Source organism: Narcine bancroftii, chromosome 8 (assembly GCF_036971445.1).
Source record: "Narcine bancroftii isolate sNarBan1 chromosome 8, sNarBan1.hap1, whole genome shotgun sequence".
NCBI lineage: Eukaryota > Metazoa > Chordata > Chondrichthyes > Torpediniformes > Narcinidae > Narcine > Narcine bancroftii.
In genome coordinates, this window is record NC_091476.1 from 6,914,456 (window position 1) to 6,975,989 (window position 61,534).

Sequence of the window (61,534 nt, forward strand, 5' to 3'; positions counted from 1 at the left end):
CTCGATGGGCCATTTTTGGCCTACTCCTGTTCCTACTTCCTATGTTCCTATGGTTAACAGGGTTTTCAATGGAATACATTTCCCTATTTCCCACACTTCTGCTCTCCAGTAGAGTAAGGATAGGAATTGCATCATCCTCACCTTCCGATTAAATTATAAATTAAATTTAGACACACAGCACGGTAACAGGCCCTTTTGGCCCACAAGCCTGTGCTGCCCATTACACCCAAATGGCCCACACTCCCCAGTATCCTTAGTATGTTTTGAATTTCGGGAGAAAACCAGAACCTGCAAGGAAAACCCATGGAGACACGAAGAGAACATACAAACTCCTTGCAGCTAGCCTGTTGAAACAAAAGGAACTCTGTGGCCACCTGCAGAAGAGGTTATCATTTGGAAAACCCTGATGGGGCAAGTTTCTTCAGCGAGACACTGAAGTGGCTGATCGGAGGGAATTAGTTTGTGTGTGTCCCAACAAGCCACCAAACTCTCTCTGAAACCGACAAGAACCAGGCTGAGCGGCAACCGATTACCATGAAGCACCAGAGCTTGGTGAACATTCATAAATGTTCAATCCTGTGCACAGTACAAGAATTGCCCGATACCGGTGAAGTTGTGTGAATCAAGGAATTTTTTCTGAGGTACACGTGCACTTCGAATTAGAAGGGGGTTAAGTTAGGTTCATAGAAATAAGTTAAAGTTTGATCCTGTTTTTATGTTTAAAGAAGATTAAAAATGACCCTTGTTGAAGTAGCCATTTGTCTTGGTCCTCTAAGCAACAGTGACCACCAGCCCAAATGGACTTCAGCAGCTGTAACAGGACTTGGGATGTCTGCAGGATTGCAAAAGGTGATTTATAAATGCAATCTGTTTTTCATTTCCCATTTCTAGGGTGCCTCCACATACACACATTCATTCTCCATCTGATCTTTCTTGCATAGCATGAACAAAACTTTTCAAACAATATATTGGGGTGTGAGCTCTCCGAAGTTTCACATGTTAAGCAGTGATGGAGCCAAACTGCGAGAAATACCTTTCATGAGAGCCCTCTCCGTGGCCCTGAAACAACCCTCAATGCTGACGAAGTTCTGATTGGACCAGCAGCCTCCAGCTGCTTCCATCCTGATTGGCCTGCCCGCCTTTTTCCTCTTGGATACAAGGGCAGGCTGACGATTGGCCAGAGATGACGCACGAACACCGACGCGTGACGGAGGGGAGCTTGCCATTGGCCGCGCGGCCCTCCCTTCTGCCCACCTCTCCCCGACCACCCCCTCCAGGGCCAGGCTGAGCCGCGATTGGATGAGGGCGCGTTTGAGCGACAGGCGGGTGCCTCCTTCCTCAGGAGAGGTTGTGTCTTGACTTGTGCGGAGGAAAGGACCGGCTTTGCGGGACAAAGCCCCGGCTTCAGCGGAAGAAAGAGGAGGAGGAGGAAGAGAGCAGCAGCAACAAGGAGGAGAGGAGGGGGGGGGGGGAAGAAATTTTTTTAAAAACTCAATGCAAAGAAAATGATCATCAGTATTAGCGAGGAAAACGACAGGAGCCCAGAGAACATGGCAGCGGGGGAATATTTAAACCGCTGTCAGAGGATCTCCAGACAGGTAACCGAGCAAAGAAACCATATCCATAATGAACAAAAGGAGTAGCAGAGTGAGCAGGAGCGATAGCAGCTCCCTGTCAAGCCAGACTGGGCGAGTGACAGGGCAGCCACTCACTTCAGCATTTAGCTCACGCTCCTCTCTTCTTGCATCTCTTTCATTTGCAACATTGGGGTGTGAAAAAAAAGCCCCAAATGCTGGAGCAGCTCAGCTGGTCAAACTGTATCCTTTATGTAGCGAAGGGGGAAGAAAGATACATTAGCTTGAATGCCGGCAGGCATTTCCCCCTCACACTTTGATGAGGGGCTCAAGCCCGGAGACGTCGGCTAATGTATCTTTCTTTACCTTCGCTCCGTAAAGGACACTGAGCAGCTGAGCTTCTCCAGCATGTTGTGTGTCTGTGTTTCTCCCCCCCTCTTCAACCACCGTGTCTGCAGAATTTTGTGATTTACTTTGGGGTTTGCAACTTGTTTACCTCCATTCTGAATTTTCTTTCTCCCCCCCCCCCCTGTTCTGCTGTCTTTTTTTTGCCCAATGTTCCTTTTTCACTTCCCTCCCTCCCCCACCTTTTTTTAAAAATATTTTTCATGTCTGATTTTTAAAAAATGCAACGGTAGAGTGGGGGGGAGAAGAAGGGTGCACGTTCCGACTAGGTTGATCTCTGTATTGAATGGATTCACTGGGTTGCAAACTTAGCGAAAAAAAAGATATTTTTAAAGGGTATTGTAACTGTTTTGTTTCCCTCCTTCGCCTCCCCCAGTCGACATTGTGTATCCATTTAGTGGAAGCTTTCCCCATGAAGTATCTTGATTGCATTTTACGTTATGTTAGCCAATTAAGCATTAAAAATAGTCATTCTAAAATTACAGCAGTGCAAATTCCACCACATCAGTGTGTTAAGTCGAGGTCCAAAATAGCAAAGCGATCTGTGCTGCTTCTTTTAAATATTTCTAATTCATTCTGATTAGGAGTTGGATCACCATTGTAATGCATTGGATTGACCCTAGTGCAGACTTGTTTGCATCACCTCCCCCCCCCCCCCCCCCTCCCCGTTTGCCTTTTTTTCTCTCTTTGCTGTAAAGAAAGCATTTGGCCAACATCGATGCCAATCAAACTTGTTTTTCTCTTGCAGCCTCGCCCGCAGTGTGCGTTCTGCCAGGGCAGGGGGCGCTCCGATTCACGATCTGCTTGTTTACATCATTGCTGGACTTGTTCCAGCCTCCTTTGTGATTTCACTTAAAGCTGCAAAGGTCTCCTTTCAACCTGACCAAAATTCTGCAGTTCAGTAGCACCCACTGACAAACACATCTGCATGCAGATTGATTTGTAAAGATGGACAAATAGAGCTACTGTTGCAACACAATTGCTTTTTTTTAATTGAAAAGATAGAAATGGCCTGGAATGAAATTGTTGACTGCTGAGAAGTGACATCAGTGAGACAAAGCCTTTTGTTTTTGCTGCATATTTGGATTTTTTTTCTCATCAGACGATGAAAACAACGCATCAGTAAATTAAACCATTCATTGTGTTTGTGGTCTGTACGAAGAGGACTTTTTTTTTCTCCAGTTGTTGTTATAATAGGCTTTCACCTGACCTGTTATGAATTTCCTTCCCCTTTGTGTGCACTCAATGAGTGGACGCTCAATAGTTTTTTTCTTACAAAACTCCACAATTCCAAAAAATACCCTAGCTGCTTTCTCATCAAACTGCTTTCTTGACCTCTAGTGTTCGGTCCATTATTATGTTCTTCCGTTCAAGGTTTGCTGAAAAAAAACCAAAAGCTGTGGTAAAGTACTGAAGCTTCACTGGCTCTTTAGTGGGCCAAGCTGATTTATAGTACCATGGGTCTCAATTTGGCCTGTACAATGATCTAACCTCTAAGATGAAAACGGGGCCAGAATTTTTTTAAAATCCTGTCACCCCCTTCTTACTATGTCTTAAGAGTTGGGAGGTATTAAAGTTTCCAGTGACCTTTCAAGAAAATCGGTGAGCGAGGTCTAGATTAGGGAATGATCTTGACATTATTCAGTCCAGATCCGGCCTGCATGGAAAATCATTTTGTATTTTATTGTTCGTGCACTTCAGCGGTCCCCATTTTGATCAGTCTGCAAGGACACAACCCCATGAGGAGAAACAAAACCGGGTGAAGATCTCTAGATGATCTTTTCAAACTTGCAGCCCTTTGTTCCCAAACCAAGTGTGTTTGTGTTTCAGTTTAAAATGCATAATGAGGCCATAGGTGTCAGTTCATTATCTGAACATCAATGGAAATCGTTCATCCTCTTCTTGATTGTAACTGTAATCACAGCATAATTTTAGTTCCCTCTCCCTCCCCCTCCCAGTGTCCTGTGCCTCTTCACCTATTTCAGCATTAGTGCATCTTTTGCCACAGAAATTCAATGTCCCGTTTTCTCCTTGAGGTGCTGACTCATGGTGCATTGTGCTTTCTGTTGGCTGCAACATCTGCCGCCTTACAATAATGACTCTTCTTTATCTGTGAACTAAAAGATGTCAAGAAGTTTCCCTAATCTAGTTCTCCCTCAGTATTTGTGTGAGTGTTGTGGCCAAACCTCTAATTGACAGGTATCTGACAAACTCTATACGGTTCCTATCTGAAGGGCACGAGAAGTGATTCTTGTTCTCCTTGTTGTGCATTAAAAGCCAATGAAATCTGGAGGGGGCCTGCGTCTGAAGTGGGCGATGAGCCGCCATCATCAAAATGATCCTCTTAATCTGATCATTCTAGTCATCACCATTTGTGCTGCTCAAAAGGATGCTACACATGCATTTATTCCTGGACTCAACTAATAAATAAGTCAAATCCAGTTACAAAGAGAATGTTGTCTACGATAGGGATAGAGCTTTTCTGCAAAATTGGGTGGGATCTGTTGAAATGCTGCTGTTCAGCCTGCTATGGCATTAAGTACACACAAATTAAATGTCATTATTTTCATGTTATGGGATAATCACATTTGTCTAATAAAAAGTACTATTTATGATCAAGGCAATACATTACTGCTCAGTGAGGCTGGGTGCTGCATGTAAAAGTTCCCTGTACACAATCTTTTAATGGTCTGAATAGTTCCTTGCTGCTAATGTAGGAAATGCGTCGGAATCATGTTTTAAACTGCTTCTCTAGCCCAGCAATGAAAAAAAAAGCTCCCTGCCAGAATTCTGGGTATGATCCCACCTTGGAACACCAGGTTATTTTAGCCATGTTTTGTGGAAGAGAAGTCATATTTTAATAGCAATTTATTACTAAAGAGAAAACAAGAAACGGATGGACCTGGCCATCAGTTTACCTGCCCAGGGCTGAAGTAGGTCAAATCAAACGAAAACCGATCAGGAGGTTTATAGAGACATCGCGAGGATTTTCAAAGCAGGCCGTTAATAAAAGTGAATGGAAAATTGTAGCAGTATATCAATTTTTTATGAGACGGTGGGGAAGTTATTGAGAACAATTGGTGATTGATAAATGAAGCTGGTTCCAGTTTGATGAGAAAGGAAGATGGATTGCCTATTACAGCTCCCAGTGCTGGTAAGTTTTCCTTAAGAGTTTTGAGCCAAGTTACCATGTAAGGAGATGATGTTGCAAGTTACAATGTAAGGAGAAGATGTGAACTTCATCTTCATTTCACATAATTTGGTCCAATTAATTTGACTTCAAGAATAATCCTTAAATTACACACAGTAAAATAAATGTTCATTCATTCTTATTTACACAACTCATTCATATTTCTGGTCCATCCATTACTGAAACTCGAGAGAATACTATCATTTGGCAAAAGAAAACATTTAAGAGAGGATGGATGCTACTGCCATTTCACCTCTTCAGCATCCAGGAAATGGGGAAGGACAATGCTGGGACATTGTAAGCTGAGCTGCATGATCTTATACCCATCCGCCTTACCAAAGATTGTGGTCTTCTCCTCAGTATCGTAGAATTTTGAATGGGCACTAGCAAAGGGGTCATCATTCTTCCACTCGCACTAAAGGGTCCCTAAGTTATCTTGAGAAATTGAAGGGTGAGGTGCACTCCACAGCTTCATGGCATTGCATAGTTCACACATACACTGGCAGCTGAGTAGACGGTCAATCTGTTGATCACTTTGGTGTGCATGAGATTCTCAATGGAGTCTAACTCTGGTCTGCCACAGCTTGGAGATCCGTTTAATTTTCTGATCCACCTTGCTGAATTGATTGTTTATGAGGAACACATGAATCCCACTTGGATGATGAACAATTCATCTCCATTCTGACAATCTTTGTGTTGAGTCGCTAAGAACAATAATCACCTGTAAGGTAGTTAACCAATTACTTTCTTCTATCACATAAAATATCAGCAGTGATTTACTTTTGCACAAGTTACTTTTTTTTGTTGCCACGATTCATGTTTTAATACAGGAAACTGGTAATTAGGTCAACCCAAACAGGAAATTGATGTTGGAGTACTGATTTTTAAAAAATTTAATCATGTCCCAGGACTTCCTTTTGGTTAATATGAAAATGTAGTTGATGGGGTCTTTCCCAGGTACCCAAAAGTACCATGCAGACCAAGAAGGTCACTGTCCAATTTGTGGTCTGCGCTTATGTTAGGCAAGGGAACTCTCTTCTGCTGCCTTGGGCAAAAGAGGAAAAAGTGGCTTGTTTCTGGTTGTCAGTGGCTGCACGTTAGAGAATGTGTCTGTAGTGTGTTCCGTGCTGCTCAACCTACCCAGGTTCATTTTATTCCCAACATGGGGAGAATGGTCCTGCTGGGTAAGGTCTAAGATGGCAGGTGTTGGCTGAGATATTGCACAGGAGGAAGTGTAAACATTTTGGGAATGTGAAAGTGCCTACAGGAAGAAAGTGAGCATTAAACAAAATCTTCATTTGCATCCTTTGACTTGTTGGTGGCTTGATTTTCAGGTAAATCTGCCCTGAAGTCTTTTTGGCTCCTTGATACTGGTGTTAAAACATTTCAACTTGGAAAGAGTTTTCCAACCGAGATCATACATGCAGCAAAAGTGCACATCCATTTGTGCCAACAGTTGACTTTGCAGGATGATGATTCACTGCATTGCCCATCCAAGTGGATAAGGACAACTTCTCGTCCACTTTAACATCTGGAAATCCCTAATTTCTTTACCTTTTGTTTCAAGCAAGCCTATTGCTAATTTTAAAAAGAACCAGAGATCTTCTTGAATTTTTTGTTACAGGGTATATTATTGTCATTGACTTGGTTCCTCTTTTATCAAATAAACTATAGAAGTTCGTTTTACTGGCATAGTTTGCATTAATTGGCAAAAGAGCCTTTTCAGTTTGTATCTTGAGTTGGAGAGACATAAATCAAACATGCAAATATATTTGGAGTACTTAGATAGATGACTATTTTAAAATACAATTTTCACTTGCGTTGAACTTGGTCACTGCAGCTAAAGATTATATTAATCTTAGAATCTAAGTAACACATCAGAGCAGATTTATCTTGTTTTGGTTTAACTATGGAAAATCCTAAAATTGGATCCTGCCTGGCCTGCTAAATAATTCATGGGGATTTTTGCCATTCCACGTGTGAGTAGAAGAAGGAGTTGGCATGTTTGCAGAAATAAAGACACACCAAAATCTTGGAGAAACTCAGCTGGTCTTTCAGCCTCCTTAAAAAGCAAAGATACATTGCCAACATTACAAACCTGAGCCAAAAATAGGAAATCTCTGAATTCAGTCAGTGCTGGCTGGGGAAGAATCCAGACCAACAGAAGGTGTTAATTGGATGTGATAAGGGGCGAGATGAGAATTTATCATGTCTGTGCGAAAGAAGGCAGGGGAGGGAGACAGAGTTGGGAAAGAAATGAGGAGGGGGGGGTTTAATGAAAGCCAGAGAAGTCAATATTAATGACATCCAGTTGGAGGGTGCCTGGTTGAAAGATGAGATGTTTTTCCTCCAATCTGCAGGTGGTCTCAGTCTGGCAGGGCATGAGACCATGGACACACATGTCAGCAAGGGAATAGGATGGGGGAATTGAAATGGATGGCCCCTGGGAGATTCACACTATTGCGGTGAACAGAGCTGAGGTATTCAATAAAGCAATATCCCAGTCTCTCCGAGGTAGAGAAGACCACAACGGGAGCACTGGATGCAGTAGATGATCCCTGCAGATTCATGTGAAATTTTGCTTCACTTGGAACATTTGTTTGAGGCCCTGAATGGTGGTGAGGGAGGAGGTGTGGGCATAGGTGGAACTTCTCCTGCAGTCACAGGGATAGGTCTCAAGGGGGCGATTGATGGGAAGAGAGGAGTGGGCAAGGGAGTCACGGAGGGAGCAGGCCCTGCAGAAGGCAGTGAGGAGAAGAGAGGGGAATATGTGTCTAGTGGCACCTGGCTGAAATGGTGGAGGAAATGTGTTGGATGTGGAGGCTGGTGGGGTGGTAGGTGAGGACAAGAGGAATCCTGTCTTTGTTGTATATGGGAGTGGAGGGGGCCAGGGCAGATGTGCGGGTAATGGAGGATATGTGGGTGAGTGCCAAGTTGATGGTGATAGAGGGAAAGCCATATTGTTTGAAGAAGGAGGACATCGCTGATGATCTGGCATGGAAGTTCTCATCCTGGGTGCAGATGCAACGGAGACAGAGGAATTGAGAGAATGAAATGGAATCCTTACAGGGGACAGGGTGGGAAGAGGTGTCGTCGAGGTAGCTGTGGGAGTTGGTGGGTTTATAGAAGATGTCTGTTGGGAGTTTGTCTCCCAAGATGGAGACAGAGAGATCAAGGAAAGGGAGAGGGTTGCTAGAGATGAGCCAAGTGAATTTGAGGTTGGGGTTGAAGTTGGCAGCAAAGTGAATGAAGTCAGCAAACTCATCGTGGGCGCATGAGGCAGCACCAAAGAAGTCACCGATGTAGCGGAGGAAGAGTTGAGGGGCTTGTAGCTTGGATTGCTCCACATAACCAAAAAAAGGCAGGCATAACTGAGGCCCATGCTACCCCTTTGACCTGGAGAAAGTGGAATGAGCCAAAGGAGAAATTATTGAGGGTGAGGTCAAGTTCTGCCAGCCTGAGGAGGCAGAAATGGATGTTTCCCTCATTTTCAGAAGAAATCGGTTCCTTAATCACTGGTGCGCTAGAATCTGTAATAACGACTGAAGTGCAAACCTGCTGTTGAGCACCAAAGTGTACTGAGACTAGTAAGTGTCTGATACTCAGAAAGGACGTTCAAACCATCTATTCGACTCGTATGTTCATTTCACGACAATCCACTATTGGCAATAATTTGATGCAATGACCATACATTGCTTCCAAAAGTCTTTAACAACAAGAAATAGGAAGAAGAGGATGAAATAGAAATGAGAAGAAGAAGTGTAGGAGATGTCCCTACAGGACAGTGACCACTACAGCGGACCAGCAAGGGGCTGAGCAGCTGAAGGACTCACACAGGCTGCAGACTGCTGAAGATTGGCTCATGGGAATATAGGATCTGGGATCCAAGAGGGTGCTGATGGCAAGGAGAGCTCCCAAAGGGCCCCCAGGTGCTGAAGACTTCCTGATCATATTGGACTCTGAATCTGGAGCTTGGGTTACCGATAGTTTGAACTGGAGTCTGTGTGGCTGCAGAGACTGTGGGAGCGCTGGAGGTGAATCCACAGACACTCGGAGACTCTGAACAGGCTCTCTTTTGCTTCTCTTTCTCCTATTATGGGTGCCAGCAATGCTTATGGCGACTCTACAATAGCCTTATGGCAACCAAAGGTTGAAGTATTTTGAATTTAAATTTGGACATACAGCACAGCAATGGGCCCTTTCGCCCCACAAGTCTGTGCTGCCCAATTACACCCATTTAACCCACGTTTTGAATGGTAGGAGGAAACTGGAGCCCCCAGAGGAAACCCACGGCAAGAAGGGAAGAATGTACAGATTTAAACCCTGGTCCCATTTACCGGTGCTGTAACGGCGTTGTGCTATCGGCTACACCAACTGCATCACCCGAACTACATTTAAATGTAACTACATTTAATAAAAAGGAACCTTTGATGAAGCAGCAGGAAAATCGAGCTTGCTCTCTTGATCACTAAGTTAATTGTTGATCTATACTTTAGCATTGCTAGTACACTAACTTTATAAAAGCTGAACAACTGAGCTTGCAGAGCTTTCCTGAGTAGTGAATTCTCAACATTTCCTTAATCTTGAGACAGGTTTCTCCTCTCTGCCACAGAGCCATTCCTCTTTATTTTGAGAGTGTGATCCACAGTCATGGGAAGCACCATCCCCTTATCTATACTGTCAAGCCTGAGGAGAACCATGTGCATTTCAAGCAGAGTTGAGTCCAATGATTGGGAGAGTTTGGGTAACGTGGTGCCAAGTGACCAGGACAACCCAGAGTTCACTTTCACTTGATTAGGATGTCAAGGGGTGAGCAATAAATAAAATGTGACTCGGCTCTTGAGGACAAAAGGGCAACTGAGTGTTTCTGGACTCTTCTATCTGAGCTGGTGCGGCTGGTGGGAGTGCAGTTTTGGCTGTGAGTGTAAACAGTTCATTGGCTCCATTTCTGGCTCTCCCTGGCCTATCCTTTAGTTAATTCCAGATCCTGTCTTCGGGTGTTCCTCGGCTTGTTTGTTCGTGTGTTTTGCACACCTGTGCAACTGCAGCAAACAAGAACTTAATTGTACTGGTACACTGTCGTCATGTACCCAGCAATAAACTCTCATTGTGCTCATCAGCTTTGGCGTTGGTGACTGGCTTCTAAAGGAAGACCCTTTGCCAAAGATCCAGACTGCTTCCAACAACTCCCTATTGCTTTTCTGTGCTGTTTTATATGCCTTCTTGCAAGAGAATTGATGGGCCAGTCGATGTCCCACCAAGCCAAAAACGCTATCGACTGAGTTCATGGTCTCCTCAGGGTCATGAGGCACTTTTGAAGAACGTAAGTGAACTAGTTGAGGTCCCTACAGTATTCCGCTGGTCATGTTTATTCATTCCATTTCATGGATTATCCAGATTTATAAATGCACAGCCTGCCATGATAGGATTGAATTTGTAATCCCAGGTTTGTCACCAGGATCATTACCAAATACCATAATCGCATTCTTTGTTTTATTCAATTGTTTTGTCAGTTAACCACTTGACAATTGGATAAATAGCAATGTCATTCTGAGCTTTGCAAATACAGGGAAGTAATTGAAACAGTAATGACATTTGTACACTTTTGCCCATGAGTGTTTATCTACATGGCAACAAATGAAATTGGTGGTTTAGGTCGACACTGAGCGTATGGTTAACTCACCAATCCCTCTGGGCAGGGGAACATTTAACCTGCAAAGCACATTATCAATTTGTAACCATATGCCCTTAAACTAAAGGATACAGAGTCCTTTTAGGTCTTTCATGTACAGGAATAAATGTGGGACTGCATTTACTATCTACCGACCACGATATGATTGCCTTTGAGAAAGAGACTTTTGCTTTGCCTGTTGAACAAACAGAGCACTGAACGTCCCGTGTACCACATGATCTAAATCAGAGAATTTAAAGTGGAAGTAAAAACCACGCTGGAGAAACTCAGCAGGTCAAACAGTGCAAGTTATATAATAAAGATACATCAACATCATTTTGGGCCTGAGCCCTTTATGAAGGCTTGAGCAAAATGTAGGCAGGTACCCATGCTCAAACCTTGATGAAGGGCCCAAGCCTGAAACTTTGGTTCTGTATCTTTATCTTTGCTATATAAAGTTCCCTGTTTGACCTGTTGAGTTTCCTCAACATTGTGTTTTCACTTCAATCACGGTGCCTTTCGTGTTTTACTGATTTGAAATAGAAGTTGTGTAAAATTAAATAATGGTCCTGTGTTATCAGCTCAGAGCCTTGTCAAAATTAATACTTCAATGTGCTGCAAATTTCTGAGATCTGCTTCTCTTAAGTCTTTATCACAAAAGTATCCCTATAGATATTTTTACGATTTTGAAATGTCAATGAAAACCTATGAAATTGGTAGGTTAATTGGATGTAATTGGGCAGCTAGAGTTCCTGGGCAACAAGGGCCTTCTACTGTGTTGCATCATTAAAATTAAAAATGAAATCAGAAGAATGTAGAGCAGCCATTGGGAAGATCCCTTGACATTGCAAATTTGACTCTCTATGTTGCTGTAGAGATAGTCCAGTGGATAGGTTCATGATGGTTCCTTCGGAATCTGACTAGGCTGGAAGAACTTGATAACAAAAGACATCTTTCATTGGTAGTAAATCACACAAAATTACCTTCACACTCTGGCCTGTCATGGATGTCTTGGGATCGACATTTCCTTTGGTGTTAACACTAACTACACACAATCAGCCACCTGTTAAAACTCACTGCCTGCAATTTAATTTTATTAATTCCAATAGAAATAAATTTGCGGTGCTCTGTACAAGAAGGTAGGAAAATGGGATTGGGAGGAAAAGTGCATCAGGCATGATTTGAATGGCAGAGCAAACTCGATGGGCTGAATGGCCTATTTCTGCTCCAACATTTTCTGCTTATAATAGGCTCCTGATCCAACAAAGTTTTTTTTTTGTTGCTAGAGGACAATTTTTCATCCCCAGAAATGATAAAGTCACACAATCAGGTGAATATTTTCCATAACATTTAATATGAACTGTTTGTACTTGATTGCCATATTTCAAAATCTCAAATACACACTTTTGTTAATATTAACAAGTGGCTAATGCTCTAGTGTAGGAGGGTACACTTAACAGGATTGTTAACACCAAGGTGACACACTTAGTAATAGGAAATGGGAATCACAGTGACTGGTGCGCCAGAAGTGGTAATCTAATATGTGAGCCAAGAAGTTTTTCAAGATGCCATTAATGGTTGGCACCTTGCCTCGCACATAAACGGGACAAGAAGGAGCAGTGAATCATCTGACCTATCTGCACATTCTCTGTACTCTAGTGTGCTTGTAAGTATGTTGCTTCTCATTATATCTTAATAGGTTTTGCTGCTGGTAAGCTGTACAGTGGTAGTTTATTGAATGAATAGCATCCCCTTCCTTGACTTGCAAGCCAACCTTGCACTTGAGTATTTGGGGATTTCATCCATTCCACGATCAAGCAAACAGAAAAATACTTGTATTGCCATTTCTTTTTGATTGTTTCATTTGTCACAAGGTAATAGATTGTAGGTGCCAGATATCCAAATGGATAACAAGAAACCACTCAATTGGGAAAACTCCTTTAGACCAGCGGCAAAACAATAAGAAACTGTAGTAGTTAACAATACAAGACAAAAAAAAATAAAATAATATAGACCATTTGGTCACTCCATGAAGTTTTTTGTTTATCAGGTCCTATATTTATCATAAATGTCTGAAAAGAAGAAAGTTGTATCGAAATCCCAGCTGTAGCATGAGACTGAGAGCATTGAACAAATGTGTTTCAGTTCTGCAAAAGATTTGCGCTGTTTCCTTTTATTACAACAGTGAAAACGCTTTAGAAGTAATTTATTGGGTGAGTTGTACTTCTGAATAATATGAGATTATGAATGCCACTCCATAAATGCCAGTTCTTTCTTGCATTACCTTTATCTCCAGTCTGTGTGTTGCATGCAGTATTTGCTGAATGGTGAGACTGCAAATAATTACTCTCAGTCATTATTAATGATGGCCCTAACCAATTCAAAACCACTGACTCTGTGCCTGCACACTGACTGAAATAAGGTCTCAACATTACTTTTTAGAGGGAAAAAAACTATTGAAAATGTTTAGACAGAATTAAATACTTTTAGAGGGTATACGTAATTTGTTATCATATAAATCTTGGGAATAGTTGCAAAATTTCAGCCTGAGTTACATTTTTTAATTGACTCCATTTTGAGTTGCAAGTATCTGCAATTTCACAACCCTTTAATACATTTTTAGGTTTAATGCATTGTACCTGCAGAACTCTGAACTGACAACTCAAAATACTCCCCACACCTAAAGTTCCTGCCACAGGCCTATACACCAATAATACATCTTGGCATCATCCAACTCTCAGCAATCTCTGAACAAAACCCAAGTTTGAAAGGGCCGCAGAGGAAGGAGGGGAATGACAAAGGCCGTGGACTCTGAACCTCGATTCACTGAAATATCTCAACGCTAGTCTTTAGGAGGGCTGGGTAAGGGTCAGCAGATCACTGAAAATGGCTTTGAGATGGATAAAATGTGACTTGAATAGTTCTAAAAGCAAGCCATGTGTATTCAAAGCTCTATCAGTGGGTTTGTATTTTAAATCAGTGAACAAGAAGCAGATTCAGTGCCTGCAGCCATACCAGTGGTATGCTACCGATTCATTTTTGAGGCAGTATTCCTTTTGCACAACACCAGCTTCTATTGGAATGAAGAACGGCAGAGTATGAAATGGAGTTTATGGAAAGAAATCTGGAAATAGTGGTGGAAAGGAACCATGGATGGTAGAGAAACACTCTCCCAAACTTCTGCTTTTTTCCTGAGAGCAACATTTGGCTGTTGGCAAACTATAGTACAGGATAAAAATGATAGCAAAAAGTGGTGTGGGTTCAGATTGCGACTGATGTGCCGAAGGAACATTTCTTTGTTCTGTTCAGCCCAGATGCTCTGCAGAGAACAGTACCAGCTGGCAGTGAGGCTCCCACCTCAGAAGAAGGTTGCTGGCCCACATTGCAGTAGGAATCTCAGGAGGATCCACAATTGGAAAGATTAACGTGTATGAGTGTTTCAACAAAGTTGCTCTGCTCTTTTCCAGAGGCCACTCCAGACCCTCCATTTTGCTTTTTAGTATTAATTTTATGTTGATGTTTTTAATTTTGTTTTTGTGTGGCTAAGATTACACAAGCTTCATTGAGAATTAATAACTCTTCTTGTCTGATTTTAATTAGCAGTGGGCTCCTGGGAACTGTATCATCGAAGTGCTAATTTCTGCTCGTAAATGGAAAATAAACGCTGGAGAGAATTGAAGGCACTTTCCAGTTTACCCGGACCTACCCCTTTCTTTGAGCACATTACTCAGAAGGACAGAGTCAGCATTAAAATCTGAGACCATCCTTCTCACCAAATCTCCAAATTACTGATCCACCTGCTTGGTCCTAAACAGTTTGTTTACTTCTGTTTTGTAATTGAATATGTTTGGAAATATTCCAATATCCGCACGTGTCACCTTCAGCAGGGGCTGGGTCAGCAGATGGAGATCGAGAGTGGGAATTCTCAGAATCTTATCCTTCAGCTATTCTGAGCAGCCCAAACAAAGATCTCTGGGTTTTGTCGCTTTCACTGAAGCGTTGTGGCTCCACAGCAAACCTCCAGTGTTCCCTTCCTTTTTTTTCCCCAGTGGTCTGGCATCACATATCTGTTTAACCACATGGACCATTTGGGGCACGCTGTCTTTAACGAGACTGAGTAGAATGGGGAAACCTCCTGCCCCTTGCCCATGCACTCTCACACCAACTAGTACTTTGCTAGGGCCAGCTAGCTAAGGTGAGGTTCAAATGTGAGGTGCTCAAAGCGTTGTCGTAAAATTAGCCAATTAAGATGAAGTGTTTGGTAAAGAACATTCGGCTGATAATATTGCTGAGGGATCCTCCAAGGTCAAATGCCCTGTGAATGGGTGAGAAACTGCCATTGATAGACAAGGAACAGCATTATAATTCCACAGAGTGGGACTGGGGCTCGCAAATTTGGATTGGAACAAATTGTCATTGCCTACAAAAATCTATTGTTTGGATGTGGATGTTCCTTGTGTGGCCAGCATTTAGTGCTTGTTCTCAATTGTGCAAGATGACCTGGGGGCAAACCTGCTGCTTGAATTCCTGCTGTCCTTAAAGTGAAAATATTTTTTCAACTTGCACATTCTATAAGCACAAGTCTTGCCAGAAGTGAATGGATCTACAGATTATCTATGACAGATAAACCATTAAAGGATTGTAACTCAGCATAAATCACTGTATAGTAATCACTTGTAATGATATTTCCTCCAGAAACTTGATTTTTATAAAAAAAGTTTAGCTTTGGCAGTGAGCAGAAAAGCAGAAGGATAGAGGGAGAGAGCTGAAAGGTGGCAGGTAAAATGCAGTGTGAGGAGATGCACATGGTAATGTAAATCCAGAAAGGGTGCTTAAAACATGGAATGAAAATCAGTAGTCTCCAAGTGCTAGAAATAGGAAATGTTGGTAACCCTCAGGCAGGTTCATCAGCATCTGAGAAGCATTGTTAATCAGTTACCATGCATAAACGCCAACACCTGCTAACGCAAGTCATTGAACGCTGTGGACAGATTGTGACGTGCTGTTTAAAAAGCATGACATCTTTTAAACCAGAGGTCCCCAAACTTTTTAGACTGTCGACCCATTCAGGGACTAAGTAGTCCATCATCGACCCCCCCAGGAATGGAATCCTGGTGCTGGGGGTGGGTTGCTGCGTAGGGTGGCCGGACGATCTGGCTTTTGAGCCCTCCGTCCTCTGTCCAATGCCACCTCGAGCTGGACATTAATTTCTCCTCCTTTAGGGGGTGTTGGCCCCACACCCCAAATGGAGGACAAATTAAGGGGCAGAAAGGGAACTTATCTGTTAAATGCAGTGTCCCAGGGTTTGCAGGTCATGCGTGGCCAGCTGGCGCATATATAATTAGGGGAAAATGTGGCGGGATGCTCAAAGTGCCGGCTGGTGCAAACGCAATGAAGGGGAAGTGTGACGCATGAATGCTCATGGGAGGTAAGCCCCCCCCCCCGATGTTGGACAAGGGGGTGGCTGGAGGCACTATTTTAAATGGACCCCCCTCCCCAGTGTTATCGTCCCGCTTTTCACCCCTTGGCATTTACCCCCCCTAGATGGCCACATAAACCCCCGGGAGTTGTTATTAACCTCTTTGGAGATCTCTAAACAAATCTTTTAAAATAAGGAAGAGTTGCTAAAACTCTTTGAAACTACGAGTTGGAGCCCAGCTGGATTAAGGGGTACCAGATGGACTGCCATCATTGAAAGAGTGAAAGAAAAAGATAGACCTGGAAGGAAATAAATTAAAAACTAGCCAAGGTTGTGGAAAAACAGCAAGGAGGTTGAGAAGAAGAGCCGAGATTTTGAAGGAGGTTGAGAAGAAGAGCCGAGATTTTGAAGGAGGTTGAGAAGAAGAGCCGAGATTTTGAAGGAGGTTGAGAAGAAGAGCCGAGATTTTGAAGGAGGTTGAGAAGAAGAGCCGAGATTTTGAAGGAGGTTGAGAAGAAGAGCCGAGATTTTGAAGATCAGTTTGATTTGCAAGATGATGAAAGCTTTAGTTCAGCTAATTAAAAGCTGATGCCATTGGCCAGTGTTTAAGGACAGGATTCACAGGGTTTACATGATGGTCAAAAGAAAAGGTGATGAATGTGAGGACATTTTTAATGTAGTAAGTAGTTCTGTTCTGGAAATTGCTGCTTCTAAGGGTGGTGGAAGCAGAGTTGGTTGAGACTGTCAGAAGGGTATTACTTAGAAAAAGAAGATGCCAGCCTTTGAAGTGAAAGTGGGCGAGTTGGGAATGCATCGTTTTGCACGATTAATTTGTTGGAAAAGAATGCTGCATGGAGAAAATAGTTGCAGTGGCAGAAGAATTTGGAGCCTTGGATGTGAAGAACTGACAGGAGAAGCTAAAGCAATGAAGAAGATTTATCTGAAATGATGAGGATTTAGTTGGACCAGGAAAGTGGTCCAAGGAATGAGAGATGGAATTTAACTTTGACAAGTGAGAGATGTTGCACTTTGGTAGGTTGACTTAGGGCAAGCCTTACATGATGAATGGAAGAGCCCTGGATAGGACTGTAGAACAGAGATTGGGGCATACAGGTACATAGTTCTATGAAGATGGCAACACAGTAGGCAAAGTGGTGAAGAATGTATTTGGTATGCTTGCTTTCTCCAATCAGACCAATTAAGCCCAAGATTAGGGGCTTCATGTTACAAGTGTACAAGATGTTGGTGAGACTGTACTTGGAATATTGTATGCAGCTACCCTGTTATAGTGTTATAGAAAATATTAAGCTGGGAAGGGTGCAGAAAAATTCTCAAGAATGTCACAGGATTGTACTATTGAATTATAAGAAGAGGAATTTTCACCTAAACTCATAAGAGGCTGGGAAGTGGGAAGCGAGGTGGTGGGGGGGTTTATTGAGGTTTATAAAACTGGGAGTGTAAGACCAACCCTCAAAACCTTTTTCCAGGGTAGGAAAACTCAAACTAGAGGGCATATATTCAAAGTGAGAGGGGAAAGATTTACAGGGGGTCTAATAGGCACCTCCTTCACAGAAAGGGCAACAGGTACCTGGAACGGGAAGCAGGGATAATTGTGATGTTCAGAAGACATTTGAACAGATGCACAGATAGGAAAGGTTTAGAGGGATTATGGGCTGAATGCAGGCAAATTGGGCGTACTTGGTCAACTCAAACAAGTTGAGCTGAAGGGTCTGTTTCCATGGGGTGTTGTGGTGGTCCAGAATTGGAAACTTAACCAGTTGTAATTTTGAAAAAGGGATTAGATGAGTGCCTGAAAAAGAGCATTTGAATGGTCCTGGGCTCATGGGTCATGGAACTTGGAAATAAAATGTTATTGTTTTTGGTATGTTTCCTTTTCCAATTTTCTTACACTGCAGTCTAAGCTTTAAGAGTATTTACACTATTCTGCAATCTTTTGAATCAGAAAACACTAATATTTTTCTCAATTACTGGGTTGAAGTACATTCAATAAGATACAATCCTCTGTGGGAACCATTGAACCATAACTTCCCATATGCTCCCAGTCAAAAATTATCATCCTCCTCCTCCTACCTATTCTGCAGTGGAGCTGTCTCTGTCCTGTGATTTACCTTTCCCTTAATGCCGGATGATACACTTTGCAGTGCTTGGTCACTGCCATGGAGGAACCAGGCATGACATTGGGCCCTACCATAATTAAAGCAACCTGTGTTTTCTGTTATCCTTCAGTCAACTGCTCAAGCAACCTGAGGAGAATAATTATTAATGCCATTCATGATGTTGTCCGAGTGTTGCCGAAAGTGTTGAACTCCAATGCAATACTGAGATTGTATTAGGTATGGGGTTTTTTTAAACCAAGTATCTTCTACATGGTGTTCTCTTGAGGCAGTCCCTTTGAGTCAAGGAGGACTCCCTTCTACTCCTGTTTTCTGGGTTCTGAGTTAGCCAGGGGTCCAATGTGGGCTCTGCAGATTCTGCTGCCAGTAGGTAGGTGGATGGTTTGCTTGAGAGCTGGTGCACTGCTTTTGCAGTCCATCCATGGCCTTTGTGTGGACTTGCCATAGAGCAAAAGCCCTCAGTGCTTTCCTTCCTGGATACTCCTTAATTCTGAGCAGTCACGTGCATGCACTGCATCGTGCAGCTCACTGCAGGAGAGGTCAATTCCTTCTGGATCCATCTGAGCCATAACTCCAATCCAAAAATCTTCATTTTATTCTTAATGATTAATTAACCCATAACAGTTCACTCTACAGAGCTTGAAATATAAAATTGTTTTCAATGATGGGGAAAGAATTGAGAAGGACCATTGTTAGAAACCAATCCATAGATGGCATGTCTGTCTCTAGAAAAAAAAAATTAGGTTATTTTTGACTTTTTTCATTACCCCATAGTTATTATTATTAGTGGACTCCTTAACCTTGCCAACAGCCCTCATAGGGAGGGGTTTGATTCTTAGTTTAAGATCTATGGATTTTTTTCTCTTTCCTTTTTTTCCATTTAATAACATTTGTCCATATGGACCTTGCTCATTGTTATTTGATACTTGTAACTTGATATTAATTTACATTATTATTGCCATAAGTATCTATGTATTTTGCATATGTTAAAACCAATAAAAAGAATGAAAAAGAAAGGAAGAAACTGATCCATCAGGGTTATTTTATGGTGGACATTGCAATTCTTTACTTCAAACAGCAAATGGTGAAGTTCTGAGGATTTACGCTCAGCAGGTTTGAAAACAGCAGATTGCCCATTTGGCTTGATCCTCAAACAATGCAGATTTGTTTCTCAATGGTTGAGGGTTGGAAGATGTGAATAAAGATTGTTAGGTTGGAAATGATAAAGAAAATTGTGAGAATGGAACCGTTTTTTAACTTGCCTTCCAAGTTGGCTGTAATGGGATGGTAAATGGTCAGTAGGAGTTTTGCAGGGCCATTCTGGGGAGTGGATCTGATGGGCAATCTAAATCTGGCATCAGCTGTTGTCAGTGATAGATGAGGCTTCCCACGATAGGCAGCTGTTGTGCCTCTTAGCAGCACTGCCAGGTATGTGATGCTCACATTTCAGTGCAGGAGAGGTTTGATGGTAGTTGAATGGGATATTTGTTGAATCTGTTAACCCCTCTTTCATTGAGAGAATGCTAGTGTATGCCAGTCAACTGAAGAAGCTCGTACTAGCACGTTAAATTATACATTTTGAAAGTAAGCATGAAATAAAAAGAACTATTCTTTTCCTTTTTGAAGTTGAGTTTGCAGACACTTAGCTCAATAAGTTGTTGCATCACCAAGGTGATTAAGGATGGTGATAATTAGTCTTGTTCCTGACGAAGAGTTCTGGGTTGCATCCTGGTCTGAAACGGGTTGACGGTTAATGCTGACACTTATGCGCGATGTAGATTCTTTAAGAGTTACATCTTTGATAATCAATGCCTTATGTAACAAGGATCATTTCTCCATTGTTTTTCCCCAGTGCTGCACAGGATGACACCATTTCCTGTCCCCTTACTTGGGATTATTACGTTCCCACCATGATTTTCTTCTTACTCAATGAAGATGTGAGCTGGGCCATCATTTCATTCCCAACTCCAAATGACCTTGAACTAAGGCAACTTCAGAGATAATATAAAGAGTCAACCGTGTTGATGTGCTCGGGTGTCAGTGTGGTTTAGATGAAGGCTCCAGATCTCCTTCCCAAAAAGGCATCGGTGAACATGTCAGGTCTTCATGATAATCCAGTTGTTTCATGGTGAGCAATGTGAAGAGTTATTCTTGAATGTATTTAATTAACTGAATATAGTTGCTTTGGGGATGACTTTCAAGCCATTACAGATCTACTCAGTCCTCTGTGTCTTCCACTGAAGCTCACACAGAACTTTCTGCCAGACTGAATGCTCGTGTCTAGAGCCAGTATTTTCAGATTGCAGCTTGATCCCTGGCCAGTTTTTCCTCTCTGTTGGTACAGTTAGCCGTTGGTCTAATGGAGAAGGAGCAGTTGCCATGATTGCCACACATGCAATCCATGCTCCAAGTGCTCGTGTGCAGATGCTCTTCTCTCATCAGGTAGTTGTGTTGGCATGTCAGTACACAGCAATTACCTCTCTTCTATTAGCAAAACCCCCTTTGATATGTTTCTGATGTACAGAAGAGTAGCTTGGTACTTTTGAAAGGCCGAAGAGAAGGATGATCATCTCAAAAGCACTGTTCAAAGGGAGTTTGTAAGAAGCTTTTAAAGGAAACAGAAGACAGTGAAAGTATTTTTGTAGTTTTTAGGCAAACCTTGTTGCATAGGTCATTGGTTCCGTCATATTACCTCCTGAGATCTATCCTAGTTATGTGCTTGCGTAATCTACATTCATGTCTCGATCCTCCCTAACCTATCTAACTCAAATAGTCTATCCACATAGTCCAAACATGATCAGTTCACTATATAAAGACCTTATTCAAATCTCTATTTGGTCTGCTTTCCTAGAATAATTAAAGACTGATGTCCAGGCCTATTCTGATGGCTAGACGCTTTAAAATTCAGACCTAGATTTTCTAATGAATCTAACAGGATGCACTGGATTAACTTTGCATGGGGTACCAATTATGACCTTGACCCTTGCACTTGGAATCAATTCACAGATATAATGGAGGAACTCAGCCAGACTCACAAAGTCCATAGGAGGTAAAGATATAACACCGATGTTTTGGTCCTGAGCCCACCCATTGCCTCAGGCACAGGATCTCAGGATGGTCAGTGGCCTTAGACCCAATTGCATCTGCGCTGTAGCCAAGGAGGGAGAGGTGGAAGAGCAAAGGATATCTATGCTATGCTGTGAGTAGGGAACTTAGCAAGAGCCTTTTTCTCCCTCAGGTTGGGGAGAGGGGTGAACGAGGGATTGGGATATATTTGGGACTGCTGGGAAGGTTTATTGAGGATCAGGCCCAATTCTGAGATGTGGTAGTGGAGGAGAGGTCTTTGAAAGATAAAATCTGCATCATGGGCCTTGGTGGATCAGAGGTTCAGGTGTGTAGGAGGCACAGATGTACCAGATTTGTGACACTGGAGGATGGTGTGGTCAGTGTAATGTGAAATATGAAAAGGATGGGTTAGGAAGTGTTGGAGGATTGTTGGAAAGACTTGGTTGTCGAAACATGTTTTCCAGTACGTCATGATCCAAGATCCCCTTCAAAGGGTGTTACACAGAAAATGGTGTGATCCTGTGCATCATTCAGCATTGGGGGGAAAAACAATGGAGAAATGATCCTTGTTACATTTCACTTGATAAGGCATTGATTATCAAAGATGCAACTCTTATTAAAGAATCTGCATCGCACATAAGTGTCAGCATTAACCGTCAACCCTTTTCAGACCAGGATGCAACCCAGAACTCTTCGTCAGGAACAAGACTAATTATCACCATCCTTAATCACCTTGGTGATGCAACAACTTATTGAGCTAAGTGTCTGCAAACTCGACTTCAAAAAGGAAAAGAATAGTTCCTTTTATTTCATGCTTACTTTCAAAATGTATAATTTAATGTACTAGTATTCCAACTTTATATTAAGTGAAACATTAAAGTTTGCAGATGCTGAGATTGTACAAAAAGGCACAGAAATGCTGGAGGAACTCAGCCCGTCTTATAGAGGGTAAAGATATAATACTGATGTTTTGGGCCTGAGCCCTTCTCCAAACTTTAAGCAGAAAGCAGGCAGGCATCTTAATTAAAGATTGGAGATTAAGGGGGAAAGAATGGGGAGGGAGAGGAATCCCAACCAACAGCCAAAAGGTGTTCATTGGATATAATAAGAGGAAAGGTAAAAATTGATTCTAGCTCTGTGACAGGAGACGAGGGATAAGGGAAGAGAGAGGCAGACAGAACTAGAGGGAAGGAGATGGGGAAGAAGGGTAATATATCTTTACCTCCTATGGATGCTGTGACACTGGCTGAGTTCCTCCAGCATTTCTGTGTGTTTCAAATTTATTTTAGCCTATCATACTCGTACACTGAGAGTGTCCCATTGATTTTGTTCATTACATATCATTTGCAAGTTCTAAAATTGCTTCATCAATTCCTAAATCCAGACAATTTTGCATGATCAAAAATGTTACTGGTGCCAACAAATCATAGTTTGTACATTCCCCCACTGCAGTAATGATATTGAGCAAGACACAAAAGCTTAAAATGTGATCAAATGAACAATATTATGATATACCAGGACTATTGCCCTAATAAGTTAGGAGTTTGTCTTTGCCAATGCACGTAATAATTTGTTTTGCCTTTTCTGTCCTTTGTTTTATTGAAGCTTACTTGATAATGAACATGAAAGGCATATTTTTTTTGTAAGATTCTTGTTCCTATTCTCCATACTCTCCAACAGTGTTTTGCTATCTGCTACACTAACTGCTGCCATAAATATTTCTGTATAATTAGAAAGAATATGCCCAAATATTGTGCACTTTAGATAAATCAGTACTCTCAAATGAAGGAAAGTATACTTTTAATTGTCACATATATTTTACTACCCAAAAGAAAAAACATAAATATTATTAAAGTACAAACATAAATTTCAAAGTCAAAAAACTTTAAATGTATGGCATCATGAAATTTAAAAGATAAATTTTGGTTACAAGCCAGAATCTAATTCAATTGAAAAGGTTTTTTTTAAAATTACAAATCTACCTACATAAATCAAGTCTTCCATGTAACAACTGTTTTCTTAAGTGCCACATCCACTTCATATAATATCTTCCTGCTATGTTTATTTTTTGCCTGCAGGAATATTGTTCCAGTTTTCTATCAGCAATACTGAAAGAATTTCATTTTGCGTTAGTTTACATCTGTCTCCTTCCCGGAGCTGGACCACAATGTGCTGCAACTTTTTTGTAAACCATTGTCTGCCAACTATTTCAAGATTGCAAAGAATTATTAAGTGCAGTTGCAATCTGCTTTCACAGAGACCCCATCAGCCTCTGAGGTGGCTGTAAATGGAGTATCCTTACGTGTAATCAACAGTGCTTGAACAGTATTTGAAGCCTTATTGTTTATGGAAGCTTGCTGTCAGCAAATTGACTCCCTGCTCCCTATGTGATTACTGGGGATTGCATTTCAAAAGATCACTTCCCCCTCTGTAAGGTGTTGGATTAATGCATATATTTCTTCTATTGGTCGCAATACTTCCACACAAAAAGAGCTGATCAGTGGTCCAAAACAGACTGGTTATCAGTTACACATGTTGTGAAACAGGAAAGTCTACAGATGCTCTGATTGTAGGGTGCTGGAGAAATGCAGCAGATCACGCAGCATCCAAAGGAAGAAAGGTATATAACCAACGTTTCGGACCCGAGCCCTTTGTCAGTTGTACATTGCAGCTTTCTGCTTATTTTTAAAAAATAAATAAATAGAAAAAAATATATATACATATTATATATTGTCGGCACTGGAAGTCTGAATTTAAAAATAGAAAATGTTGGAAATACCCAGCAGGCATGGCAGCTTCTGTGGAAAGCAAAATGAAGTTGAGCTGAAATATTAGCTGAAGTATAATGGAAAGTGAATGAGATTGAATTACTGGCTAAAATCCACATGATTTGGTTTGCATGTTGAACAATGAATTGCCATGTATGATTTCTTTTGGGGATCCACTGGTACCATGATTATTACTGACTGATCAATCAAGGGCCCTGGATTAACAATTTGGAGGGAAGTGTTGAAATCTCACCATGGCAGCAGGGCAGTTTAAATTCTGGTGACAATGAAACAACTGTAAATTATAGTCAAAATCCAGTTGGCTCACCATATTTTTCTTTAGTGAGATAAGAAGTTTGTTGTTCTTCGTTAATCTGGACTATATATGGTAAAACTCAAAATTCTGTAGACACTGTTGAAGTTGAAACACAATGTTGGAGAAACTCAGCAGGTCAGTGTACTTTATATAGCAAAGGTTTGAAGGGGTCAAGCCCAAAACATTGGTTAAGTATCTTTATCTTTGCTATATAAAGAACACTGTTGGACCTGCTGAGTTTCTCCAGCATTATGTTTTTACTGGACTATATATGATTCCAGTTTAATTTGCCTTTTGAAATGACATAAACCAATGTACTCCAGTTGCTGTCCCTTCCCACTGCCATGTTTTGTGAAGGAATAAATGAAAACAACTCTGTTCAGAGTTGTTTGGAGCGATCTACAATCTCCAATTGAGAGTTTGGCTATCCAAAGACAATACTGGAGTGTTGGTGTTAATTTTTGTATTCAAGTGGGATTTGAGCCCAGAACATTCTGACTCTCAGACTGAGCCGCAGCTGTCACTTTCATTAAAATGAACGTTGTGCGATAGTGTGTAATGTTGACTACTGTATCAGGATTGAGAAGTGTTTGGATAAGATCCTAGAACAAGTCTGCGTGGTTCAAGAGCAGGATATTTCTTTCAAGGAAAATTTGAGATGGGGGGTGTGGAAGCATTGAGAACTGAACCAGGTCTTGCCTTTGGCACGTCCAGGCTTGACTGGTGTCCCTCAAAACATGATGCTGGAAACTGAGTGAACAGCATTTAAATTGTATTATTACACCAGGAATCTAACAAGCATGTTGTGTTTCATAGTCATCTTTTCACAGACTGGATAGAATTCCAGTGAAATCTAACAGAAGCATGAAAAGTTCAAATTGTGTCACTTGTTGATCTGGACCAGATCTTAATAGCTGTTCCCATCTACAGTATTTTTTTAAATTGCTTTGGCAGACTGTGTTTCATTGGGTGATTCAAGGCTTTAATTCAAAGGGCTTTGCTCCTTTTACTCCTGTCCTGTAATGCATGTATCTTCCATCCATGCACATTGCTCTCTGAAGACCCCTTCTCTCCAATTTTCCCTTTTGAAGCTGGTTCCATGGGAAGCTGGAGCTGAGTTAGTAGCTCAGCTTCCCCTTGAATTAGAAAATTGTGGGACCAAGCCTGAGTCGGTAAACCAAAGTGACACTTCACTGCTGTACTGAGAGAGGATCAACCTGTCAATGGAAATTTACTTGGGTGAGATGTTAAACCACGGAGTGGTATGCTACCTCAGATGGAAGTAAAATAGTCCAAAGCAGTCATTGAAAAAGATTAGGGGGGAAATTGGTAAACTGGGGACTATTGAGACCTCAAGCAGGATGGTTCAAAAGAAATAACAATCAGCTAATTCATATTTGTGATGCCTTTTCCATAAAATACTGTTTTGTCTGTGGTCCATTAGGATAACCAAAAGCTATGAAAGGCACAGCGAACATTTAATACTTTCTTCCTTGTAACAGGCAAGGACATTCCAATCCTCCTCTTTCACCCACTCAATGAATTTTTTTCCCCAAATATTTGAGATGAGATAACTGTTCTATTGTCTTTAATCGTCCTTGATAATGGTGTCAGTGTCTAACCTCAGTTCATATTGGGAAATGTTTTGAGCTCTCCTGTTTGAATCTGTATGCATCTACTCTGTCAGCAACCAACTTAACTTTTTTTAAAAACCTTTCCTCTCAGCCGCGCATTGCCCTTCTATTCTGCCCAGCAATAGCAAATCCTGCACTCATCAAGGATAGTTGAATGAATGCATAATATTCCTCTGGCAACTCCATGAAAGAAACAATGACTACCTATTTGTTTCATTGTTTATTCAGCACAGGACATGGACCAAGTTTTTTTAAATCCCCTTTGGTGCAAAAGAAAAGTTAACATTTTTTTCTTGTAAATGAGAAAAGTATATTATAATGTTTAAATAAAACTCCCCATTACAGGAAACAAAAAAAGATTTCCTCTCAAACTGTAAAACGCAAAAGAAAGCTGTCAGCTGCAGTTTCTATACAAGGTATTCAGTTGTTTCATGTTGACATGTTGTAAATCTAACAATCCAAAGTTCCTCTTTGTTCCACTTTTTGTTCTCTTGCTTGAAACCAATCAAGATGATGCATTATGCAGACCGTGGTGTTGCATTGCGCAGACCATGGTGCCACCAATCCTCCTGAGATTGGAGAAATAGCTTTGCAGCAATGACTACTGGATGGAAAAAGGCTGGCAGTGACATTTTAAAGAGACGTTACAGTTACAATTTTCACTCTTATGGCGTGAGTTGTAAGGGGTGGGGAATGGAACACTTTGGTATTTCGGGCACCTGGTATCTGCATCCTGCTACCCTTTGCAAGTTTTGATGTACTGTACCTCAGTGAGCAAAGAGCAGACCTCTGAAACCTCTTTCTAACCTCCACAAATGAGATTGGTCCAAGCTAATAAGAGGCCCAACACGTACTTGAGTTTGTGGAAGCAATCTGCTGGAGGAATCGGAGGGGTGAGCAGCATCAGTGGATGGTCAGCATTTTGGGCTGAAAGCCTTCAAGACTGGTAGGAAACATTGATCGTTCTTTTCCTCCTTTTGATGTTGCTCAACCCACAGAACTCCTTCCAGCAGGTTCTGTTTTCTTCTAGCCCCAGATTTCAGAATCTGCAGTCTTTCTCTCCTGTGTTCACATATTAGAGTTCCTTTGGAACTCGGCGTACACTCTTCCCTTCCCCCCCCCCCCCCAAACTATTCCATAGCTGAATCTCTAGGCCAGATATTTTTGTTTAAATCAAATGTGCAATTCCACTTAAAACTGTTGAGGGAAATGATTTACTTTCCTGGTGGAATGTGGTGTGTTATTCAAAATGCTGAGCGACAGGATCCTTGTGTATCTAGCTGTGCCAACACTCACTTGGAGGATCTTGTTGTTGACGTTGGGGTGGAAAAAGTTGAAAAGGGATCCAATCCTCAGTACTGTCTGCTTGGATCTATGATGGTGATTTTATTTTGAGGAGGCAGATGACTGAGTACTTGTAGTTCATGGGGTGTCCATGTGGGTAAAGGACTCAGAGAAGACGGTGGGCATTCAGGATGAAGCAACGTAACGCTCTAAAGTTCCTCTTTTTATCCATTTTTTACATGCTGCTTTTACATGCCAACGAAGATGTGCATTTCACTGACTTTAAAAAGTGAATTAAACATTGTGGAATTTTATTAGAGTGACATGAAATAGTGTGGGAAAACTTGGTACTCCGACACCTCTTGTCCTGGGTGTGCAGGTTAAATGAAGTTTTGGTAAATTATCGCCCAAGTGCTATGTTGACATGGACTAGATTCAAGTAGCACAACTGTTCGACATTTCACTCAGCAGACATTTGAATGTAGTTCTCCATCACATGAACTGGACATGCTTTTCTGCATCTTTGGTTAATTTAAAAACTCAGCCCTCAGCCTTGTGTTTATAAAAAGGAGGCAGAATTTTCCCTTGCCTGATCCACAATCATTAGGGTATCTCTGAAGACACTCCCCCACTCTTAGTTCCACGGGCAAGAACTTGCCTTGTAGTACATCACTCCATAATTGAAAGCCTAGTTAGTGATGGTTACTGATTTGGTCAAGGAGAAGATGCTAAATTGCTCTTTGCGGGCAGTGCCATTGCAGCCAACAATCGCTTTGATTTATGTTGGGTTGTTCTAAAGTCAAGTATCCCAAGGTACTTTTAAGAGCTATAATTGAACACTCTTTGACCCTGTCACATGGAGATGGAACAGGCAGAGAGGAGAGAGGTTTTTTTTCCCCAGTAAAAGATTTCATCATGTCTTTGAGCTTCTTGCCAATTATCTTAAATCTTCATCCTTTGAGACAGGTGTAGATTGTCACTTCATCTCGTTCAAACCCAATATCTTCAGAACTATTGAAGTCACATTGAGTGATACTGCACTGAAATAGGCTCCCAACCCACCAGAAAACATTCATTTGTACATGTATGTTTTATTTTTCCCATATTCCTGTTAACTCTCACTACGTTCTACCACTCACCGACACACTTGGCACAATTTACAATTGCCAACCTACAAGCTTTTGGGATGTAGGAGGAAACCAGAACATCCGGGGGAAACTCCTGCTGTTACAGGAAGAACATGCAAATTTCACCCAGGCCATGTCAGAGATCAGGATTAAACCCAAGCCGTTGGACCTGTGATATACCAGTACTACGGGCTGGGATGTTGTTCTGCGGGCTCTCTCTCTCCCCAGAATCTTGTGACTTTTGTTTTTTGAAAATTGAAGCTGGCTAACTTTTGAACTTAGGTATAAGAGAAAGGACCAGGAAGAGGCTGCAAGGGAGCAGTGTAATTAAAATTATGGCTGAACAACATTCCCAGATTTTTATTGCCCAGAAATCTATCAGTATTGATCTGAGTGTGTGTGTGTGTGTGTGTGAATAGATTGTCCTTGGCCTCAAGAATCCAAAAGATCCACAACATTGCATTCGACCTCATCAGCAGATGATCTTCATTAACCAACCTGCTATCTTGAGGGTTTGCCTCCCAAGCCTTATTTTTTGATAAGATCACCACTCTTTCCTCTAAGCTCCAGAGGAATTTTTGTCCCTTTGCAACCTTTGAGGAATTAGATCAGTGAAGCTGTTCCATAGCAACTCCAAGCAAGGAACCTGCTTCCTTGAAATCTGGGGTTTTTTTTCCTTAAGTTTTGGGGTGAGTGGCTTTTCATTAAAAGGAAACTATGTTCTGATTGCTTTGAATTTTTTAAGAGGAGTTCCCTGGTTAAGGAGATGAGATGCTGGAATCTGCAGCAAATAAACAAGTTGTTGGAGAGATTCAGCAGGTTGGGCAGCATCTGTGGATGGAAATGGAGAATCAATATTTCGGCTCAAGATCCTCGGTCAAGACCTGAAATCTCAACTAGTGCAGAAGGTGTGTTCTTGCCGAACACCTGTACAATTTCCACACTATTGCAGAAATTGCAATACCACATGACATTCTAATTGCTTGCCCTTTGGTTTGTTTCCTCCGGTTCCTTTTCAACTGCAGCAATGTCCTTGTATATGGGCCTTGAACTGTTCAATACTAATTGATGATGGGCCTGCATTCTTGCTTGTTGACTGTGAGGGGTACTTTGAATTATTGTATCTATCTAATGTTTAGTAACAATTCTCCTGTTTATCTTACAGGAACGAACAAACAGAGTCCCTCGATTGTGCAGTAATGGACAAAATGCATTGATACCAGAGCACGAGGTAATATATTTTGTCTTAAGTTTGTCACATTGTACCTGGTACAGTGAGAAGAGTTCTTCTGCAAGCAGTCCAGCAGGTTAACTCTTTGGGTTCATACAAGCTATATAAAGTGGAAGAGGAAGATCACAATTACAGAGTTACAATGGATAAATATCAATTGGAGCAAAGCAGGGGCAGCATGAGAGCAGCATGGTGGGGTTCATTCAGGAGCCTGATAATTGCAGGAAGAAAGCTGTCTTTAAGCCTGTCATCGCATCCTTTCATGCTATTGAGCCTTCTCCCTGATGGGAGGAGAGAGAAGAGAGTGTGTCCGGAGTAATTTGTTCTTCAGTATGTTAGTTGCCTTTCCTAGCTGAAGTTCATTGTCATTTCTTTTTTAAAATTTTTTATTTTTCACACTATGAACCATATTGACCAAAATACACATAAACATTTCCCTCTTGAATAAACTGTCATTTTCTCCCCTTTTCCCCCCTCCCTTTCCTCCCTCCTTCACCCCCCCCTCCCCACCCACTCAATGTTCAGCATATATGATACATTAAACCCATTAAACAATGTCATCACACAATGAAAATAAACAAGAAAATTGTGTCATCTGCTTTCACACACTGGGTCAGTTCATTTCATCTTCTTCTCCTTCTGTCATTTTAGGGGGTGGAGGTCCGCGGTAGGACTTCTATGTATGGTTCCAAAATTTGTTTGAATACTGTGATGTTATTTCTTAAATTATATGTTATTTTTTCCAATGGAATACATTTATTCATTTCTATGTACCATTGCTGTATTCTCAGGCTCTCTTCTGATTTCCAGGTTGACATTATACATTTTTTTGCTACAGCTAAGGCTATCATAATTAATCTTTTTGTGCTTCATCCAAATCGAGGCCAAGTTCTTTACTTCTTATATTAATTAGAAGAAACATCTCTGGATTTTTGGAATGTTATTTTTTGTGATTTTATTTAATACCTGGTTTAGATCTTCCCAAAACTTTTCCACTTTCTCACATGCCCAAATTGCAAGTACTCTTGTTCCCGTTTCCTTCTTACAGTGAAAACATCTATCTGATACTGTTGGGTCCCATTTATTTAACTTTTGGGGTGTGGTGTGTAGCCTGTGTAATGAATTATATTGTATCATGCGTAACCTCTTGTTTATTGTATTTCTCATAGTTCCGGAGCATAGCTTTTCCCATGTTTCATTATTTATCTTTATGTTTAGATCTTGTTCCCATTTTTGTTTGGGTTACAGCTTATTTCATCGTTCTCTTTCTCTTGCAGTTTGATGTACATGTTTGTTATAAATCTTTTAATTATCATTGTGTCTGTAATCACATATTCAAAACTGCTTCCTTCTGGTAGCCTCAGCCTGCTTCCCAATTTGTCCTTCAAGTAGGTTTTCAGTTGGTAGTAAGCAAGCAAACATTGTACTGTGAGTTATACCATATTTGTACTTCATTTGTTCAAAGGATAATAATTTATTTCCCAAAAAACAATTTTCTATTCTTTTGATCCCTTTTCTCTCCCATTCTCTAAAGGAAAGGTTATCTATTGTGAAAGGGATTAGTTGATTTTCCGTCAATAATAATTTTGGTAGTTGATAATTTGTTTTTTCCTTTCTACGTGAATCTTCTTCCAACTGTTGAGCAGATGGTGCAGTACTGGTGAATTCCTATGTTGCACCAGCTTTTCATCCCACTTATATAGTATATGTTCAGGTACCTTCTCCCCTATTTTATCTAGCTCTAATCTGGTTTTTCCCTTGTTTGATAAAAATCTGATGGGCATTTTAATTGTGCTGCTCTATAATAATTCTTAAAGTTTGGTAGCTTTAAGCCCCCTTGTTTGTACCATTCTGTTAATTTATCTAGCGCTATCCTCGGTTTCCCCCCCTTTCCATAAGAATTTCCTTATTATTTTCTTTAGCTCCTTGAAGAATTTCTCTGTTAGGTGAATTGGTAACGATTGAAATAGGTATTGTATCCTTGGGAAGATATTCATTTTAATGCAATTTAGCCTTCCTATCAGTGTTAGTGGTAAATCTTTCCAATGCTCTAAGTCATCTTGTAATTTCTTCATTAATGGCTGATAATTTAATTTGTACAGATGGCTTAGATTATTATCTAGTTGAATACCTAGGGATCGGATTGCTTGTATTTGCCATTTAAATGGTGATTCTTTCTTAAACTTTGTGAAACCCGCATTATTCCTTGGCATCGCTTCACTTTTATTTGTGTTGATCTTGTACCCTGATACTTCTCCATATTCCTTCAATTTCTTATGTAATTCTTTTATTGATATTTCTGGTTCTGTTAAGTATACTATGACATCATCTGCAAATAGACTGAATTTATATTCCTTCTCTTTTATTTTTATCCCTCTTATTTTCTGTTCTTATCAGTTCTGCCAAGGGTTCTATAGCTAACGCGAACAGTGAGGGAGATAGTGGACATCCCTGCCTAGTTGACCTGCTTAATTTAAATTGGTTTGATATATATCCATTTACTGTCACCTTCGCCAATGGCCCCTTATATAATGCTTTAATCCCATTAATATATTTTTCTGGTAGGTTGAACCTCTGTAGTACTTTGAATAAATAATTCCATTCTACTCTGTCAAAGGCTTTCTCTGTGTCTAAGGCAACTGCCACTGTTGGCGTCTTGTTACCTTATACTGCATGGATTAAGTTAATGAACTTACAGATATTGTCCGTTGTTCATCTTTTCTTAATAAATCCAGTTTGATCTATTTTTGGTACACAGTCGGCCAATCTGTTTGCTAATAGTTTAGCTATTATCTTATAATCTGAGTTGAGTAGAGATATTGGTCTCCATGATGCTGGTGTTAGTGGATCTTTTCCCGTCTTTGCTATTACTGTAATTATTGCTGTTTTGCATGAATTTGGCATGTTTTGTGTTTCTTCAATCTGGTTCATTACTTCCAGGAGAGAAGGAATTAATAAGTCTTTAAATGTTTTATAGAATTCTATTGGGAGTCCGTTCTCTCCCGGCATTTTATTGTTCGGTAGTTTTTTTAATATATCCTGTATTTCCTCTATTTCAAATGATTTTATTAATTTGTTTTGCTCCTCTTGCAATTTCGGTAGTTCAATTTTAGCTAGAAACATCTATTTTGTCTTCTTTCCCTTCATTCTCAGTTCGGCATAATTGCTCGTAGAATTCCTTGAAGTTTTCATTGATCTCCGTTGGGTTATATGTAATTTGTTTGTCCTTTTTCCTTGATGCCAATACCATTCTTTTAGTTTGTTCTGTCTTAAGCTGCCAGCTTAAGTTTTGTGCGTTTTTTGTGCGTTTTTTCTCCTAGCTCATAATACTTCTGCTTTGTCTTCATTATGTTCTTCTCCACCTTGTACGTTTGTAGTGTTTCGTGTTTTATTTTTTTGTCTGCCAATTCTCTTTTTGTTGTATCTTCCCTTGTTGCTAATTCTTTTTCTGTACTTGCTATTTCCCTTTCCAGCTGTTCTATTTCCCGATTGTAGTCCTTTTTCATCTTAAGTTACATAACATTATCTGCCCTCTGATGAAGTCTTTCATTGCATCCCATAGTATAAATTTATCTTTCACTGATTCCGTATTTATTTCAAAGTACATTTTAATTTGGTGTTCAATGAATTCTCTAAAATCCTGTCTAAGTAAGTTCATTGTCATTTCCAAGTAAATGTTGGCAAGTGTAGCTTTTTTTTAAATTAAAAAAAAAATTGTTAGGAGTGCATAGAGACTTTTAGAGATACATGCTAACTCCAGGCGTGTATTCATGAATGGGATCAAGACTTTCAGCGGTCAGGTTCTGCAGTCACTGCTGGTCCTGTTCGCTTGGTGTGGGATCCCAAAACTCCTCAATCCTTGAGGAGTTATTAGAAACACATTTCTAGAGTAATCTTTGGAAGTGTTTACATTTTCTGGGATGGTGTGTGTTTAATTCTTTTCAGATCTATATATATATATATATATATATATATCTATGTATATCTATATACATCTCTATCTATCTATCTCTGTCTCTCTATCTATCTCTATCTCTCTATCTCTCTCTCTATCTATCTCTCTCTCTCTCTATCTATCTCTCTCTCTCTCTATCCATCTCTCTCTCTCTATCTCTCTCTCTCTATCTATCTCTATCTATCTAATAAATATATAAAAATATATTTTTTTTTCTATATATCTATCTATCTATTTATTTATCTATCAATCTATCTTTTTATTTATTTATTTATTTCCTCTTCTGGAGCAGATTGGCTAGTGGACTTGATCCAAGACCTGTCTGGTTGTGCAGTGAGCCATCATCATCCTAGGGTCTTTTCTTTCCACTTTCCTTCAGCTTGACCACAGAGACATTTATCTGTTCCTGATCCTAAGTGTCCACATGAGTATCAGCTGATGCTTGTACCTGGCACATTCAGTTTCAGGATGTGAACTTGTAGCTGCACTCTCGCAGTTTACCCATTAACAATCAAAGATGCATACATCACTCTTAATTTTCTAAGCAATGGTGTCCATCTGCAAAAAAAAAAAAATTGTTTCAAACTAGGGTTGCGCAGCAAGAGGAGCCCCTGCCTCTCTCCACCAGAAACCCGTGTTCAAGTACTTGGGAGCTGTCTGTGTGGAGTTTGCACATTCTCACTGAGACCACGTGGGTTTCCTCCTGGTGCTCCACTTTATTTCCACGTCCAAAGATATGTAGTCTGGTTGATTAATTGGCCAGTGTAAATTGTCCCTGGGTGTGGAGCTGAGTAGTAGAATCTGGGAGTGAGAAAAAGGGCCTGTCTCCTTGCTGTCTCTAAAAACACCTTGTAGGTTGTGCGAGCATAGTGGGGAAATATTTCCATGAAAATAGAACATTAAATCTACACCGTTGCATCTTGCTTCTCTCCTTTCTTTAGTCAGATGAACACTTCAATATTCAATGTAGATGGAGCTGGTGATTTAGAGAGGTGAGTTAATTTACAGTTAGCTTGAGGTAAACAGATTTTGGGGAATTAGACTGACTAATGTTGTGCTTGTTTTTACCATTAGATCAATAAGGTGGGCGCAGAGAATGACCGTACCCACTTGTTTGTGAAGGCACTAGGTAGCAGAAGCTGCCTGGATGGAGTTGTACAGCTCATGGGCTGCCATCCTCAGTACCTGGAGTCGTTCCTGAAAACCCAACACTATCTGCTGCACATGGACGGACCCCTCCCCTTCCACTACCGACACTACATTGCCATTATGGTAAAGCCAGCATGCATTGTGAAGCTGTTTTCAGAGTTTAATGTGCCATTGACAAAATTCCCACATCAACAGAGTTCCAAACTGGCCTCCCAGTGAGGCAGAGAAGGGCATTCAGTAGGGACATCAGCTGGTGGCTTATTTTTGGGACAGGCCTGTTCAGTGTTCGATCACAATCTTTGTTGGACGCAAGGACTCCCCTGTGACATTGGCCATTGATATTTTAGGGTTGGAGCTTCATGAAATCTTGGTTAAAAAATCTTTAGGGTTTTACATTTCAGGTTACATTAGTAATTAACAATGTATTTAAATAGTAAATCAAGTAGCAAAAGTTTGGGTGCTATCTAAATTGAAAGTACAAACAGAAATAGCTGAAAATACTTGGCAGACCAGGGAGATTCCTTAGAGATCTGATTCCTCCTGAATTGCTGAGTGTTTTAATATTTTGGCATTGTGTAACAGCTCTTTAGAGCAGTAAAATTGAAGGGAAGATTTAATGGCCAGTTGGATCCAGGCAGTTCCAATGGGACAAAAGAACAATGTGTAGAATTGGAACAATATCGAGATCTTTGAGTTGTAGAACTGGAGGAAGTTGCAGAAAGGGGGATGAGAATTTGAAATTGGAGGTACCATATTTGTAAAGCCAGTGGCGGTTCTGTTGCAGCCAGCATTTTAATGGTGACTGCCTTGAGTGGAGATTCCACTCCTGTAATGGCATCATGTTACTGTCCCACTGTGCACCCTCTGGTGTTGGAATCAGATTCTGTCATAATCCATTCCAACGCGAGACCAACGGGTGCTGAAACAAATGGGGATCTTCACACATAACTGTTTCTGAACCCTTTGGTTGATTTCTCTATCTTGTGCCCATGGAGGATGAGGTCCTTTTGGCTGCAGTCTCCTTATTATATTCAAAACTGCACTAAAACTCCAGTGTACTACACAGAAGTTCTGGAGAAACTCAGCAGATCACGCAGCCTCCAGCGGAAGCTTGCTGATGTTACGTGACCTGCTGAGTTTCTCCAATGTCTGTAGACTTTTCCCATTTAAATTGAAATCCAGTCTTGTTGTGTTTCTGGAACTCTGTGTTTCTTTCCTGCCTTCCTATTACTCTCTGGGAAATACCTGTCAAATGTTTTGTTACGTGCCCTGATAGAATGTTCAGTGACAGTGCTGGGTTAATGAAGGGGACTGGTTCTTTCTGTATTAATAATCATGACCTTAGAAGTTCCCCGTTCACTGTGTGTGAGGGAATTAAACTTGGTGCTAGTGATCAATTCGGAACATGTTGAGTGAGGAAATTCGTGCATTGCAGAGAAAATGGTGCAGGAATTTTCACACCCTAGAGTTCCAAAGTGATCGCTGGCTAAAGCCAACTGTTATTCATAGAACACGATAGCACAGAAAAAGGCCTTTCAGCCCATTGAGTCTGTGCTGAACTATTATTCCACCTAGTCTAACTGTCCTGGACCATCACCGTCTATACTCCACCCATGCACATACTCATCCAAATTTTTTGTGAATGCCAAAATTTCCACTCGGCAATTGCACAATACTTTCTCACTTATTATGGTCACTTTTCTCTCTCCCCCGCTGCCTCCATCCCCTCTCCCTGTTGCTTCCCTCTCCTCGCCACCTTCTCCTTCATCCCCTCTCCTCACCATCTCCCTCTCCATCCCCTCTCCCCACCACCTCAGTGGCAGGAAATGTGATGCCTTGTTTATTTCACTTGTTTCCACCAGCCCTGACCCTGAACGAATTTTTGTGAACCGTTTTGTTTTTCCTCTCCTCTGCTCCATGCTAGGCGGCAGCCCGACACCAGTCCTCCTATTTGGTGGAGATTCACGTCAATCAGTTTTTGCAGGTGGGTGGTGACCCACAATGGCTGCAGGGGCTCGACTGCATCCCGCAGAGACTGCGGAATCTCAACGAGATCAACAAGATCCTGGCACACCGACCCTGGCTCATCACCAAGCAACACATTGAGGTGAGCTTCCCACACTCTACTTGTGATATGGCCACTTTGTTACAGTTCACGTGGAAGACATTCATAGAGCACTGTCATTTCAATGAAGCACATCTCTTGCTTTATTTGTCATGGGCATAATGAGGCCCAACATAAACCTGAGCAACGCACATCATATTCCTCCTGATCAATGAGATGTTGACATCCAACCCTAACAACATGAACATCGATCTTTAGCAGGTGCTTCCATTTGGTTCCACCTTTTCCATCTCTTCTTTATTTACTCTGGGACTTTTTTTTTCATTTTCTCTCAAACTTTGCTTTTCCCCACCTCCCTCCCCCCAGAGGTATATCCCTTCTACCTGTCTCTTCATCTCACACCTTCTGACCGATTACCCTCTCTCCTCAGCACCTCCCACAGGATTTTCCCCCTTTATCTATGTAACACCATTCCCTTTTCACTTTTAATCTGACCCAGAACACTGACTGACCCTTTCTACCCATGGACGCTCTCTGACATGCAATTCTTGCTTTCTTTTAAGTTTGGTTCTGTTCTTATAAATTTATTTGGCCTGCCTTGCCAGTGATCCCTAATTGAATGAGTCCAGTGGCATTTACCACTGCACCTTATTGCTGTGTCTCAGTACATATGACAATAAACTCGAACCTGGCCTCACTTTGGTTCTCTATTATAACTGCTTCAGGCAATTCCATGTATCTGTGCTGAACACCATGTGTCCAAATCAAACTAAAATTCTGCTGCTTTACAGTGGATATCCTTCCATTCTGTTTATATTCGTTCTTCAACGTCTCACTGGTGAAATAAAGGAAATGAAAACCCGTCATTCATTAACGTTTTGAATTTTGCGTCCATGCAGAACCTGCTGAAGATCGGAGAGCACTGCTGGTCACTGGCGGAGTTGGTGCATGGCGTTGTGCTGCTGGCTCACTGCCACTCGCTGGCGAGTTTTGTTTTTGGCTGCGGGATAAGCGCGGAGGGAGGACACGAAGGTGGTCATGTCCTGCGGCCGTCATCTATTAACAACCAGTGCTCCGGTGATGCCACCAATGGGAATGGCAACATCCCGGACCCCTCTCTTGTGTACCGAAGGCGAAGGGTGAGCAGCAGCTGGAAGGGAGGATGAGTGGGTGGGGGAAGGTGGCCAATGCTGTTGTACAGAAAGCAGCAGTGGAGTACAAGGGGTGGAGCTCTGGGTAACTCGGTAGAACTTTTGGTTGTGATTTGCCATGAAACCCAGTTTTGCAGAGACCATCTCAGAACTGGACCCACATTTTCTAGATGGAGTTTGATTAAACCCATGTGTGAGTCCAACTTGGTGGGGTCAAATTTTCACACCTTTGCAGATGAAATTTAATGCAGATGAATGTGAGGACAAGGTAGGAGGACATGCACTGCAAACAAGGCACTGAGGAGTATGGTAAAACAAAGGGATCTGGCAATGCAGATGCATAATTCACTGAAAGCGGCATAAAGAGAGCTTTTAGCACATTGACCTTCATAAATCAGAATATTGTGTGTAGGAGTTGGGATATTATGTTGAAGTTGTATAAGACATTGATGAGGCCAAATCTGGAATATTGTGTGCAATTTGGTCATCTAAATACAGGAAAGATATCAATGAGATTGAAAGAATGCAGAGGAAATTTACTAGGATGTTGCCAAGGAACTGAGTTACAGGGAAAGGTTAAGCAGGTTAGGACTTTATTCTCTGGAGCTCAGAAGAATGAGGAGAGTTTTGACAGAGATGAGGAAAATTATGATGGGTAAATGCAAGCAGGCTTTTTCCACTGAAGTCAGATGAGATTAAAACCAGAGAATATGGGTCATCGATGAAAGGGGAAAAGTTTAAAAGGAACATTGAGATGTCTTCCTGCAGAGAGTGGTGGGAGTCTAGAACAAGCTACCAGCTGAATTGGTAATTTTGATATTTAAGAAAAAATTGGAAAGGTATATGGATGGGAGGGGTGTTGGCAGGATACAGTTGAGGTGCAAGACAGTGAGACTAAGAAGAAAAATAGTTTGCCACAGACTAGAAAGGCCAAAGGGCCTGTTACTGTGCTCTATGGTTCTATGCAATACTTTTATATTGTACTCTTTGTACTCCTGCGGTGTGGAGACCATTTGGATGAGACAGAAATTTTTGGGAAAGAGGCTTTCAGAGGGCAGTGCCAATTGACTTTGTTTCCATTCCTTCCAGTCAGTAGATTACTCCAGTGATTCTGAATATTTGGCAGACAGGATGCAGAAATTCCAGGCAGAGAAGGAGAATGAAGAAGAGATGGTGAGAGAAGAAACATGGACTGGATCAGAGTCAGAAAAAGACACAAGTCCACCAACAGTGACCAGGGGTGAGTAAGCTTCCCTTCAGTTTGGTTCTGCTTTACTTATCTGGTCCGCATATTGTTTCTTTTTTTTTTAATTTCTATTAGTTTAACGTTATCTCAAACTCATCTTCCAATGCTCCCTTCAAAATACCTGGAATATTCATTTAATTTGCAAATCCTTCATCTCAAGTCAAGTCACCAATTCTTACCATGCTTGCACGATCAAGATGAGATTAGAGTCTCTCCAGGGCCACAGAGCATATTTACACTAATATAAGTTAAAATCATCTTGTCAGTGATTAGTTTCCCTTTTCTGCAGCATGCCTGTTGTGAACTTACTGCCAGGATGTTGGAGTGATCCCCTCTGACACTTTGGTCGGAATGCAAACCACAAGTACATGGAATGGAAAGCATCTTGGAGGGCTGTGATCTAACCAACTACACGAAAGGGAGATTTGTCACCGGCCATTCCAACAAAAGTTGTAGAGCAAGTCCCCTCAATAGGAGTGGCCTTGAACAGTGACCAAAAACAGAGTGAGATTTTGCCTTTGTGGGGGCTTCTTAAACTTCTCCCTGACATCATGTCCTTTGATTTCATAGCTCCAGAAGATAAAGCTGTCACAGTTCCTGACTTGTCCTGTTATGTAGAAGACCCTGAGTTTGGTTATCCTGAGTTTTCCAGAAGAAGTGGAGAGCAACTTCCTGTCTTTCGAGCTCAGGTAAAATTTCTTTACCAGAATCTGTAGCTGTGGCAAAGGTTGACAGGATTGCAGCATGACTTTGCAAATTCAAAGTTAATGAAGAGTGACATAATGTGGTTATGTTACTGAACTAATGATCTATAGGCATGAACTGATGATCTGGAGACTTGTTCAAATTCAGCACAATGACTAGAACAGTCAAATTTATTCAAGTTAAAGAAATTCTGGAATTCTAGTACCTGCATTGTCTATTTTATTGAGGCAGCACGGTTAGCTTAGCGATTATTGCAACAGTGCCAGCGACCCAGGTTTGAATCCAGCGCTGTCTGTAAGGAATTTGTATGTTCTCCCTGAGTCTGTGTGGGGATTGTAAGTTAATTGGGGTAATTGTGCAGAAGGTCCTGTTCGCGTGCTCTTTGTCTCAATTAAAATGAATGCTCTTGTTTATTTCCAATCAGGAGTCCTGTTTTGCATATTGTGGGTAACTCTAAACATCCTTTGGAAATGGTCCATAAATTGTATTACAATAAGGAATAAACAATGATTTTCCCTCCTCCCCATCCCAAGGATTTGAATAGATTAAAATCCGCTCTGTGAGGAGCTGCAGAGGAACTTGAGAAACAAGGATGATGGGAAGTTCAGAAGGAGGGAGACGAACAGGATTTGGATGCAGTCTGCCCCAGTTTCGAAACTAACACATTGGGAAGGCGTGTGCCAATTCCCTGTCCCTTAGGCCCTAATGAGCACCAAGAGTGGATGTTTGATTGTTAGACTGATGGAGACCGTGGAATGGTTATAAGGTTAGCATAGACACTGAAGTGACAGGATAAACTTGTACCATGGTACAGTAAAATCCCCGGTATCCAGCACCTACGTGGATTGGTAGATGACAGATAACTTTATTTTCCAGTCGCTTGAGATTGCGTGTTGCATGATTGGAGAACTAATTCCAAGGGGAACCAATTTTAAACCCTTTTTTTTTACTTATTTATTTTCTGCATTTTTTTTGTCAGTTGCTTGAATTCTGAATAATGGGGATTTTACTGTATTGAGGTGACCAAGTCCTATGAACATTTGTAGAATAGAAGGAACAATTGGGCATCTAATCTTGACCCACAATCTTGCTGTTGCCACAGAATCTGAATTTGATGTTGAGGTTGATGTGAAAACTGGGAATACCCACTCCAATCTAAGGCCAACTTACTGCCAACTAATTGCTCCATGTATAACAGGTGTGGTTACAAATCATTGCTGACAGTATGGACTGAACTTGCTGTGTAGATTTAAAGTTGAGGGTTGACTGTATAGGAAAGTAGTATATTTAAAGGCACTGAGATAGCAATGAAAAGTAACTGCATTCCTTCTCCATATCCATTGCCCAGCTTCTCGACAGACATGTAAATATGCAGGGATATCTATCATAGCAGAGTTTTAGTTTGGTTTGGGCATCCTGTTCAGCAGTCATTTTTGTGTACTCCTTGTCTGCTCTTGGTGTTAAACTGCTGTTTTTCCTTCAGGACTATTCCTGGGAAGACCATGGATTCTCGCTCGTGAACCGTCTGTATTCTGATATTGGCCACCTTCTTGATGAGAAGTTCCGCACTGTGTACAGTTTGAAGAATGGCACAATGGCCAAGCAGCGAGGCTGTGACTTCTCGGTGCTCAAGAGAGGCATTTGGAACTACATCCATTGCATGTTCGGCATTAGGTAACCCTGCCTGTCATTTATGCAAGAGGTCTTTTAACAAAGCCAGATAGAGTTTTCAAAATGTTAACACTTGTGGGAGGAGCAAAAGTGAGGAAGTCGTTCATTCTCACGTTTTGATGTGTGAGGCCCATCACTTTCTTTCCTGATCATGAAGACAGCATGCAGCGTTTGTTGCAGGGTCAGGGTGAATCAAATATTTTGATCTGTGCACTACATTTCCACAGGAATTTGTCCCTTTCTGTGACTTTTGAGTTCATTGTTGCTGGGTAATTATCAAGACAGCACAGTTAGTGCAACACTGTTACAGCGCCAGTGATCGGAACCAGGGTTAAAATACTGCTGTCTAATGAGTTTGTACATTCTTCCCCGAGTCTGCATGGGTTTCCTCTTTGGGCTCTGGTTACCTCCCACTGTTCAAAATGTACCGGGGGTTGTAGGTTAATTGGGTGTAAATTGGGTGGCACGGGTTCGTGGGCCAAAATGGCCTGTTACCATGCTGTATGTCTAAATCTAAAGATTAGGAGTATAGCCAGCATATTAAAGGTTATAGCCCTACCTGGTCATACTCCCTACCTCCCCCTCACTTCGGGCAGAAGTCACATAAGTTTGAAAGCATGAACCTCCATATTCAAGGACAGTTGCCTTTCTGCTGTTATCAGATTTCCATTAAGATGATGTCTTGCACCGTTTAATTATACTTTTTTACTTTAACACGAGCTTTTGTTTTACTGTTGCACCATTTTTAATTGAATATATTTTTCATTTAGAGATACAGCTTTGAAACAATCCTTCACAGCCCATACTGCCCAAACACTCCCATGTGACCAATTAACCTACTAACCCATCCATCTATGGAGGAGGGAGGAAACCAGAGCACCCATAAACCCTTTTTAAACTGCAAAGCCGCAGTATTCCTGTAGACATGGCCCATGTGAGGAAGCCAGCTTGTGTGTTCTCACGGAACTGAGGAAAACCTGGCTCCGTGAGTCAAATACACTCCACCGCTGAGAGTACCCCCCCTCTTGGAGGATTGAAGATGGGTAAGTCTAGACCACCCAATCTACCTTCGGTTTTTTTTTTACACAGAGCTTGAAAGGTGGATAAAAACTGGCTTTACAGCTCTGTGGAAAAGGGGCTAGAGAAAACTCTTGCAGACGTAGGGAAGACGTACAAACTCCCTGCTGACAGCACTGGATTTGAAACTGGGTCGCTGACCCTGTAATAGCACTCTGCTAACCATTTTATTCTTGTGCTATCTGCTCTACTATGTAAAGGTTGAAACACAATGCTGGAGAAACTCAGCAGGTCAGTGTACTTTATCTAGCAATGTTTTGGGCTTGAGCCCTTCATTGAGGTATATATCTGCAAAATGCTGTGTTTTATTTATGTAGACGTTGACTTGCTTAGATATCACACTGAACATAGTGCACGTGACACTAAATAACTTAATTCAATGAGTTCTCCTCCTCTCGAGTCCAGAATAGCTGGCTCAGTAACTTCGCTTTTCTCGAGAACACAGGAAGGACTTGAGCCGAGATGCTTTTTAATGTGCGTGCTCTGGGCCGTGAGTTTACCAGGCACAGTTCATATATCAGTGTTTGAAAACGAATAATGAGAAGATGAGGTATAAGGAGAGGCAGGGGCCTCACTAGCAGAGCATGTACAGTCCAGAGGGGTTGTTGTTTTAACTCCTTCTCACAATTTTCCACAACACACTTGACAAAAATTGGCATTTGCTGTTTCTTTCACCTTTTGTTTCTTCAGATATTTGTTCTCACACCAACTCTATTACACAGCAAATTTAATTACGTACCTTACATTCTAGTTTGTAATTTGTGAATTCTGCTGCCTGAACTGCCATGTTGCAGAGGTGACTGTTCAATGCAGTATAAAAGAAACTGTTGACATGGATAATGAAGCACTGGAGAATGTAAGATGGAGTTGATTGGTGATATTCTTCTCTCTTGGATGTAACAGGTACGATGATTATGACTACGGTGAAGTGAACCATTTCCTGGAGAGGAATCTCAAGGTTTACTTGAAGACAGTGACTTGCTATCCAGAGAAAGCAAAACCTCAGATGTTTGAGAGATACTGGAGACAGTTTAAATACTCAGAAAAGGTGAGTGATTGAACCAGAACGGCATCCACATCCTCAAAAACACCTGAAGAGAAGAGGCCCTTCAAATGATTCATAATTCATTTTAAAAGCTGCTGCATCGCGATAGAGTACATTATTTAGACGAAGAATTTCCCCTCAACCACTTTGTATTTGGAATTTTATGCACATATAAATTGAGGAGAAGGGGCATCAACAATTGATTTGTTGTTTGCCCTCCACTGAAAACGTAACTTGCACACGAGACCCAAAACCTTGGGCAAGTGGCGTGTATTTGACCTATGGATGTCCAAAATGCACTGTTGCTAACCTTGCAGAGATTAGGATTTGAGGAGCACTGACATAGGCATTTAGAGGCCTCCAGGCCCAATCTAGCCTGAGGTGTGACCACTCACTAATGTGGGGTAACCTTGGATTTAAAAAAACAAATCCAGACAGATTAAAGTAAACCCACTCAAAATGCATCATTGCATTGTGCAAATCACTTGTATTTATTCTTGTTTTACTATATTTTATGCAGTTGGGTATTGAGGTGTATATTACTGAATCAGGCGCTTGGGTTGGTCATTGAAAAACATGGGCTCAGAGCCATCTGGGTTCATGCTGGTGGAAAGGAAGCCACTAGCTTGAGTCTCATCTTCCATCAGTAGGTCTGTTCTTCACCAATTCCTATCCTGTTTCATTGTGATGAGTTTCTACCACTGTTGCCCCATCAAGCATCACCAGCTTCACTGAAAATATTTGACCTCAAGTATTTCCATAAATTAAGTACAGTAAAACCCATTATCCAGAATTAAGTACAGTAAAGCCCCTATTTTCCGGACTTCAAGCAACCTGTAGAAAAAAAATTGCAGAAAATAAATATGTAAAAAATAATACGGATTTAAAATTGGCCTGCCTCGCCGTTAGTTTGCCAATTATGCAACACACAGTCTCGAGCAACTGTGAAATTCACTTAGCCATCTATCAATACCAATAGGTGTCAGATACTGGGGGCTTTACTGTATATGTCCTCTCTGTGACTCCTCTGCTAAGGGAAATGTGTCCTTCCTATTTATCAAAGCACCTCATAATTTCATTTCAGCCATTCGTGCCTTTCGATTTATGTCTCTGTTTGCTTGAATGTAAGAGAGCTGAAGGAGCACTCCTATTCATGCTGCCCGTACTTCTGTTCCAGGTTCGTGTGAATATGTTGATCCTGGAAGCTCGGATGCAGGCAGAGCTTCTCTATGCACTGCATGCAATAACCCACTACATGATCTCTTAAGATCATAAAGATGGATCTCCTTACCTGCGGGGAATTTTTTTTACAATTAAGACTGGACTTGAGCTTAAAGACTTGAACGTCTTCTTGGATGGAGGCATTGCAGGGCAGCTGGAACCATGTCGCAATGTCTGCGACAGTTAATGTGCAATTATTGACAATGACACAATTGAGCGTTGTGACTGTACGTACAGAGAGTGATGTTACTTCATTGCCTCAATACCAAGCATTCACTTGAGGATCCTCAATCTCTTAGTTTTCAGATGTCAAAAGGCTATCACATCAGTGGTTTACGCGACGACCATCAAGCGTACAGAATATTTTCAAGCCTTGATAATGGGACGGACAAGCCCCTTTTTTTTTGGAAAAGAAAGACTTATTTTTGCTATGAATAGTAATAACAGATAATATGTTTGACACGTGTTGAGTCTGTTTCATATTGGAATGGCGTTTCCAGATCCTTGCCATATTACTTTTGGTTTTATGACTTATCCAAAGCCTTTGTGTGTTTGGGTGTGCGTGTGCGTGTGCGTGTGTGTGTGTGTGTGTGTCGGGGTGTGCTAGGAGGGTTGGGGAGAGGGAGGGAAGGGGCAAGGGGAGGGGCAAATGTCAACTGTGCCCAATGAGCTGTGAATTTAGTAAATCTCGGGTGATGTATAGGGGAAGAAAGGAAGGATAGTGAGCCAATGGGGCATAAAATTTCTTGAGCTTGTCCAAAAAAGGCACTAATGAATGAAACGTGAATTTTTTTCCCTGCCCTAGTTAGTGGTTACAGAAGGAAGCACGGCCATAATGCAGTGTGCCAACTGAGCATGGTTGACTTCCTTAATCCTACTGAACAGTCGATAACAGGATCCAGAGTGTTGGCCAATGCTCAAACGGATTTGGAATCCAGATCAACGCAGGTCAACATCAATGGTTTTAAGTTGTTTATTAATCTAATAGCATCCAACCCTTCCAATGTTCTGAGGTCATTTTAAGCCACCTTGCCTGAACTTGCATGTGCAATTGAATGGTTGACAGCATTGCATGCATGTGCTTTTTTTTCCCATTTTAAAATAGAAAGCACTTCTTAAAGCCTCAGACAGGTTCTTGAACTTGGAACGAGTATGGAAGCCATTAGATTGGTCACATACGCTTAACTGGAATTGGATCACTGTTGAACTGTATTTTATTTATTTTTTTACATTCTATATCCAGTAACAGTGTTACATTACAAGAAGGAGAAAGAAATGGGAAATCAAAAAGATGATCCTACCTTTTTTTAAAAAAAAGTGTCTAATTGGCTTGTACACCAATTTCATCTGTAGCTGGTAGTCACCGTGCATGTAATATGGTAATTGCCACTACAACCAAAAGAAGGACAACCCATCATTTTCCATTTATTGTCAGATAGTGAAACAGGGAAGCTGCCTGGAGTTTGTAGGAGTTCTCATGGTCTCTAACTACAATTGGGAGTAGACTCTAACAAGCCTGGCTAATCGACCTGTTACCATGCAACCAACCACATCCCTCCCCAATTTAAAAAAAAAAGAAAAAATTGTTGGTGCTGGTCTATTATTAGGTATAATGAGTATAAAAATAATAAAATAACACTTTTTTCTTTCTTCTAGTGGTATAAATGTGACTGTAAAAACAGGTTTTTAATTTTTTTTTAAATATATTACAAGCAGACACCATTTTGGAACAAATGGTCCTGTGGTTAATGATGCACAAAACAAGAGTCTTTGTGTGGTCACGGTTTAGATTATCACCTGCATCGTGTTTAGAATCTTTTTATGTGATGCGTTCTAATTGTGCAATACACTTACACGGGGATTATTGATTTAGTAGATTGACTCGTGTTCCAAAATGGAGTCGCATCCAGTCATCAATCTCATGTGGCCCCATGTTCACACATGAGGTTTTCAAGGATATTCTTGCAATCCAAGAGGAAGGAAAAATTCTGAGCTGTTGCAACATATCTGTGGCTGCAGTTGATGCCTTTGATGTAACTTGAGAGTTTCAAAGCTCTGCAGTAGCAATTTATTTGCACCAAAATAAAAAAAAAATAACATTTTTAAAACTGTGAGGAAAAAATGTGGTCTGTATTGAAATCACCTCTGACCTTAGAGTGCCTATGTTAACGTTCTCACTCTTATTTACTATCTTCTCTTTTTAAAATACTGAATTGTGACTAGTAAAAGTACAATACTGGAGAAACTCAGCAGGTCAAAAAGTGTTGTTTATATAGGAAATATAAAGAAACATTCGGGATTGAGCCCCTCATCAAGGTAAGAACAAAATGTGAATTATATTCGTACCTTGATGAAGGGCTCAAGCCCAAAACGAGGGTTCTGCATCTTTATTGTTGCTATATAAAGGACACTGTTTGACCTGCTGAGTTTCTCCAGCTTTGCCTTTTTACTTCAGTCACAGTGTCTGCAGACTTTCGTGTTTTACTCCTGAATTGTGACCAGCACTGGATTCTAAGACACCAGAATCGCTGTACCTTGGCCAGAGGACCCATCTCATTCTGTCAGGAATTGAAAGAAGCCAGGTAGGTTTTGACTACCCATGTGCTCCTTAACACAGTAATTCAAGTCTGTTAAACACACAAGCCAACACCTTAATTCTTTTCAGTGCAGGCATAAAATTTGGCACATCCTCATCTCTGTAATAGAACATCTGAGGTCTATTTCAAGTACACTTGTCAAATTATATTAATAATATTCCTTTTACACAAGTGCGGCAAAACTTCTGGTATCTGGAATTCAAGCAACTGGTAGCCTCAAGTAACTGGCAAAAAAAAAATTCGAGGAAAATAAATACATTTAAAAATAAAAAAAATAAGAGGTTAAAAAATAGGTAAGTTTAAAATTGTAAAAGTAAATGTTCTCTGTAGTAACACATGAACCTTTGGTCAAAGAGGGAGCAAATATTCAGTCAGCGGAGGAAGGGCCTTGGTCAGGCTTTGCTCGTAGCAGCTGTTTGAATAAAGCTATGTGAAACAGCGATAGCGTCGCCCAGGATGAAGAGCTGGTTGATGCTGCTCGCCATTGGGGTAACTCTCTTAAAGTGTCTCCTTATCCCTACCTGGTAAAAGTCGCTCTAGTTGTTTTCCGAAAACTTGGGGGAGGGGTGGGTTAATTATAATGTTATTGTTCTTTTGGGTGGCTTCATGGAGGGAGAGGAACCTGCAATTGCAGCAATGGTTAAATGTTTTCAAAGAATGTGACTGAAAATAAAATAGAATGCTTTAAGGTTTATATATTCATGCAAGTGAATTTTGTTCAGTGTAAGTACTGTATGGTATTTCTGTCTTTTATTCTTAATGCAGGGGTATTGTAAGAGTAAGTCTCAAGCAACCGGAAAATAGACATCCGGTATCTATTAATCCCATAGGTGCCAGGTACCAAGGGTTTTACTGCATATTCTACCACTTGATAGTGCGATAGATTCCATGGCACTGAAGCAGTCCCAATTTCAAAACGGGGCAGATTGAACAATGGTAGCTAACCACTTGTCAACTCAGATGAGGCACTGGTGAAATTCTCTTCCCATTTAGGAAAGACATTCCATGCTTGTCAGGTCAGGGGATTCAGGGAATTAAAGGGTTATATGAGGAGCATTTGTCAACTCTTGGCCTATATTCATTGAAATTTAGGAGTATGAGAGGAGGGGATCTCGTCGAAACATTTTGAATGTTGGAAGGCATGGATAGAGTAGAAGTAGAAAGGTTGTTTTCCATGGTAGGAGTGTCTAGGACAAGCCGGCACATCTTCAGAATTGAAGGGCATCCATCCACTTGGAGCAGAAATGCGTAGGGATTTCTTCGTCCAGAGTGTGGTAAATCCATGGAATTTGTTGCCATAGGTGGGTATGGAGGCCAGGTCATTGGGCGTATTGATGGTAGAGATTGAAAAATTCTTGATGAGCCAGGGCCTGAAAGTTTGAGGAGAAGGCCAGGCAGTGGGGCTGTGTGGGAAAATAGATCAGCTCATGATTAAATGGCAGGGAAGATTCAATGGGCTGAATAGCCTGTTTCCTTTTCCTCCGTCTTATGATTGTAGGATGATTGGTTAGTGTAGGTTTTCATTTGGTGTGGCATGAAGTCCTGAAGATAGGTCCCAAAAGAAGTTTATTGGGAGGAGGGAATGCATAAAAAGAAGGCCAATGGGGCTGAAGAGATTGCTATTTGAAGGACATGGCACCTTGGCAGTGAAATGTATTTTCCTTCTATGCTCTGCTGTTCCAGGAATAGGGCTAGAATTTTTAAACTTCTACATAAATTAAAAAGCACTGTGGAATACAATTGTTTACACCAAACTGCATTGGCAATACATTCCACTTTCAGAATGTGGCTTTTAAAATGAAGAAACTATGCAAAGGCCACTCACTGTCCAATCAGATCAGGGAGTGGGCACATAGTAATATTTCGAGTTAGCACAGAGTGCAGTGACGTGCCAGAAAAATAACTCCGGGCAGCAGTGGGTGACTAAGTATGGGTATTAATGTCATTTGCAATTTAGTTAGAATTTATTATCAAAAGCAAAAATTGATGCATTTGTCACAAAGTTTAATTTGTAACCAAAAATGTTTGATCTTTCCAAATAATAATCAAAATAACCCAAAACTGAACCAGAAAAGAAAACAAGCCTTGTCATTGAGAGTTTACTGTCATACACACAAGTACAATGCAAAAATGCACTGTAATTCTTCTTGTTGCTTCATCTGCACAGATGTAAAATACACTAATAAACTAGAATTATAAGTTTAAAAATTATAAAATGATAGAAAAATATTCACAGTTGCAGTTAGTGCAAAAAGGGTGAGGTTTAGTGTTCCTCCCCCTCTCTTCCTCCCTCCACTACTCCTCTTCCCCCCCCCCCCCCCCCACCTCACTTTATTCAGGTGCCTGCCTGCTTTTTGTTCATAAGGCACAGGCTTACTTCCTAAAGATGTTGTGCGGCCTGCTGGGTTTTTCCAGCACTTTTGTGGATTGCACATTACAAAAGTCCAAGAATAACTTGTATTTTTAGTATGGAGAGGATCAAGAGCCTAAAATCAATTGGAAAATAAACTTCATGCACCTAGAGGTGAAGAATTTCACCCCCTGTACTTCCTGCCTGAAGATAGGAGTAAAAATGAGAGGGTGATAAGGATCCTTTATGATGTTGGTGGCTTTCTTGAGGCACCACCTCGTGTTGAAGTGTTCAGATGGGAGGTTGATGGAGTTGGCTACATTTACCACTTTCTGCAACCATCAAGTCTCCAAACAAAGCTGTGGTGCATCAGTCACCAGTAAACTTTCCTCCTTCCAGCTGTGGAAGGTCGATAGAGTATTTCAACAACACTTCAAATCTGCTCAGACTTCTTTGAAAGTAAAGGCATTGGTGACCCTTCACAGCTGTCTCAGTGTCAGTCCCAGTAGAGGTTCTCTCCACCGCTGTCCCTTCAATGGAGCCAGACGTGCGATCCTCTCTGAGGCCAGAATGATCTTTGTCTTCCTCATGTTGAGAGCAAGTTTGCTGCTCTGGCATTGCACAACCAGGTTTTCAATGTCCATCTTACATTCTGAATCATCATCGTCCATTATTTGGCAAACCATGGTGTCAACAGCAAATTTGTAATTTGTGTTCAAGCTAAACTTAACTACACAATCATGAGCAGGGGACTAGGCACAGAGCCATGAGATGGCCTTGTGTTGATGGTCAGTGAAGAGGAAGATGTTGCCAATCTGCACTGATTGGGTTCTGCCAATGAGGAAGGCAAGAATCCCATTGTAGAGGTATGGACAGTGTCCCAGATCCCTGAATTTAATTATTAATTTTGAAGGTGTAATACGGTAGGCTGTAGTCAGGTGTTCTTGTGGTCCAGGTGATCCAGTGAGATGGCATCTGCCATTGACCTGTGATGACGGAGGGTGAATTGAAGTCCGTCAAGTCTTTCCTGAGGCAGAAAATGATTTGCTCCAAAAACTACACCCTCAAAACACTGCATCACGATAGGAAGAAGTGTTGCTGTCAGTAGTCACTGAGGCAAGTCACCTTGCACTTCCTGGACACTGATGTGATGAGTGTCCTTTTGAAGCAGATGGGGACTCGAACATAGCAGTGAAATGTTGAAAATGTCTGCAAAAATTTCAGCTAGTGGGTCTCCACAGGTTTTAAAGATGTGGCCAGTAACACTGTCTGGGCCAGATGCTTGCCATCAGTTCACCCTCAAGTGACTAGAAGCACAGGATTTCTGGGAGCTGTGAGAGGGAGCCTCATTGTTTTCCCTTTTGAAGTAAGTAGAGACGTCATTGAGCCCCTCCAGAGGAACTGCCTCAATTACTGATGCTACTTGGTTTCACCTTGGAAGTAGTGAGCATCTGTCTGAGTCTCCAGCTCCGTTCACAAGCATCTCTTTGAATTGGTGATAACATGTAGCATTTCTTATTATCAAATCCGGTGATATTCCCATCTCCATAGTTCACAACCACCATGTCCATTAGTCTTTCTTGTCACCCAACTCCTTTCCCAATAGCTGCTACTTTCCAGTATAGGCCATGTGAAAATCTACTGCAGATCAAAATAAAACTGCTTTATGACTTCAATAAAATGCTACTCTTATTAGCAAGCATCCTTGTCCTTTATATGTGTGTAAGAAAAAAAACTATTCTCTTTCTCCTGTTTTCTGACTGTTCTATATCATTCAGTCTTGTCCTAGATCTTGTATCTTTGCACTAATTGAAAGCTAAAGTTTACAATTTATATATTTGTACCAATTGGTGCAAATATATCATCTGTTGGTCTGGAGGTGCTCTTGTCTCTCGAGTCTGAAAGCTGTGGGTTCAAATCCCCCTCCAGAGTGAATACTTCACTCCTTTGAATAAGATGCTGATCATTTTCTCCTCTTCAACAAAACAGGATATCTGATCATTATGTTGCTGTTTGGGAGTACTTGTTTCCCAATTTTTCACTTTAAAACATGGAATACATTTGAAAAATCCTTTGTTAACTGTGAAGTATTTTTGAATGTTTTAAAAGGCATTGGAAAGGTACTATACAAATGTAATTCTTATTGCAGCTGAAATGCAACAGCACCCTTAACTGGCAGGAGTTGTGTACTGCAGCTTTGGATTGGTATCACAATTTGGAAATAGCAGCAGAAATGACATCTCAGCTTCACAGAAATAAATCTTATTTCCTGAAATGCCCCTTTGGAAATCTTGACCGTGGCTCCTTTAAAGCTTACTGGTCGAGCTCTGTGGGTTTGTTTCTTTTTAACCCTGAAGGATGCACTGGCTAGAACTTGCTAAACCTGTCTCACAGCCCATACATGCTGCTTACGTTCCCTTACAGAGAGGCAAGTCTGCATCCAAAATGGTGAAGGGCTAAGCGATGGCCAAAAGTGTCCTGAAACAGTTGTGAAAACTTGGACAGCCAGATAGTTCCTCCAGCCATTTGTTTCTTGCTCAAGATTCCAACATCTGCAGTCTCTTGTGTCTGTCACTGAAACCTGCATTTTAAAAAATTGAGACAACCAGCATGGTACCAGGCCCTTATGACCCATGGCCCTGTGCTGTCCAAATAAGATGGGAGGGAACCGGAGAAAACCCACGCATACACTGAGAGAATGTACAAAATCCTTACAGACAGCGCTGGAAATGTAAGAATGTCTGAAACTTAACAGTATGGTTCACAACGACAAGGATCTGTGTCCAATCCTAACCTTGGGACTTGCTGTGGAGTTTGTGTTTTCTTTGCATACTCTGGCTTTCTACCTCTTCACAAGGGCATAGGTTAATTGATAGCTATAAATTATCCCTCTTGTAGGTCAGTGCCAGAAAGAATCAAAGGGGTTGTCGAGAGAGAATATGCTGTATAGTAGCATCATGGGGCAGCTCGTGGAGCGGCTGCATCATTACCTCTAGTGACCCAGCTTCAATCCTGACCTCTCGTGTGGACTTTGCACATTTTTCCTGTAGTTACGTGGCTTTCCAATGATATTCCACATTCCTCTGATATCCCAAAGACTATAAGACATTGGAGCAGAAAAGGCCATTCAGCCCATTGGGTCTGCTCTGCTGTTCAAATACAAGCTGATCCATTTTCCCACTCAGCCCCACTGCCTGGCCTTCTCCCCATAACCTTTCCTGGCCTGGCTAATCAAGAATCTATCAATCTTGGCCTTAAATACACACAATGACCTGGCCTCCACAACCACACAGATTTACCATATATTTCAGCGTATAAGTCAATCAGTAGATAGGTCGATTGCCTAGGTCGATTGCCTGAAAAGTGGCAAAGCAGCAGGTATGGATGGAATCCCCCCAGAAGTCTGGAAGGCTGGCAGCAAAACTCTGCATGCCAAACTGCATGAGTTTTTCAAGCTTTGTTGGGACCAAGGTAAACTGCCTCAGGATCTTCGTGATGCCACCATCATCACCCTGTACAAAAACAAAGGCGAGAAATCAGACTGCTCAAACTACAGGGGAATCACGTTGCTCTCCATTGCAGGCAAAATCTTCGCTAGGATTCTACTAAATAGAATAATACCTAGTGTCGCTGAGAATATTCTCCCAGAATCACAGTGCGGCTTTCGCGCAAACAGAGGAACCACTGACATGGTCTTTGCCCTCAGACAGCTCCAAGAAAAGTGCAGAGAACAAAACAAAGGACTCTACATCACCTTTGTTGACCTCACCAAAGCCTTCGACACCGTGAGCAGGAAAGGGCTTTGGCAAATACTAGAGCGCATCGGATGTCCCCCAAAGTTCCTCAACATGATTATCCAACTGCACGAAAACCAACAAGGTCGGGTCAGATACAGCAATGAGCTCTCTGAACCCTTCTCCATTAACAATGGCGTGAAGCAAGGCTGTGTTCTCGCACCAACCCTCTTTTCAATCTTCTTCAGCATGATGCTGAACCAAGCCATGAAAGACCCCAACAATGAAGACGCTGTTTACATCCGGTACCGCACGGATGGCAGTCTCTTCAACCTGAGGCGCCTGCAAGCTCACACCAAGACACAAGAGAAACTTGTCCGTGAACTACTCTTTGCAGATGATGCCGCTTTAGTTGCCCATTCAGAGCCAGCTCTTCAGCGCTTGACGTCCTGCTTTGCGGAAACTGCCAAAATGTTTGGCCTGGAAGTCAGCCTGAAGAAAACTGAGGTCCTCCATCAGCCAGCTCCCCACCATGACTACCAGCCCCCCCACATCTCCATCGGGCACACAAAACTCAAAACGGTCAACCAGTTTACCTATCTCGGCTGCACCATTTCATCAGATGCAAGGATCGACAATGAGATAGACAACAGACTCGCCAAGGCAAATAGCGCCTTTGGAAGACTACACAAAAGAGTCTGGAAAAACAACCAACTGAAAAACCTCACAAAGATAAGCGTATACAGAGCCGTTGTCATACCCACACTCCTGTTCGGCTCCGAATCATGGGTCCTCTACCGGCACCACCTACGGCTCCTAGAACGCTTCCACCAGCGTTGTCTCCGCTCCATCCTCAACATCCATTGGAGCGCTCACACCCCTAACGTCGAGGTACTCGAGATGGCAGAGGTCGACAGCATCGAGTCCACGCTGCTGAAGATCCAGCTGCGCTGGATGGGTCACGTCTCCAGAATGGAGGACCATCGCCTTCCCAAGATCGTATTATATGGCGAGCTCTCCACTGGCCACCGTGACAGAGGTGCACCAAAGAAAAGGTACAAGGACTGCCTAAAGAAATCTCTTGGTGCCTGCCACATTGACCACTGCCAGTGGGCTGATAACGCCTCAAACCATGCATCTTGGCGCCTCACAGTTTGGCGGGCAGCAGCCTCCTTTGAAGAAGACCGCAGAGCCCACCTCACTGACAAAAGGCAAAGGAGGAAAAACCCAACACCCAACCCCAACCAACCAATTTTCCCTTGCAACCGCTGCAATCGTGTCTGCCTGTCCCGCATCGGACTGGTCAGCCACAAACGAGCCTGCAGCTGACGTGGACTTTTTTACCCCCTCCATAAATCTTCGTCCGCGAAGCCAAGCCAAAGAAAAAAGAGATAGGTCGACCTTTTTTAAATATCTGGCGTACAAGTCAACCTCCATTCTTAGGGCTGTCTGAGCCTCCCAGGGACAACCCAAACAAATTCACAAATAACAAAGCTATAAATTTTAACAATGGCCCACGGAGCTGGAGCAGCGACATCGTGCACCTGGCAGGAGCAAAAACCTCTGACTACCAGGCAGGAGTGGTGACTGCAACCTCAGGATCCCAGGTAGCTGTTATGGCCGTGCCCAGTGGTGGTGAGGTGTCGGGGAGTGGCGGCACTGGTGGTGGGGAGGTGTTTCCAGCATGAACTTGTACACCAATTTGGCATCAATCTGATTTTTGGGGGTGAATTTAAGGTGTCAAAAGTATATCCGGTGTATAAGTTGACCCCCACCCCCCCCACTTTTAAGAAATTTTTGCCAAAATATACAGTAACACCCTCTGGGTTAAGAAGTTACCCTGCATCTCTGTTCTAAGTGGACATCCTTCAATCCTGAAGTTGTGCCCTCTTGTCCTACACTCTCCCACCACAGGAAACAACCTTTCTACATCTACTCTGTCCATGCCTTTCAATGTTCAAAATACTTTAATGAGATCCCTCCTTATTCTCCTAAATTCCAAAAAATACAGGCCAAAAGCTGTCAAATACTCCTAAATAGTGAACCTCCTTTGAACCCTCTCCAATGTCAGGACATCCTTTCTTAAATGAGGAGCCCAAAACTCCTCATAATACTCCGTGAGGTCTCACCAATACGTTATAGAGCCTCAACAATCACATCCCTGTTCTTCTATTCCTCTTGAAACAAATGCCTTCTTCACCATCATTAGACATGAGAGTGGAGATTAATTGGTCACTAAATTTGCTCCTACTGTATCAGTGGGTGGAAGGCAAATCCTGGTCCCCCGTTTTGTGCTCTAGGAGAAAAGGATATGGGGCTGATGGGATTGCTTTATGAAAGAAAAAGCTCACAACTTATTATAACCATATAACAATTACAGTATAGAAACAGGCCATCTCAGCCCCTCTAGTCTGCACCAATTTAAGTGAACTCCACTAGTCCCACCTACCTGCCCCCTCTCCATAACCCTCCAATCCCCTCACATCCATGCACTTATCCAACCTTCTCTTAAATGACAAAATTGACCCTGCTGCAACCACCTCTTCCAGAAGGTGCACTACTACTGTTTTCCTCAACATTTCAGTTGTTTCAATGCAATCAAATAAATGGGCTCACAGATGACAGTGTGGGGATTTTTGTGTGCAGATTCTCTAGCATAGGTACATGGTGGGGGGGTTAGTAAGTGTTGTTTTCCATTGGATACATGCCTGATGCCCTATCCCTCTGCCTTCCAACCCACTGCCATTGTTCGAGTAACTACTTGTTTTTTTTTGGTACGTGATGTTCACCAAGCCCCTACTTGCATTACTTTTGGACATAAAAGAGCTGTTTCATTAATGGTGAAAAAAAAACAGCAAGGTCTCCTAACATCTAAACAAACATCACAAAATCATTCATTAATGTTAACTGCAACAGTCATTGTGAGGTAGTTGTGGTGACTATCCAAACGCTATATCAATAAAAAATTCCATATCGATATATTGAAGCCACAATGATTCCAACTGAAAACTGGAAGAGGACTCACTTGGAAATATCTCCCTGATGCCTTAGCCTACGTGATTCCTTCTGTCCGACCATGTCAGGGTGTGGATCATCTGAATTGCTGTGCTTTCACATTAAAATTAAAATCCTGGCTTTTCATTTGAATACAGTAAAACCCCTGATATCCAGCACCTATGGGGATTGGTAGATGCTGGATGTGAATTTTCCGATTGCATGTTGTCCGATTGATGAACGAGTTGCAAGGGGACGTCAATTTTAAACTTTCATATTTTTTACCTATATATTTTCCTATTTTTTTGCCAGTTGCTTGAATTCTGGCCAATGAGGATTTTATTCTATATGAATCTTTGGGATAGGGTGGCCATTCCAAAGAAAGACATAGTCATAGGTTACCATATTTCGGAATCAGGATTTATTGACACAAACAAGTCATGAAATTTAGTGTTTTGCAGCAGGGTCATCGTGCAAACATACATATTAACACCATCTTACAACATTACTATAAAAACAATACTAGTAAAGACCAGGATTATTCAGGAATCTGATGGCAGCGGCGAAGAAGCTGTCCTTGTGCCGCTGAGTGCTCGTCTTTAGGCTCCTGGACCTTTTTCCCTCGATGGTAGCAGAGTGGACAGGACATGGCCTGTGGGTGGTGGGGGTCTTTGAGCATAGAGGCTGCTTTCTTAAGACATGGCCTCGTGTAGATGTTCTGAGAGTTGGCGCTGCTGTACCAGCCAATGACGTTACACGTGTAGTTTACAAGAAACTTCGGTGACGTAAAATTTAAATGGTATTTCCAAAACAACAAATGCAAACACACACTCTCTATCAATAGCTATCTATACATATATATAGTAACCTATGACCACGTCCTCTTTTGGAGTGGCCACTCTAATTGGTTCTCTGAAAAATGTCGTGATCTTCCTCCTGTGGCATTTTGTAGAGCTATGTATTGAATATATATTAACTATCTTTTGTCCTGCAGCATTTTAATTATGTCCATATTACTCACTTAAAACATAGAAAATCCTATCAAGGAGTTTGAAGAGACAGTGGAGAGAGAAATAGGATAGTGGTGGAATTACATGCACTAAAATGGTGATGAGTGATTAACTGGAGAACAGGGCTCAATATTTATGCTCTAACATTATTATGATAGTAGCTGTTTATTGGCACACGTGGCTGGTGAATGGAAGTCATTTCAAAGAATAGAAGTGCGCTGGAAGGCATGACAGGGCACAGAAGATAGAAGGCACCCTTTTTTATTTAGATGGGGCTCTACTAGGATTTATCAGGTCAGATGACTGCTGTAAAATGCCCCTTTGTATGTCAGTGAGTTGAAGGAGTTAATGGGAGTGGGATCTGTGCAAACATGTGATTGTTGATTGGTGTGGTTTCAGTAGGCCAAAAGGCCTCTCTTTCCATCCAGTCGGACTCTATGGCTCTCTATCCCTTGGTGGATGAGGTAAAGAGGAAAAGAAAATTCCTCTGCCAAGGAAGCCACCTACATTCATTTGGATCAATGGTAGAAGAAACTGTGGTTATGGATTATGGATACAATCCCTTACTAATCACAGAGCACCTACGGCATAGGGAATAATTAAAGTGGTCTGCGAGTGGAAAAAGGTTGAGAACCAGCAGCACTTCAAAAGCGACTCGTAATGTGGATAAAAATCTGAGAGAGGAATTGCTGGGAAAACTCAACAAGTTAGGCAAATTCGTAAAGGTCGTGGCAGGGTCGTAGATGCTATCTGACCATTTTTCTTGGTTTTATAATATCTAGATCCCTCTGTATTTCACTTACCATCTCTTTCCAATACTAATCTGCCTTGAGTTCTTTTACATGATCAAGTTTAGCCACATTAAGCTCCATTTGCTTAGATTTCACCCACTCACTTGATCTATCTCACTTGATGCATGCCGTTTCATCTAAAAACCAGGCAATAATTTTGTCTTGGAGACAGTCATGGGTTCAATTTTTAAGAGTTTGCTCTATGAAAAACAGATACAAGTGATTACAATTCAGAGATAGTTGATCGGCTAGAAGTTACATTAAGTTATGAGAGGATCAATACCAAATGCAAATCCATTTTTCAAAGAAATGTGTACTTTTATTAACCTGTTCTCATTCCAACCATATTTATACCTTCTCAACAAGCCAGAGTTGTTCTTTGTTATTGTAGCTATTCAAATTTAATTTCTGTCATTCCCATTAGCTAGATTTCAGCACATTTCAAAAATGATGTTTCACATCAACTGATTTTGGAAAATTCATAGATTCTATGACTAATACTATTAATGAAAGGTACAGATTAGTTCAATATAATTTTGTTTTTACATCAATTACATCTTACCTCATAGAAGTTGAATAGATTTATCAGACCAATGTTTTAGATGTGGTGAGGATGTAGGATCTTTTGTACATTCAACATGGTCTTGTCCAAATGTGAGACCTTTTTGGGTATCTATAAGTAATTGTCCAAATGTGAGACCTTTTTGGGTATCTATAAGTAATTTTTTTTTTAATTTTTTTATAAAGTTAGTTGTTTTTCCATTAAATCCTGATCTGATTTTATTAGGATATATAGAAGGTACAACTCCTAAATTAAAATTGCCAATTTATCAATTGAAATTAGTCAAATTAGCATTAGCAATTACTTGGAAATCAGATAAGTCTTTAACATTGCCACGGTGACATGCTGAAATATAATTCCTAAGAAATAAATATTCTATGTTTTAGCAAATTTGACACCCATATACTCAGGTAATGGGATTAAATTTATAGTGATTTTTTTTTTAAACCCCTCTGATCATGCAGAATCCTGTTATTGTTAGAACTGATGAGTCGTGCTGCATGACATTTTTTTGCATGATATTTTTTTGGGGGGTGGGAGCGAGGTAAATTGGGATGGGTTGAAAACCATTGTGTATGCAATCAATTTGTTCTTTTTGATATCTATTACAATAATTTGCAGTTACTGCATGTATGGAGTATTAAAAAAAATCATTTAAAGAAAAGTATTATTTCATATTACATCATCCAATCTACATGAAAGATTGAAGAACTGGATTCGATTGGTAAAGCAACACAGGGGTACCTTTAATAGCTTTTTTCATATCACTTCAAACCCACCTACCCTTTCAGCCCCACACTTGGCTCCACTTTTTTTCCTGTGGCAATGTTCCTGCAAATTTTACAGGAAAAAGAGGACTGCAAACTATCAAATTAAGTAATATTCCTAATGGGAAGAACAATAAAAACTCCTTAGACAGTGCCAGATATGTACTAGGTCACTGGCTCTGCAATAGCATTGTGCTAACAACTACACTTTGCCGTGGAAATAAAAGGGGGAGGGGAAGAGAAGGGAGGAGAATTAAAAATACTTACTTTCTCTTTTCAAATCTTATATGCAATTTTATTCTCACTTTGCTAAAACAAATCTGCTGTGTCTTTAATTTTTGATTACTTTCTTTTAAAAACGTCCCATTACCAATATGTATTTACTATTTCTGAAACAGGTCTGCCTTCTGAGTACTTCCTCCTATTATTCAAATGGTTCAAGCCTTGAAACAACTCCAATCCCTTGCAACTTTTACTCATGTTCAAAAATATTTATGGTACAACTCGACATTATCATGCAACAAAACACTTCTCTTTCCAATTCTCTCCCACTCAAAAACAATCACATATTTACATCAACCCTGGCATTAGAAGCATTGCAATCTGCAAGGTGAAATATTTGCTATGATTTAGAAATATGTTATACAAGCCAAAGCAATTCCACATGTTTTGAATGTATTTAATCATTTTTTTTGATGCTCTGTAAAGTATTCTGCCCAGATTCTTACAGTCTTGGGCAGAGCAGTTCTATACCATGTCGTGATGAAATTGCTGGGTTGTAAATGCAACTAAGGCCATCATGCAAACCAACCTCCCCTCCTTCAACTTATTCTACACTCAGCATGGCCTTGGAAAAACAGCCAACATATTAGAAGATTCCTCCCACTTTTTTCTCCTTCCTGCCAATGGACAAAAGATACAAGGATGCTTTCTTCCCTTCTGTTACTAGACTATTGAACAGACGTCTCATGAGTAAAATAATGCTATCTTTGCACTGTTTTCATTCAACCTTTTTCCTGTAACATTATATTCCACACTTTTATTTTTGCACACCCCATTGAACAGGTCGATCTGCCTAAATAGCCCACAAAAGTTTTTAACTGAATCTTGATATATGTGGCAATCAACAATTTAACACACATCTTTACCTTCTTCCAAGACATTTGTTTCCCTTTGGACACCATGTGCCTCTCTTGTACCTTGCCCAATTTAAAAAAGATAATGGAATAAAAAGTCAAAAATGCTACAGATGAGTATACTCTTGAATATAAATGTTTCTAAATGAATCAACAGCTAATCAGCAAGCATATACCCCTTAGATTAAATTTCATGCCTACGGTGAATTCACAGATCCTCATTCACAGAGGGAATTCTGGTGAAGGGTTCCAGTGCTAGCTCTCCAAGCTGGACATAGTGGTGCAGTTCCATGCTGATCTAGTAAGATAATATGAAAAGATATTTCAAGGTTAAAAAAAAAATTGGCATCTGACAAGGTAAAGACGGGGTTAAGTGAGACCAAACGAAGGGATGTAGCCTCAAGGTGGTCGTTTAGAGACAGATACAGAGGAACAGCTTCTTGCAGAGTAAGTGACGTTGTCGAATTCTCTGCCCAAGGAAGCAGTTG

At 41.2% G+C, this 61,534-nt stretch overlaps 1 protein-coding gene across 2 annotated transcripts; it reads left to right on the top strand.

Moving 5' to 3' along the window:
• Nucleotides 1–1,334: 1,334 nt before the first annotated feature.
• Nucleotides 1,335–45,565, top strand: LOC138740312 (sestrin-1-like). Of its 2 annotated transcripts, none has more exons than XM_069892776.1 (10): nucleotides 1,335–1,598; nucleotides 29,755–29,820; nucleotides 34,850–35,047; nucleotides 36,849–37,031; nucleotides 37,889–38,128; nucleotides 39,230–39,380; nucleotides 39,957–40,075; nucleotides 41,575–41,765; nucleotides 43,743–43,887; nucleotides 45,062–45,565. In XM_069892776.1, the coding sequence occupies exons 1-10, from the start codon at nucleotides 1,506–1,508 to the stop codon at nucleotides 45,149–45,151; spliced, it is 1,476 nt and encodes a 491-aa protein (XP_069748877.1). In that variant the 5' UTR covers nucleotides 1,335–1,505; the 3' UTR covers nucleotides 45,152–45,565. The 2 variants fall into 2 exon arrangements, with proteins under 2 accessions (XP_069748877.1, XP_069748878.1); XM_069892777.1 differs by lacking the exon at nucleotides 1,335–1,598 and adding an exon at nucleotides 20,370–20,522.
• Nucleotides 45,566–61,534: the final 15,969 nt, after the last annotated feature.

Excerpts from the sequence above, each read along its gene's own strand:
- LOC138740312 (XM_069892776.1), top strand. The coding sequence starts at position 1,506 with ATGATCATCAGTATTAGCGAGGAAAACGACAGGAGCCCAGAGAACATG. Across the intron at positions 38,129-39,229 it reads TTGTGTACCGAAGGCGAAGG|TCAGTAGATTACTCCAGTGA; the intron begins GTGAGCAGCAGC and ends CATTCCTTCCAG. Across the intron at positions 40,076-41,574 it reads TTCCTGTCTTTCGAGCTCAG|GACTATTCCTGGGAAGACCA; the intron begins GTAAAATTTCTT and ends TTTTTCCTTCAG.